Source organism: Xenopus laevis, chromosome 1S (genome assembly GCF_017654675.1).
Source record: "Xenopus laevis strain J_2021 chromosome 1S, Xenopus_laevis_v10.1, whole genome shotgun sequence".
NCBI classification, from domain to species: domain Eukaryota; kingdom Metazoa; phylum Chordata; class Amphibia; order Anura; family Pipidae; genus Xenopus; species Xenopus laevis.
In genome coordinates, this window is record NC_054372.1 from 130,366,533 (window position 1) to 130,438,621 (window position 72,089).

Below are 72,089 nucleotides of genomic sequence, written 5' to 3' on the forward strand. Positions count from 1 at the left end.
TGCTGCACACTGCGTCTGCATCCGACAGTCGTGTCGCGTCGGATCAACATTGCGACTGTATCCGAAATTTCTATCTCTTACCTTATTTCCATCGCAGGTGATTTGTCATAGGCGTTTTGTCGCAGCGTCGGATCACGCTGAAAACGTCCATGTAGTCCTACCCTTACAAGCAGCATCCTTAAAAAAAGTGCACATTGTGGACATTCACATACAGATCAGTGCTTGCTAATGAAGGAGCCCTAACGGTATGCTGGCTTGCATAAAGAGGCAGGGTTATTTCATCTCTTGCATGTGAGAAAGTAAATAGAGCAGGGCAGCAGTTCAAAGAAGGGGTTTATCAATAAAGACCTAACCATTAAGGATGGAATCCCACAGATGCCACTTCAGACACACATGACTTTGGCTGTGGCTATAAGGGGGGGGGTCACATATTCAGTCTCATTCTCACCTTACACAGGGGTAGAGAATCCTTTTTTCCCTGTAACAGGAATAAAAACACTCAGAAAGGCCTGTGTATTGTACATTACTGGGTGGGACCAGGTGCCCCTCAGACGGCAGCAGCACTGATGCCGCCTTCCACTCTTGTTCCACGCTTCTAACTTGTAGCGTTGGAGCGGGTCGAGGAGGGGCCGTATCACTAGTCCAGTGAGCGCTATTGTGCTCGCTGCACTAGAAGAGCCGAATTTCTATTTAAAAAACGGAAATTCGCCTCTTTAAGTTAGTAGAAGAGGCTTTTTACCTTCCCTGATAACTGGCCGATCCGTGCCGCCTGAGGCAAGATTCTCACCTTGCCTCATGGCTGGGACTTGTATTTGTGTCCCCTGAGGCAAAGTGAAAAGCAGGGCACACTAGATTCCCACTGTTTATTTCCTGATGGAATATTCATTACCTTTGTATAAGGTAGGATTGCACAGAAACATGTTTATTTAGAGGTCATGATGCCTTATACCGGAGCTATGCCCTTGAAATGGTTGTTTTTAACAAGACAACAACCCCAAACCAGACCAATAAGATTTACATTTTGGAATGAAAACTTGTGGGGTGACAAAAAATTCTGTTTCCGAAGCATAACCAAGAAATGCAGACGAATTGTGGAATGTAACAGGTGCCAGACGTTGGTCGACTCCATGTAACACAGATGTGCAGCAGTTCTCAGAAATACTGATTATACAACTAAATATTAGGTCAGTCATTCAAAGGAAAGCAAAATCTTGAAACATATTCAGTTTATACAGTGAATGTTGGTAAAGAAGACTGCAGACACTGCTGTTTGTTAGAAAAGCCTACTATTCACCTTTATTCGCTTTCTGTAAAGGAATAACACAAATTTGATACATTTTCCTTCATGTTTTGATGTGGAATAGAATGTGCAGTGTTCCCAATGCATTTGTGTGTATGGAAATAAAAGCTATTTTAAGGGTTTTGAGCTTTATTCACTTTTTTCAACACAGAGCTGTTATTCTGAACTCAACTGCAATTGCTATTGCCAGTAGTCAGCCGTTATATGGCCATGGAACTCCTCAGTGACTTAGAAAGTGCATTATTAATAATGTTTCTGTGTCTACAGCTATCACAGTGTATCGGGAGCTCGGCATTATCTGAATAGTTGCCAAGTGCCAAGCATCCACCTTCCTTATAAATCTAGATTGCAGTACATAATTCTTTCTACAGCTATGGGATCCATTATCCAGAAAACCATTATACAGAAAGCTCTGAATTAAAGGAAGGCCATCGCCTACAGACCATATCGTAACCAATTCAAAATTGGAAAAATAATTGCAATTGTTGCTGTAATAATAAAAAAAACAGTACCTTGTACAGGTGTAGGAACGGTTATCCAGAATGCTTGAGACCTGGGGTTTTCTGGATAACGGATCTTCCTGTAATTTGGATCTACATACCTATGGATTAATTACTATAACTTATTTTGGATCAAGTACAAGGTACGGTTTTATTACTACAGAGAAAAAGGAAATCATTTTTCAAAATTTGGATTATTTGGATAAAATGGAGTCTATGGGAGACCGCCATTCCGTAATTCAGAAATTTCTGGAGAACGGGTTTCCGGATAACGGATCCCACACCTGTACTTGATTGCAACTACAATATACAATAATTAATGAGTAATGATACACATATGTGGTGACTGAACAGTGTGAGTGTGAACCAACTTGGCCTAAACAAAAAACTGGCCAATGGAGGATCCCTCCTGTCATGTATGGCCAATATACAGTACAATAGTCAACTCATCAGACATCCCAAATCACCACATTCAAGCAGCATTATTCACTGAATGGGAGACGGTTGTATGATGCAATGTACAGAGAGGTAAAACTAACCCGTTATTATATATGCCTGTAATACTAAGCTGTAGAATAATCTGTAATACTACTAGTCAATGTTTTGTCACTGCAAATTCGATTTTAAAACTTGCATCCCCTGTACAAATGGTTTCTTAAAAGAAATATGAATGTCTAATTCTAGTCTATCTGTCCATAGATTTATATATTGCAAAATTTAAGAGACATATAGCGTAACTAAAGACCACGCTATTCTTGTAGGAAAAAATATATAGTGCTGATTTCACTATGAATTAAAAATAAATTGGCCCCTTTATTGGAGCTCCCTATAGATCTGCTATGGTCCCTGTCTGAGGGGTAGGCGTGTCTTAACTTTCCCTGCCAAAAGCACAGTAGATCACACAAAGACAAACACAAGCTTCTAGTCTATAAAATGCTGTGTTTTCTTGTTTTGGGGGGCTTCTGGCTTTTTGTGAGTTGAGAATCCACAGAGTTTGTGTCAAATAAACTTTTTACCTCAAGTGGTCTCCGGTAGCTGAATTTCCACATTATGATACTAATAAAGATGTACAACCCTAGTCTTTATTTATATAGCACCACCATATACTGTAGCTCTTTACAGAGATTATTTATCATTCCTATCAGCCCCTGTTTTAGTAGACTTTAGTCTAAAGGAGGCCATACACGGGCAGCCCTTTATCTGAACCTGGATTACTGAGCTGTTAGACTGAAATCCCAGAGATAGAAACAGTAAACTTGACTTTTGGAAAACAGGTATGTGATAAATAGGCCCAACACTTTAGTATAAGAAACATTTCCATATCATGCTGCTTGCACCATGCTTCTCTGTCTGACAAAATGTCTGCGGCCCCTAGACCCAGAAAGAACAATCTTGCTTTCATCAGTCCACAAAATGGTGCGCCATTTCTCAATGCGTTCTTTGGCAAATTGTAACCTCTTCAGCACATCTTTTATTCAACAGTGGGGCTTTGCAGGGGCTTCTTGCCTATAGCCTGGCTTCACATAGTCGTCTTCTAATTGTAACAGTAACTCACAGGTAACTTTAGACCTTCTTTGATCTACCTGGAGCTGATCATTGCCTGAGTCTTTACCATTTTGGCTATACTTCTATCCATTAAAATGGTAGTTTTTTCCCCCACATCTTTCAGGTTTTGGTTGCCATTTTAAAGCATTTGCATTTTAGCTGAGCAGCCTATCATTCTTTGCACTTCTTTATATATTTTCCCCTCCCCAATCAACTTTTTAATCAAAGTACAATGTCTGGAACGACCCATTTTATTCCGATTTTCACAAGAAATGCACATTTGTTGCCTTCTTTCCTTAAATAAGGGCTGTAATTTACACCGGTTTCTTCACAGAATGAATGTCCTCACTATTATTTGGAAGAAGCTATTATTATCTTGAACATTGCCTTTATTCTGAACAAGCCTCAATCAATGATTCAATTACACAGAATCAGCAGCATGCATGTCATGACTGTTGATTTCCTATTATTCTACTACACCTACTAGTAAAATTATTTGCCATGTAGAAATATAATTTCTACCAAAAAAAAAAAAAAAGTGATTGATCAGGTTAGTGATGTTGGACTGTTATTATTCTGAACACAGCTGTACATACAGTATTGGTGATACAGTAGACTTTTTCTCTAGAGGCCTTCAGGACAGATATGGCCCTACTGTGTATTTTAAGGTCTCAGCTTATACATGGGCACCATAAACTTCATTGCATGAAAATCTTTACATTGGTCTGTAAACCTGGAATAATCAAATAATCTGCCTACTACGGAGAGAAAACTGCACAACACTGCTTTACACATGAGATTTTGCTTGACTATTTTTTGCGTAATAAAAGAAAACACAATTATAAGCAACTTTACCAAATTAATTTATTGAGAATTGTTAGTGCTTAAAGTTATTTGTAAATGTAATTGCTATTGAAAGCAGCATTTGCTTAACTCCTGGTTGTTACTTTTTTAACAATGTTCCAAAAGCCAGTCTCCTCCAGCAAAACAGGTCTGTGTTACATTGTTTTAAAAGCCAGAACCACCAGGGCAGAGAATAGAAAGGGCCAGACAAACACTGCTTTCAATAGCAATATATTTATATACAAATTACTTAAAAACCATATAAAACGTTTAATTAATGTATATTGCAAAGTTGCTTAGAATTAGGTTCTTTTAATAGGCAAATTTTATTTTTTGGGTCTGGACTGGTATATGTTGGTGCCTCCAGGAAACTGTGACCTTTAATATATTATGTTGCTATTTAAGCCAGAATTAACTGGGGTGTTAATAAGTGAAGCAGGGTGTGCACTTATGTTTCTTCAATTGTGCCTCCTGATGAGGGCAAAACCCCAAGTTATCGCCTGTGACCCCCACATGGAAGAACAAAGAAACTGAAGACATGGCTGAGAGGCCACTTATGTTATAGGAACAATACAGAAGAATGATTTCAAATTAGTCAGGGCCCTATAAAGGTACAGTATGAGTCAATGTATTATTTCAACAAGCTGTTTGTTTCTTTCTACACTTAATTCCACGTAAGAACCAATAAAACCCCCTCACCTTATACTATTGTGAAGTGATGGATTTGCTGTGCTTTCCATAACAGGTGCAAAGATTCTCTGAAAAGTAAAGTGGCAGTATCACTACACACTGAAATGAGGTGAGGGAGGTGTTGCATGACACTGTTATCCTAAGGGGTGTTGGAGTGGAAAATAATCCGCTTTACACCAAAATCTGTGCATTTCTTAATTTCTTCATTAGAAAATAGATTTATTAATAGTTTTACACACCAGGCAGAACCCATGGTTTTTGATTCTAGAGAAATAGACTCTGTTAAAAAATTCTGAATCTCCGCTAGCCTCAAAAACATGTTAAAGCATTCAATAGGCACAATCAAATAAACATGGTTATATTTAATATTAATTGTACTTTCACCAGTATTCAAAGGTAGCAAAAGATGTTCTCTTGGATGTTATGTCTTCATAAATAAATGAATTTGCCAACTAGAACTCAGGGACCTTTTAATATTAATTATTCCTATTAACACATAATAAACAGAGCTAGCTATTTGTGAACAAACACACAGTTCAACTGCAGGAATCCTCCAACAGAGGCAAAGTTCTAAGTGCTGATAGTAACCCATGCAAGCTGCCCTTCTGCAGCACAAACCCACATGGAATGTTTCCATTCAGTGTATGCTTCAAGTCTGTCGCTTATGAATGTGATGGCTTTCAAGCTTGTCTATCACAGGCCAATTGTGTAAGAACGTCCTGTAGGATTGTGAATTGCGGAGCACACAGGGGATGTTACAGCCCATTCGTACCAAACCTTCTTGCCATTGTTACAACGCCAAAATCGGACACAAACAGTGTCACCCTCCCGCATAGGAATGGGTTGCTGTGAAATAGAGTGATTGGTTAATACAGCAATACAGAAAAAAATTCACAATATTGCAATTGTTGAATAACTTTTTTGTATAACTCATACTTCCAGTGAGTAGCTAAAAAAGATGGGACAAACACAGAAATTGTAGGGCTTCTGTAATTGTTTGATTTACTAACCTTAATAGGAAACAGGATAGGAAACCAAGAAAACATGCCTGGAGAGTGACTTTCAGGGCAAATGCCTGCAGAGGACATAGGCTATTAGACATTGTAAAAAATACTGCGGAAAAAAAAAAAGAATCCACCCAATTAAAGTGATGCAGTTTATGCTTACTCAGTGTCACATCTTTGTACAGCACAGTGTTGAAATATCCTGCAAACCCATGTAACACGGTGTTCAGATCAACTCTGTACTGCAGGCAACAGTAGCGATTATTATCAATTACATCATCTAGGAGAGAAGAACTAATGAAACAAAAGACTTTATAGCAATGCTATGATTTTCCTTGCGCCTTTCTTAACTCACATTTGTTGGGGTGGTGAAATGTGAAGCATGGCAAGGGATCTGACAGCTGGTGGAAGTTGTGTAGCCTTACTACATAGGGCATCTCAAACTGAGCCTAAATATAGGGAAAAAGCAAAAGCACACGTAAATCAACAGCATACAATAATAAAAAAAAAAAAAACCCAACATAAGCCAGCTGCCAAATCAGACTCTAGATTAGTGGTTTTCTGACGTTCAATGCCTTCTTTGAGATAGAACATATAGAACATAATTCTACACTTTTTCTCTTTATATTGGACTGCTGTAGAGTTTATGTTCCTTTTTACCAACTCTATTTGTAATACCATTTTTTTATTTTAAACTTTAAAAAACTCAGCAGGTAACCCGACAAAAAAAACGGAGAATAAACCCCTTGTCCGAAAGTATTCATTAAAAAACATGTAACAAGGGCAGTATCGAACTGTTTCTTTGAACACACTGACAAAAATGCAGCATTTAATATACTTATTACCATAAAGCTATTTTATCCATAAAAGTAACTTATTTTATAGCTTTCTCAGAGCTTTACCAGCTAAATACATTGAGAGGTGTGTGCCTTTAGTGATTTTTATCACTAATGTTGAAAAACATTCAATAATGGGGAAATGCCATATCCACAAATGGAAGCAAAGGGATTGGCAAGAATAGGAAAGGAAAGAAACTATTTGCAAATCTGCAAATGTGAACAGCACAATACTGCATGCGAGCAAACGATATTATGCATAATTAAAATAATTTAATCTATTTACATCTAACTTCATATATAAAATATACTCACCTCCGGGTCTCTGTCTTTTTCCCTGCATGCCCGTACCTCATTATAAAGTTTGGATGAAGAGATTGGTGCCAAGTAAGAAGTGTATTCACCGGGAATACTAACTCCATCGTCTGCCAAAAAATAAAGGGGAGACAAACATCTTCACACAGTCCTAGGGATTATTTGGAGACAAAAATAAAAAACATTCATGAAATCCGCAAAATAATTCATGTTAATTGTGCAAATGTTTAACCTTTCAGGAAGTGCTGGGCTCCATCCAGGCATTCGGGAGAAAGCTCATTATCTCCAAATGATCCCAGAAGCTCGCTCACTATAATATCCGCCTTCTCCGGTGCCTTCCACTCTCTCATGTCACCAGACACCACAGTCACCTGACTGCCCCATTCCTCGTAACGCCAGCCTTCTAACCTGAGATAGATACATTGATCAAAAGGATAATAGGTAAAAAGGGCACTGTACAGCTGTAAGTCTAAATAAAGCATAGTCTAGCCAAAACGTTTTTATTCCCACTCACGTTATCACAGCATTTGGGTTCTTTTCTACTGCATACACCTTGATCTTGCGTTCTGCTTGCTTTGCAGCTCTGAGGGAGGCATTCACAAGGGGTCCCCGGCCTGCTCCGAGCACCATAAGGATCCTAACAAAGAATTACTGATGAAGTTATGTTAGCCAAAGAAAAAGTTGCATACATTTTTTTTTTCCAAAGGGAATGTGCTAAAGAGCTTATCCTTTACAAAGACAGAAAAAAATATTCAAGAGCTATGTCAGTCTCCTGTAGGCTTTCTATAAATATTTCATTTCCTCTTATGAGGATTACAGGATAAACCGATAAGGGCTCTCTAAGGCAAATTAAAGTATATAATCACAGTCAGAAGAATCTTTAGCAATGCACTAGACAGACCAGAAATAGGAACATCACACATTAATTTCGCAACTCACTGAATGTTTGTCTCCTTTTCTTCCTCTGGCACTCTGTCCAGCAAACATTTATACACTGCCTAAAATATATTGACAATGGTGAAAAAGCACAGTAATAAAGTAACAATAATGAAATATCAATTGCTATAGAAATACACACTGTAATGTTACCAGTATGTTGTCATTTAGTGTGCGCTCTGTCGCTGTAACACATGGTATATTATCATTAGCATAAATAAAGCTTAGCACTTCCATTCTATCAGGTCCCCCGATATTGACACACACATTACCTGTTGATACTGAGAATATTTCACTGGATCTTTTTCAAATACTTCATACGTCTGAGATTCCAAATTGTCCATTAGAGGCTAACAACCAACGGGGAGGGGGAGAAGAAAACACAATGATCAATGACAAGGTACCCAGTAGGGAAATCAGACACAAGATATGCTGTTAAAACCTTTGAATTAACTTTTAGCATGATATAGACATTGAGACAATGTGCAGTTGGTCTACATTTGTTATGGTTTTTCAATTATTTAGCTTTCTGCTTAGCAGCTCTCCAGTTTGGAATTTATGCAATCTGGTTGCTAGGGTCTTATTTATCATAGCAACCAGGCATTAGTTTGAACAGGAGTCTGGAATATGAATATAAGGGAGCCTGAATAGAAAGATAAATAAAATTTAACATTATCAATTATATTGTAACTTCACTGAGTATTAGTTTTTGGCTCTCAGCAACCCCCATTTGAAAGCAAGAAAGAGCCAGAAGACGAAGGAAAATAATTAAAAAAAAAAAAACACCTATAAAAAAAATCTTGAAAAGCAATTGCAAGGATGCAAGAAATAGGACATTCTATAACATACTAACGTTTAACTTACAGGTGACCTTAAAGGTTGCAAAATGATCCGAATTTGTAGAATGAATGCAACGAAGAACATACATTTTGGAGAGCTTTAAGCAACAACAGAGGGGCTTAGTGGGAAATATTTGGGAAGAAATCCTATTTGCTTTCCTAAATACCCTTCAATGTTCAGCTTGTCAAGTAAGATGAGAGAGTAATGTTTTTCTATATGTAACGCTTATGAATGAAAGGAAGCCCTGACCATGTTAGCTTATTTTATTGAAGGGCATTGATAAAAAAAAAAAAACTGCATTATAAAAGAATTCAAAGAAACAAACAAAATATACACATCTGCATTCTCTGGTCATGTTAGCAAAAGGGGGACGTCAATCAAAAAACTTTTCTAGATATGTATCCATTTATTATAAGCTAAACTACAGCAAAAGAAGAATTATACGCACGTTCTAACTGATAATGTCTGTTGTCATAACTAGGCCCCATCTTGAGGCATGCTCACATTACCTGGAGGGGTGATTGCAGGTAATCCTCATAACCCTTGGCAAACATCTCATATGCATTTGGAGGAGGACTGTTTTGGCTTAAGTACTCTAGGTATTGGAGGTAAGAGCAAAGGTCCTTCTCGGAATGATGATGAGCACCAGAAATCACAAACTGCACCTCTAGCTGGTAGAGTGAAGCAAAATCAAGGTTAGTCTGTGTTGAAAACTATCAAATCTCACTGCTGGAGTGAACATAATTTTGTTACCTTAAATAGCTTAAAGATAAGACGTTGGTGCACTTTGGTCAGTACCGGAAAACCTTTCTTGTTGGTGAGGAAGATACTGGTTGGCAGAAAGGCTGCCTTGATAGGTTCGCCCAACCACCTATCAATAACATGCCCACTGGGTAGATCAGCCCCAATCTCAATTGCTGAGAGAACAAATGGGAAAAGAACACGATTACAATAGGAGGTTGAACATCTGAAGGAGCTGAAACCAATTAAACATTTGCATACCCAATGCAATTTTCTTGTTGTAATCACAAAGACTCCGGAAGTTGTGCCACCTGTGAATAAAACAAAATAAGTGTAAGCACCGTAAAGGTAAAATTCAATTTTTATATTAACTTTACTTTAAGGTGGATCTATTCTAGACAGCTTCTCAAATATTTTTCATTGTGTCTTACAGGCTTACTGCGAGGCTTTACATTTATCATTATGTTTATCTATTTATTTTTTTAACAATAGGCACAATACGGTTCATTTTCTATTTTGATAACAAATCAACATCCTGGTTGCTAGGGTAATAAATATAAACAAGAATTCTTCTGTCATACTAAAAGATCATTTTAAAGGGAAACTTATTTTAAATGGCACGAAAACCCAATGTTTTTACTTATTAGACACACTTACCATATCCAAGTCCTCTCCTCTCCGCTGTTATCCTCCTCACTGAGACTGATCGGTTCATTTTCAATAAGGTCATCACGTAGGTCATTAGGGGCCATTAAAGGAACCCGCATCCAGAACTAATAAATTAAACAATACAAAATATAAGGTCTATAATTACATATGATGTAAAGAAATGTGTAGATTCAAGTAGTATCTTACCATTGTGGAGTGGTGCCCTACGTGAATGTGGTTAATAAGGAGACGGGATAAGTTGCTGTTGTCTTCTTGTTTCAGAGGAATCAAGAATGCTGGAAGCCCCAGATATGCAGAGAAATTTAACTCCTGCTGCATAGCCTGTGGGAGTAAGGGTCACAGTAAAAAGAAAGGGATGGATAGAAGTGAATAAAATAAAGAAAAGATCTGGAATTTGCATGCAACACAAACATTATGAGACATGACAAGTATATTTATGGATCTACAGTGGTCATCCGAGAACATAATGAAATTCCACAAAAGCCCGATATGATTTAGTATGTGTAATGGTTTCCCATCTTCCACTTACCGCCTCTGAGGTTTTACGGATTCGGGACACTTCAGAATCTGTCTTTATCCAGTCTGACAGCTTCCCAACAATCAACGTATTCCAGTCTAAGGAGGAAGATCAATTATATATGTTCATAAATATTTTTTTCTCCGAAAAATATCTGCACTTAACAAACACGGGTATAGTGTTATCTAAAATGCAGCTAAAGACTGTTTACAGGAATATCGCCAGTGGGTTTACATGTTCAGTGTTTGGTTGATGTTCAAGGCAGGGGGTGCAAGAGAACTGCAATAATAAAGACGGTATCCCCAAGCTAGAAGGTACTGTAGTGACATATGGACCGAGATATAATAAAATCGGCTCTGGTATTTCAAGTACACTAAGTACAAACAGGCCCTCACAGACCAAATAAAACTACTGGCACTTGCTTTTTACTGCAGCTAGAATATACAGATTACAGCCCAGGCATATTTGTAGCTGTAACTCTGGGTAAGTAGATCACCCATGTTGCTTTATAATGTCACTTATATATTAAAGAGATACAGACACCACAAATGCAATATTTTCTTTCATCTATTATAGTATGTCTTTAAAAGCTATTTATAATTTGGCCATAAAAGTATTTGCCTGATGCTTTTTACATTAGCTATCTTACCCCATGTTCCTCTATGAGGAGGCTGCCATATTTGTGCAGCAGTAGTCCGTTAGCATTAGAATCTATAACTAACAGGTTGAGATGGGACAGTCAGGTGGGTAAAACACTCAGGTTTAGGAACTTCAAGTAACAAATACGTACAAAAGCAAGTCTATCGGACAAAAAAAATTATCAACATGACCTATAGGCAATTTTTAATGTACATTAATATTGTAAAGAGTAGTTTTTTTAGTGTCAGTATCACTTCAAATGGATTTCATTGAAATCTATGCAGATCAGAAAGCAGATCACCTCGGCCAGAAAGCAGCAAGTCAGAGCGGGTCTGTGGTCCAGGGCGTGATTTTGCTGGTTCCTTGTAAAATTCCCTTTTAAAGCGTGGATGAAAGATCGGCATACACAGAAAGTCAAACCTAGAATTAAAAATAAATAAATAAAAAAGATACACAACGTTTGTATATACCAGTTAAAGATAATATTCACTCTAAAATGTGCTTTCCTTAATAATTATAATCTATGGGTTTAATTAAAGTATCTGCTGGCAAAGCTGCCACAGAACTGCAACAATAATCCTACCAGCTACTTCATCTAAAGCTCCAAAATCATAAATCACAAAATCAAAATGGCCTGAATTTATTTTGTCTGCACATTTTAAAATTTGCCACCAATTTTAATTAAAAAATAAAAAAATAAAATATTATATATATATATATATTTTTTTATATATATGTGTATATATATATGTGTATATATATATATATATATGTGTATATATATATATATATATGTGTATATATATATATATATATATATATATATATATGTGTGTATATATATATATATATATATATATATATACACATATATACATACACACATATATATATATATATATATATATATATATATATATATATATATATATATATATATATATATAAATTCAAAAAAGAACCGCACTCTCAGGACTTGCTCCACATGTAGAAGATAATGCAAATTTATTTCAACGTTTCGGCTCAAAACTTAAATATATATTTATATATATATATATATATATATAAATAAATAAAACAAGGGAAAGTTGTGCTCACGACTAATTTTTAAAACCATTAGGCGGGGTTGCAATGAGGGTGTGACCACAAAATACATATAGACAAATACAAGAGTCCTCTGCACTCAACCCATTATCAATATATTTAAGACAGAGACAGTTTGTGCATACTGCTACTGAAAAATGCCTTACCCTTTAAACAAAACAGGGATTGTTTGTCCATATATTGCAATATATTTAAGCTGGCCAACTATGTCAAAGTCATCCCATATCTGGCCAGTCCTACGCTTAATTTTCATCTGATTTATTAAGAATTCTATTGCTTCATTATACATTTTACAAAGGGACTACGTTTTACCGGCAACTTACTTGCTGCTTTCAAAGTAAAACTCCCAAACTTGGCTGTCCTTTTATTAGACACCAGTGGGATCACCTGACTATAGCTGAGAAGGGTGGGAGCTACAACATGAGCTGGTCACTGCTCCTGTATAACTATAACAAACAAGGGAAAGTTGCGCTCACCACTAATTTTTAAAACCATTAGGCGGGGGTGCAATGAGGCTGTGGCCACAAAATACATATAGATAAATAAAATATATATATATCTGCAGTTTGCTTTGTTGGCCTTTGGATGCAATTCAGGAATACATTTTAATAATACGCTCTACTGAACAACATAGACAGGGTGCAGGAATGTTCATATTACAGATATTACACCAACGCATACAAGACAGAAATAGAAAAGAAGTTATGTAAAGTCACATTAATAAATATTTGGTGTTACTTGTCCCTAGCGCACACAATGATTTACACAATGGCAATACAATTGCAATAATAACTGTAAAAAGCAGTACTGACATAACCAATAACACAGAGCAATGTACACTCCTCTTCTTCGGGGTGACTAATCTCTCAAACTGCCTTCCACTGCAGTTCGGGTAGATTAATCGCCCCGAAGAAGAGGAGATTTGTTGCCGGGTGACTAATCTCCCCGAATCTGACTGTATGTCTATGCCCTAAAAGATTAAGAGATTTTACTTAGGTTGCTCTGCTTAATAAAACAGAAGTGAACGATGTCTGCTAGGAGCATGATATGTATAAGGCCACAGAATGTGGGGATGGCATGTTATTATATATCATTTTCAGCGAATAAAGTTCTTTTTTCATATTTTGATAGTATTTTTAGGAGCAGGATTTTTTCTTACCTTTTGTGGTTATGGCCTTTTAATACTTAATATTTATAATAAACAGACATTGCCAGATGTCAAGCCCCACCCTGACTTCTCCAGGTAGTTCCAAGAAATTGTTTGTAAATGTAATTCCCACCAACAAAACATTGTTTTATACTTCCCACCCCAAGGCAAGCCTTAAAGGGCATGTAAAGTCTAAAATAGAATAAGGCTAGAAATGCTGTATTTTGTATACTAAATATAAACATGAACTTACTGCACCACAAGCCTAATCAAACAAATAATTCATGCTTTCAAAGTTGGCTACAGGGGGTCACCATCTTGTAACTTTGTTATACATCTTTGCAAGACTAAGACACTGTGCACATGCTCAGTGTGGTCTGGGCTGCTTAGGGATCATCATAAACAAAGCTCTGAGTTCTGCATGGCTGGAAAGTAAGGCAAGGGCTCCCCCTGCTGTTCATAAGTATGATTGTTTCCCTGCTCAGCAGTTAGGGACCATCTGACAATTCCTATCCACAGCAGTAAATGAAGGGAGAATTTCAATGCATACAGTCAGTTTTTTCTATAAAAATGGTACACATTTTTTAATTAAAGTATTTTGGAGATAGGTTTCTTTTTCATTAAAGAAAGTAAAAATGGGATTTCATTTTTTTTGCCTTTACATGCCCTTTAAACTGGCGATATATGTTGAGATTTTTAAAAGATCCGATCATCGTCGTGAGACCACGATTATCTCAGAACGACCGTACGAATTGTCCATCAACTAAAAAGACCAATTTGCCAGGAAAACAAAGGGGAGCTGCCTGCTTGGCCCTGCAAACATAGACAGATTGCACTGGGACCGACAAAGATTTTTTGACCTGGCCGATCAATTTCCAGACAGATGTTGGCCGAAAAATCGTAAGATGTTCGATTATTCGAATCCCACTAACCACACGATAATTTCGAAGGATTGGTTGGACTTCCCTAAAATCGGTCGTTCGGCAAGATAAATCTTTGCGTCTATGGGGAGCTTTAATTTGGTTATCTTCTACATTGTCATGAATAGGTTCATCTTCAGTGGGATTTTACCCTATGTGATATTAGCTTTCTTGCCCACCCCCCTGGAAATTTTCCTGTGGAGACACCCATGGCTGGTCATACCTATTCTGAGAATGATATATTCTTATGGATGATGTAATCCTTTTTCGTTATTATGTCTGGTTCCACTTCAGAGTCAGGGCCCCGCCAGACCTGCAGACTTACTCAATTAGAACATAGGACTCCGGAGAACCAAAATAGTAGTTCAGTGATTCATTTTATTCATACAGTGCACGACATGTTTCGAGCCAACTAGCACCTGAGGAAGAGCTAGTTGGCTCGAAACATGTCGTGCACTGTATGAATAAAATGAATCACTGAACAACTATTTTGGTTCTCCGGAGTCCTATGTTCTAATTGACTATTCTGAGAATGACCTCTCATACTAGTTTTGGTGGATGATCCAGACCGATACCTTAAAGGAGAACTAAACCGTAAAAATGGCATGTTTTATATACTGAATTTATTGCACCAGCCTAAAGTTTTAGCTTCACAATAGCAGTAATTATCCAGGACTTTAAACTTGTCACCATATTAAAAAAAGTGACTAATCAGCCTTATACTGTGACATGTATATTCTATGTGTACTGTATATTTTCCCTAAGCTCAGTAACTTAGCATGTGCAGTGAATCTGCAGAAAAGAAGATGGGGAGCTACTTGGACATCTTTGGAGACACAGATCTTTACTGCTGTGGTTGCCTTGAGCTGGTACAGAAGCCCAACATTGAATGTACAACATTTCTAACCTAGTTCTTTAGTTAAGCTTTAGTTCTCCTTTAATGCTTTGGATAGTAGTTAGTTCACCAATCAGGCAGGTTTGAAAACTTCCTTTGCCAATGCATCATGTAAACAAGTGACTCAGGTGAATCAACAGAGAATGATGAGGAAGCCAACAAATAAAAACTTAAAGATGAACTGTGAGTTGGAGGCTGGGGGGAAATACTGACATGTTCAGGCCTTCCAGCAGTTGCAGTTCTGCCTCTGACAATAGTTATCACCCGCTGTATGGCCACCTGAAGGGCTACATAAGGCCTAGGAGCAGGGTTGCCAGGTTTTTGAAAGTACAAACTAGCCAAGGTACGTATTTGGGCTACTTTTTGGGCCTTTGGCTGGTTTGTCCTTACTAGCCAAAGTTTTTTCTTGCCCTAATGTACAAAGCCTGTGTCTCCTAATGCATGTTGGGTAATGTAGTTTTTGATTAACAATTTTTCAACTGCCAAGTTTCATTTAAGACTACAATACCCAGCATGCAATGGGACTGACTTGAGTAGAAGACAGAGGGTTACCAGATTTTGTGCTCTGTACCCCAGTCTCCCGTCTGGTATTTTCTGGTGAGTTTCCTTAATTTCAGAAAATTTTTGTAAAAAATTTGCTGCCCACCTAAATGTCTGTAGGTTTACCTGTTTTACCAATATTTATTGAAATTGTATGTGTATATATATATATATATATATATATATATATATATATATATATATATATATATATATATATATATATATATATATATATATATATATATATATATATATATATATATATATATATCCAAAAAATACAGCCGCGCCAACAGGACTTTTATGAAAACAAACAGTGCTTTTTATTTAACGTTTCAGCCCCGTACTTGGGCTGTCCTCAGGCCCAAGTACGGGGCTGAAACGTTGAATAAAAAGCACTGTTTGTTTTCATAAAAGTCCTGTTGGTGCGGCTGTATTTTTTGGATATAATTATCATGGACATTTGACCAGCACACATGCGTTTCTCTTTATCATTGTGCACCAGATTTGTTCTTTTTATATATATATATATATATATTAGAAGTGGTAAAGATCGCACTCACAGGTCTTAATATTGAAAAAGAAAATTTATTGTGGACAAGTACATACTTGTCCACAATAAATTTTCTTTTTCAATATTAAGACCTGTGAGTGCGATCTTTACCACTTCTAATTGATGTTACCGATCTTGGACTGCACCCAGGCACGCTTGACCTCCATTTCGTGAGTGCCGGTTTCTCTCTCTCTCTCTCTCTCTATATCTGTCCCATTTTGCTTCATGGAAAAATTTAAAAAAGGAGTATTGTCATATATATTCATTTATTTTTTTCACTGCACATATTGTGCTAAGTTTGGGCTACTTTTGAAGTGCCTCTTGGCTAGTTTTGGGCTGGTTTTGTAGCAGAATTTGGCAACCCTACCTAGGAGCTTTGATATTCCAACAGACAGAAAGCACTGTGTGTAAGAAGTGATGCAGAACAGAAAGTGGGCAAAACCATTTGGAGTCCTGTAATAAACATGCATTGTGTTTATGTCAATGACATGTCACTGTTGCTAACATGCAATGGATCACTATTTCAGGCCATGTGGAAACAAAGCTTATTGAGCTAGATGCAATGTAGAGTCTGTACTGTAGTGTTATTTTTGGGACCAAGAGCCCATGAACGAAAGAGGCCAAACCTGTGTGCCCTTATACGGTACTCACTACCCTTGAGCACATATTATTGCCTCGAAGCTGGCTAGTGGGCACAGGGGCTAGTGGGCACAGGGGCTAGTGGGCACAGGGGCTAGTGGGCACAGGATATAGTGAGCACAGGGTATAGTGAGCACAGGGTATAGTGAGCACAGGGTATAGTGAGCACATGATATAGTGAGCACAGGGTATAGTGAGCACAGGGTATAGTGAGCACAGGGTATAGTGAGCACAGGGTATAGTGAGCACAGGGTATAGTGAGCACAGGGGCTGGTGGGCACAGGGGCTAGTGGGCACAGGGTATATTGAGCACAGGGTATAGTGAGCACAGGGTATAGTGAGCACAGGGGCTGGTGGGCACAGGGGCTAGAGAGCACAGGAGATAGTGGGCACAGGGGATAGTGGGCACAGGGGATAGTGGGCACAGGGGATAGTGGGCACAGGGGATAGTGAGCACAGGATATAGTGAGCACAGGGGCTGATGGGCACAGGGGCTAGTGAGCACACGAGATAGTGGGCACAGGATATAGTGAGCACAGGGGCTGGTGGACACAGGGGCTGGTGGGCACAGGATATAGTGAGCACAGGGGCTGGTGGGCACAGGATATAGTGAGCACAGGGGCTGGTGGGCACAGGATATAGTGAGCACAGGGGCTGGTGAGCACAGGGGCTAGTGAGCACAGGGGCTAGTGGGCACAGGGGCTAGTGGGCACAGGGGCTAGTGGGCACAGGATATAGTGAGCACAGGATATAGTGAGCACAGGATATAGTGAGCACAGGATATAGTGAGCACAGGGGCTGGTGGGCACAGGGGCTAGAAAGCACAGGAGATAGTGGGCACAGGGGCTAGTGAGCACAGGATATAGTGAGCACAGGGGCTGATGGGCACAGGGGCTAGTGAGCACACGAGATAGTGGGCACAGGATATAGTGAGCACAGGGGCTGGTGGGCACAGGATATAGTGAGCACAGGGGCTGGTGGGCACAGGAGATAGTGGGCACAGGAGATAGTGAGCACAGGGGCTAGTGGGCACAGGGGCTAGTGGGCACAGGGTATAGTGAGCACAGGGTATAGTGAGCACAGGGTATAGTGAGCACATGATATAGTGAGCACAGGGTATAGTGAGCACAGGGTATAGTGAGCACAGGGTATAGTGAGCACAGGGTATAGTGAGCACAGGGTATAGTGAGCACAGGGGCTGGTGGGCACAGGGGCTAGTGGGCACAGGGTATATTGAGCACAGGGTATAGTGAGCACAGGGTATAGTGAGCACAGGGGCTGGTGGGCACAGGGGCTAGAGAGCACAGGAGATAGTGGGCACAGGGGATAGTGGGCACAGGGGATAGTGGGCACAGGGGATAGTGGGCACAGGGGATAGTGAGCACAGGATATAGTGAGCACAGGGGCTGATGGGCACAGGGGCTAGTGAGCACACGAGATAGTGGGCACAGGATATAGTGAGCACAGGGGCTGGTGGACACAGGGGCTGGTGGGCACAGGATATAGTGAGCACAGGGGCTGGTGGGCACAGGATATAGTGAGCACAGGGGCTGGTGGGCACAGGATATAGTGAGCACAGGGGCTGGTGAGCACAGGGGCTAGTGAGCACAGGGGCTAGTGGGCACAGGGGCTAGTGGGCACAGGGGCTAGTGGGCACAGGATATAGTGAGCACAGGATATAGTGAGCACAGGATATAGTGAGCACAGGATATAGTGAGCACAGGGGCTGGTGGGCACAGGGGCTAGAAAGCACAGGAGATAGTGGGCACAGGGGCTAGTGAGCACAGGATATAGTGAGCACAGGGGCTGATGGGCACAGGGGCTAGTGAGCACACGAGATAGTGGGCACAGGATATAGTGAGCACAGGGGCTGGTGGGCACAGGATATAGTGAGCACAGGGGCTGGTGGGCACAGGAGATAGTGGGCACAGGAGATAGTGAGCACAGGGGCTAGTGGGCACAGGGGCTAGTGGGCACAGGGGCTAGTGGGCACAGGGGCTAGTGGGCACAGGATATAGTGAGCACAGGATATAGTGAGCACAGGGGCTGATGGGCACAGGGGCTAGTGAGCACACGAGATAGTGGGCACATGGCATAGCGGGCACAGGATATAGTGAGCACAGGGGCTGGTGGGCACAGGGGCTAGTGAGCACAGGATATAGTGAGCACAGAGGCTGATAGGCACAGGGGCTAGTGAGCACACGAGATAGTGGGCACAGGATATAGTGAGCACAGGGGCTGGTGGACACAGGGGCTGGTGGGCACAGGATATAGTGAGCACAGGGGCTGGTGGGCACAGGAGATAGTGGGCACAGGGGCTAGTGGGCACAGGGGCTAGTGGGCACAGGGGCTAGTGGGCACAGGGGCTAGTGGGCACAGGGGCTAGTGGGCACAGGATATAGTGAGCACAGAGGCTGATAGGCACAGGGGCTAGTGAGCACACGAGATAGTGGGCACAGGATATAGTGAGCACAGGGGCTGGTGGACACAGGGGCTGGTGGACACAGGGGCTGGTGGACACAGGGGCTGGTGGGTACAGGAGATAGTGGGCACAGGAGATAGTGGGCACAGGAGATAGTGGGGACAGGGGCTAGTGAGCACACGAGATTGTGGGCACATGGGATAGTGGGCACAGGATATAGTGAGCACAATGGCTGATGGGCACAGGGGCTAGTGAGCACACGAGATAGTGGGCACATGGGATAGTGGGCACAGGATATAGTGAGCACAGAGGCTGATAGGCACAGGGGCTAGTGAGCACAGGAGATAGTGGGCACAGGATATAGTGAGCACAGGGGCTGGTGGACACGGGCTGGTGGGCACAGGATATAGTGAGCACAGGGGCTGGTGGGCACAGGAGATAGTGGGCACAGGGGCTAGTGGGCACAGGGGCTAGTGGGCACAGGGGCTAGTGGGCACACGAGATAGTGGGCACATGGGATAGTGGGCACAGGATATAGTGAGCACAGTGGCTGATAGGCACAGGGGCTAGTGAGCACACAAGATAGTGGGCACAGGATATAGTGAGCACAGGGGCTGGTTGACACAGGGGCTGGTGGGCACAGGATATAGTGAGCACAGGGGCTGGTGGGCACAGGATATAGTGAGCACAGGGGCTGATGGGCACAGGGGCTAGTGAGCACACGAGATAGTGGGCACATGGGATAGTGGGCACAGGATATAGTGAGCACAGAGGCTGATAGGCACAGGGGCTAGTGAGCACACGAGATAGTGGGCACAGGATATAGTGAGCACAGGGGCTGGTGGACACGGGCTGGTGGGCACAGGATATAGTGAGCACAGGGGCTGGTGGGCACAGGAGATAGTGGGCACAGGGGCTAGTGGGCACAGGGGCTAGTGGGCACAGGGGCTAGTGGGCACAGGGGCTAGTGAGCACAGGATATAGTGAGCACAGAGGCTGATAGGCACAGGGGCTAGTGAGCACACGAGATAGTGGGCACAGGATATAGTGAGCACAGGGGCTGGTGGACACAGGGGCTGGTGGGCACAGGATATAGTGAGCACAGGGGCTGGTGGGCACAGGAGATAGTGGGCACAGGGGCTAGTGGGCACAGGGGCTAGTGGGCACAGGATATAGTGAGCACAGAGGCTGATAGGCACAGGGGCTAGTGAGCACACGAGATAGTGGGCACAGGATATAGTGAGCACAGGGGCTGGTGGACACAGGGGCTGGTGGACACAGGGGCTGGTGGGTACAGGAGATAGTGGGCACAGGGGGTAGTGGGCACAGGGGCTAGTGGGGACAGGGGCTAGTGAGCACACGAGATTGTGGGCACATGGGATAGTGGGCACAGGATATAGTGAGCACAGGGGCTGATGGGCACAGGGGCTAGTGAGCACACGAGATAGTGGGCACATGGGATAGTGGGCACAGGATATAGTGAGCACAGAGGCTGATAGGCACAGGGGCTAGTGAGCACAGGAGATAGTGGGCACAGGATATAGTGAGCACAGGGGCTGGTGGACACGGGCTGGTGGGCACAGGATATAGTGAGCACAGGGGCTGGTGGGCACAGGAGATAGTGGGCACAGGGGCTAGTGGGCACAGGGGCTAGTGGGCACAGGATATAGTGAGCACACGAGATAGTGGGCACATGGGATAGTGGGCACAGGATATAGTGAGCACAGTGGCTGATAGGCACAGGGGCTAGTGAGCACACAAGATAGTGGGCACAGGATATAGTGAGCACAGGGGCTGGTGGACACAGGGGCTGGTGGGCACAGGATATAGTGAGCACAGGGGCTGGTGGGCACAGGATATAGTGAGCACAGGGGCTGATGGGCACAGGGGCTAGTGAGCACACGAGATAGTGGGCACATGGGATAGTGGGCACAGGATATAGTGAGCACAGAGGCTGATAGGCACAGGGGCTAGTGAGCACACGAGATAGTGGGCACAGAATATAGTGAGCACAGGGGCTGGTGGACACGGGCTGGTGGGCACAGGATATAGTGAGCACAGGGGCTGGTGGGCACAGGAGATAGTGGGCACAGGGGCTAGTGGGCACAGGGGCTAGTGGGCACAGGGGCTAGTGGGCACAGGATATAGTGAGCACACGAGATAGTGGGCACATGGGATAGTGGGCACAGGATATAGTGAGCACAGAGGCTGATAGGCACAGGGGCTAGTGAGCACACGAGATAGTGGGCACAGGATATAGTGAGCACAGGGGCTGGTGGACACAGGGGCTGGTGGGCACAGGATATAGTGAGCACAGGGGCTGGTGGGCACAGGGGCTAGTGGGCACAGGAGATAGTGGGCACAGGAGATAGTGGGCACAGGATATAGTGAGCACAGGAGATAGTGGGCACAGGGGCTGGTGGGCACAGGAGATAGTGGGCACAGGAGATAGTGGGCACAGGGGCTGCTGTGTGAATGAAAGGAACAACTATTTACAGACCAGCGCACAGGTGACTGCACTAACGTGTCGTATGTACATCTCAATAGCACTTATAGCGGACAGCTCACCCTTGGTTGGCCATCGCCCCCAGGGTGTCCGCAACCTCTGTTACGCAGGCTACATCTCTACCGCTGGACACACGGCCTCCGTCACCTGCCGCCATCTTGCAAAATTCAACTCCACGCGTGCTACCAGTTCTCAGTTCGGATCGGCCAATGATGATTTAACCGAGGTTGCTGAGGGTGGAGCACTTCTTCTCTGCGAGCAGAAACTAGTCAATGAAAGTAGCGGCTAAGTTTTACAAGCAGAAATGATAACCTATCAGGGCGCTTATACTAGAGTGGGCGGGGCCTAATGCGGTAGCCGGCTTTCAGAATGCGTGACAGCAACAAGCCCGCCTGCTCGCCATACCACGTGAGAACAAAGCAACCAATGAGAGCTGCAAAATGTATACTTTGTAAGAAAGAATCTAACTCTATTTACATGTCAGAGGGCCAGTGGCGCAATGGATAACGCGTCTGACTACGGATCAGAAGATTCTAGGTTCGACTCCTGGCTGGCTCGAAATGACATTTTTCAACTACTATTCCATACTTCGGTATTTTTTCATTCAGATTATTTTCATTTGTGTTTAAAAGTAAATTTAAATCTTCCTTATGTTTACGAAGCTACAAACTTAAAGTTGTGCTTATTAACAGATATATAGTTGTGCCTTATTAACAAATGCCTACTGATTTACTGCAGAATATGCTGCACAGCTTCCACCCCCATAAAAAAAAATGTAATCAGGAAGGACCAGCCTAACTTACAAAAATACCTTTATTAGAGTAGTTTTGATATTCACATACCACAACATTGCCCTGTACTTTCTGGCCACTTAATATGACAGCCAGGGTTGCCATTAGAAATCGCAGCTCCCCGTACAACAACATTTTCGGGGGCCCTGTAGACCCCAACTCTCACCCCAGATCCGGCCCACTCCACACAACAGTTAAAAGCCCACACAGACATCAGTGCTAAAAAAGGTAAACCCCCCCCCCCCACACACACACACACAAGTTATGAAAAGCTATTGATGGTCAGGGCCTACTTATAATTAAAAAAAAACGTGGTGACAGGGCCCCCCTATTTTAAAAAAAAAACATTGGTGGCAAGGGCCTATAGAGTATTAAATAATAAATTGTTGGCCAGGGGATTAAAAAAAACAAAGTAGAATTGAACTCATGGATTCAGGACTTCAGCTTCGCCTCCTTTTGTGACTTTGGCTCTTTTCGCCACTTCAGGACTTTCGGCTGTTTTCATGACTTCGGATCTTTACGCTGCTTCGGGAGTTCGACTTCGGCTGTTTTCGTGGCTTCGGGTCTTTTCGCCGCTTCGGGAATTCTGAACTTTTGGCACTTCCGCATTTCGGTGTTTCGGGACTTCAGAAATGGCCGCACGGCTTCAGGCCCGGGACACTTGTACCCCCTGTCCCCCCTATGGCGGCCCTGACAGTTGTAGCCTCTTGCCCTGTATTTTCTTTCTATTCAAAGGGTGACATTAAAATAGCACAGTAGTATTCTTCCCCTTGACTCTAGGCGTGTGTTAGTTTGCTGCCCATGGAAATCTTGGATCTGCTTTGTAAGGAGCTGTATTGTGTGATTAGAGTAGAAGAAGCATAATTAATACATAAAATTACCCATACAACTGCTCCTTTTGTCGTTTCTGTACTCATGCCATATTTCCGCACTCATACCCTACTCATGCCATAGAGGTCCAAGCTGCTAAAAAGGAAAGGGGTTAAAATGCATATAACCTGCAGACCCCCCCCCCCAGCTGTTGCTGCTCTAAAGCACTTGTCTGTCAAGGGGAGTTCAGGGTGTTATAGTTCAGCTGCAGCTTGAAGAACACAGGCTGAACATATTTCTCCTGCTGTGACCAACTCCCTCTTTAAGTGTTATATTTAGAGTCACAGGTTTGGTACCAGTTCACTTGCAGAGGGCAAAGTTATTCTGATAATATCCTTGTGATAACCACACTGATTTGTTCAGTGACAACACTCCCATCAGTACAGTATGGCATTGCTCAGAGACAGCTGTTCTTCAGTTTAATTTTTCTAGTTTATTGTAAACGTAAAATAGATAGTGTGCCTTCGTGCAATGTAAAAATTCTTGAACTGTGTGCCTGTCCCTTTACAGTAGCTCAGTGCATTGGATGATGGTTTCCAATGTAAAGACCAGTTCAGGTGATGTTTAGGGGTGAATTTTTCTTTACTGCTGAGGCTTTTTCTGTAACTATAGTGAGGTGACTGTTAAAGCCATCTATTCATATATCTCTAAACTTGTGATTGGCTAATGGGGGCCTGACAAATGTTACAACACAACCCAAAATAAACCTGAAACTGTTTAAGGCTTTACTGTAAGCTTGAAAGTCATTGTGGAGTTATAAACTGCATTTAAGTGTCACATGGAAGCCAGATACAGTGCCTGGAGAGACAGAGAGTGTGAAAGGAATCCAGACTGGAGGAACAACGAGCAGGAGATTCCCATCTGAGCATCCAAAGGGGCTGGAGTCACACTGCGTGTCCATAAGTGCTTGACTCGCCTGAAGACTGATTGTACAGTATCCTAAGAGCCTGGCATGTGAGTATTGTCATTATCCATAGCAAAGAGAAGATTGCACAGACTGTGTGTCTGGGACTGAGTAAAGAACTTTATTTCTTTAGTTAGAGAGATATTTTGTGCTGGTCCTAGTTAGTTAGTGAGGCCCCATGGCCACTTGTGAGGAGTGTTGTATGTATAAGTTTCCCCTTTACTTATTTTTATTTTCAATAAACAGTTATTCAGTTTACCAAATACCGTGTGTGCATTATTTTCTGTGTCCTAGTGGGGCCACCTGTAGGTGCATTCCCGGATCCCACTAGGTGGAGGCACTGCACTAATAAGTACCAGGTACCCAGTCTCTCCCAATACCACTGCGGAGTGGCTCAGGTTTGTCCCGTGCCATCAGGTAAGCACCACACGTAGAGTGTAACTCTGACACCAAGGGATGATGAAAGGGTTACATGATGAAAGGGAATTGATGAAATCTTCCATTAAACTTATGGACACACAGAGGAATGAATCAGATATAATGGGATGGATAACCAAAACACAGAGTTGCCTAATGAAAGAAAATGTAATTGCTGTTGAAACACAGAACCAGGAGGCAGATAATCCACTGGCAGTTTCATTTAGAAATGGCTTTGAAAACCTTAAAACACTTTAATCAACGGAAAGTTGCTTAGAATGACTTTTTGTTTAATTGTGCAATGTTTTCATTAACATTGTTTATATATAGCGCCAGCAAGTTATGCAGCGTTGTAAATGTATCTATTACAAACAGGCTCGGATTTGTGGAAAGGCCACCTAGGCCCGGGCCTAGGGCGGCAGAATTTTAGGGGGGCGGCATGCTGCCCAACCACACCCACATTGGTTCAGAAACACTGGGGATGCGCTGGAGATACAATAATTTTTTTAATTTTCCGTGCACCAATCCCCATTGATCCTGTCCCCCTGGAGGGGACAGGGGTGATGAACGGTAGTGGGCCTAGGGGCACCCACTATGTAAATCCGGCCCTGATTACAAACAGGGGACTTACAATAATGTAACAAACAAGGGTCACAGAATGAAATGATGAGAGAGCACTGTTTACAAGAGCTTACAATCTAAAGGGCGAGAGAACAGTTGAAACATAAGAATGATGACAATTGGTATTTCTTTGTGATACGTTCATTTAACTTCTCTAATTTTGTATAGTTACAATACACCTTTTCAGTAGTGCAGCCATTTACTCAAATATCCTGGATTTTGCAGTACACAGGCAAGTATTAACAAGTATGTGCCCAAAATATAGAAAATGGAGGGCTGAAATGGTGGAACTTGCTTGGAACACTGCGGGGAAAAACCCGAAAAATTTTAATTCTACTAATTTTTTTGATTTTCGGCCTGAAAAATAATTTCTGTTGTATTGTTCCTGAAAATTTTGGATTATTTTACAAAACCCAGCACAGATCAGAATATCTTTGGGACTTCTCCCATTGACTTATATACAACCTTGGCAGGTCTGAGATGCCGGATTTTCGGATTCAAACTTTTTCCATCCTCAGGGTATAATAAATCACAAAAAAATTCCATTTTTTTTTACTAAAAATTCGGATTTTATAGTCAAAAGGTTGAATTTTTGGGACTTAAATATATAACCCCCTAATTGTTGCACAAGCCTGTGTATATTCTGTTACTCCTGGCTTTGTGCTTTTCCTTTAGACTATAGCACAACATGGCTTGGGTAATGCTATTTTTCCCCCAAAACACAATAAGCTAAATTGAACTTAATGGAAAGCTCTGCAAGGCTTTACATGCTTTAATCAGTCAAAAAGATGCAAACATGGCCGCTAACATTTGTAAGCATCTTTGTGCAGGTTTTCTCTTTCTTTCTTGCTGTCTACTCCTGAGCTCCTCCTGGTCTGTTTGCAATTTTCTGATAAGCTACCCCCGGAGGAGAACGGGTTTCTTTGACTAAACCAAAGGACAGGACTACAGGGATCCTAAAAACCATTGTGAGCTCCCATTGGCCAGTAACTGATGCAAATGTATCCACCCAAATGATTAATAAATACACAGATCATATTTTTGAATAAAAATATAATTTATTTGTATTATTATGTACACAGTGAATACAACAAGCACGTTATGTATGAAATATGATCCATGATATTCCTCTCTAAATAAGATTCCCTTTGACTGTCGCTGCTCCATCTCACATCTGAAAAACAAAATCACAGAAGGAATTACATCTAAAAGGCAACTTATGAGCTGATTATAAATTAATAAGAAGGATGAAGGGTTTTTCCACTTTGCAGGTGACTTTATGATATACTTTATATTTCATACTTTTCATACATCTATTTGTAAAGCTTGTTGTCCCGTATTTAGTACCACAAACACATTACAAATCTCGCTGGGTTAATTGTGCCTTAAAGAGTTACTGACACCAGAAATTAAACCTTTTTTACATCTATCATAACAGTGTATTTGCATGCTTTTTATCATTTTGCCATAAAAGTATTTGCTTATGTCTTTACATTACATTTCTATTCCCCATGTTCCTCTACAAGAAGAAGAATATTCCAACATGAGCCTTCTCTTTTAGAACTTGTTGAGTTGGGACATCTCACATTAACTTTATATGACTTGGACTTCTGTCCATATAGACATGGACTGACCCCCCACCTACCCCGTCCATACCTACCATTATTTGATATTCAGTCAGGTGTATAATCAAATTCTCTAAATGCCTCTTGCAGCTCTGATGGGATCTTTACAGCAGATGTTGTCAATGCTGGAGCTTGGCATTCAGGGCTATTGAAGCTCTTCAGATGGCCTTGGTTATTGAACACATATGGAGGCTTTGTTTTTCTATGTAATAGTTGTTCCCAGTCAATATCCTAAAAGACAGGAGATATTTCACAATGAGTATCTGTTCCAAAAACTAAAATTGCTGGAAAATTATAAAGCACAAGGAGCCTACAGAAAAAATGATGTTGAATAAAACATTAAAGTGTTATCAGTATTGAATAATGCATTTCTGTCAGTAAATTAAAATGAGTAGAATAGAAACCTACTCTGAAGAAGGGCTGCGCTTTGATCACTTCAGCACCAGCCTCACCAGATCCGAGGCGATAATCTGGATCTTTTTCCAAGAGCTACAAAAAACAAAACAACAGAGATTAAGTTACATATTTAAGTGATACTGAATTATGATTAACATCCCCCTATATTTGTGGGTAATCGCTGCTTCTGATGTTCACAGCCTGTCTCTTTGAGATCACTGGGGTAATACGCATTTCAATATTCAGTTAAAAGCTAAAACTACCACTAAAGCACACTAAAGGACATAGTGATATTGTGAAAATGATTATATTATTATGTGTATTCCCTTAGCATAACAGCTTGATAAAGTCACATGACACTGATGTGCTGAACTTACTTCATATATTAATTTACAGACATCCTCTGATAGTTCTTCTGGCAGCTCGATTTCATCATAAAGGATGCTGTTCTCTAGCTCATTCTGATCTTCATTGTTGAATGGTAACTGAAAAAGAAAATCATGACTTCTTTAGTAAAAGAACATTTCTGAAAGATCTGTCACAATATCCATTTAGCAGCCTCTGTATCTGAGCTATACATCTGTCATGGTATCTCTTATATCTGACAAAGGGAAGCCAAATGCTATAATATTCACACTATGTATTATTACTAATAATATGGGAAGTTATGCTTGTAAACATGGAGATTACAATATATATTACACTTATATATGACAAATTATTACACTATGTTTAGTCTCGCTATGAAATGACAGGGCAAGGATTTACCAATGTAGACTGAAAATAAAGAAATTGTCTTTACCTCATACATGAGCATAGCGTATATACTGATTCCAAGGGCCCACCAGTCGGCTGCCATGCCATATCCAATATCCATAAACATTTCTGGGGCCATGTAAGTTCTTGTGCCGCAGATGGCGTTTGTGCGGTCTGTGTATCCAAATCCTAAACACAAGAAACACTGTAAGAAAACTGCAGATCTGGGGACCAGAATGTAATGTAATGAGAATGTAATGTAATGTAAGCTGCTTGCTTACAAACTACACAAATTTTAAATTATATTTAAAAAAAATAGCACTATTGTTTAATGCTAATAACAATATGAGTATATTAGAGAAGCCTACAAAAATATTTTTTCTTAAACCTGGTCAGTGTACATACCCAGAGACTGGCTCCCAGACACCTTTACCCATAGTAACGAGTTATAGTCTATATATCCCAGGCTGACACATATCCCCAGAAAATCTGCAAGTTGAGAGTAATGACACATAAAAATGCTAAACCCAGGCAGTAATGCCCAACCAGTGGCCTTCTATATGCTGCCAGTCAACATAAGAATCACAGACTTTATTTGGCACCCCAAGGAAGTAGGCCAGTTGAAAGCAAATTTTAGACCAATAAAACCTGAACTCATGCTATGTATGGTCCAGAACAACACTTACTGTCTTTGCTGAGGCCGAAATCAATGATTTTAAGATATCCGCCTTGATCCAACATCAAATTCTCAAGTTTTAGATCTCTGAATTAAAACAAAGAAAATAGTTTAGTAGAAATACAAACTACAGTATATACAAATACTTAGTCTTTGTTAGCAACAAGTGAGGTGGTGTTACCAGCTCTTTTTGTAATAAAGATGATTTATTGATATTAGTACTTACCTATGGAAAATGCCCATCTTGTGTAATGCCTCCAGGCCAAGCACTATACATGCGGTGTAAAACCTGAATAGAGAAAAAATAAAAGTCAGTATGTAATTTTTTCTTGATATAGAAACTATGTGTAAGAAACTAGGTGAACAAATTGAGAAGGAAGGTCTGTATCATAGCCATATCTTTGGTTGTGATACATTATATTTTAATGATATATGCTGTGGTAATGCTACCCTGAAACCCTTGAAACCTCCCCCCATTTCCATTCTACTTACATGATATCTGGTTCTTGCAATTCTACAGATGTGAGGAAATCAAACATGTCACCTCCAGGTAGATATTCCATTGCAAAAAATAAGTGAGAATCCGTTTGAAAGGTTCCATGTAATGACACCAGGAACGGGTGTTCAGCTTCACTTATTCTCTGAAGGATTTTCTTTTCATTGAAGACACTGTGGGGTAAATCATCACATTATCACCATGTGAGACCCATACGAGCTAACAGTACACTTATCCTTATGAATAGACACAGGGCAATGCAACAGAAAATAACCAAATTCACAAGAATGTATGCGAAAACATACAAAATAAAATATAATAAAACTGTCCTACATATTAAGTAAAAAAAAAATATGATGTCACAGAGATGGTCAAAAATAACATTTCCCCACTGACCTGTCCATATTTCCCTTTTTTAAGATTTCTTCTTTCTTCAAGGCCTTGATGGCACATAGTTCTTTGGTGTTCTTGTGCTTGGCCAGGACCACCTGGAGGAAGACAGCAAGTTGAATTACTCTGGATACATTAATAGTAACTTAAACCTAATTATCTAAAGACTCTTACCGTTCCAAATCCACCTTCTCCCAACACTTGTCCCAGGTCGAAATGTTCAAGTGCGATGGGGCATCTGGGCTCAACAGGGCTGAAAAATAATAGAATGAAAAGGTAAGTTACGTTTGTTCATGTTCATATAGTCCTGACTTTTCTGTGGCATACAATTAGCAGAGGGTATTGGCCAGTTATGAATAATATCCTCTAATGAAAAGGAAAATGAGGAGAATCGCCTTTACATAAGGTGTAAATCAGGCAATACTAATATTGTTCTATAAATAAGCAACTGAGCCAAAACAAGAGAATATAACACAAATCAATACCTGTTAGATGGTTCTTCTGTGCTCTGTATTGACAGCGCTGGTGGTTCATATGCATTTGGTTTTACACAAATGCTCATCAGTGGCTCCAAAATATCCATTATACCAGGGACCTCCACCTTGTCATCCTGAAGAAATAAAAGACATTAAGAAATCAACATTAGGCATGATGTTATATAACTCAGTCCTCCTGTGGAGCTCTATACAGAAGAGTAAGCTATATATATATATATATATATATATATATATATATATATATATATATATATATATATATATATATATATATATATATATATGTATGTATTTTATTTGTATGTATGTTTTGAGAAACCATTTAGACATGTATAAATTCATGCTACAAGCAAATACATCAGTCTCTGAGATGAGAGCAGCTCATTATACAGAAGCATATACCATTTAACTACAAACTAATGAAAAGTTTTAATTAAATAATTCTGCTCAAACCTTTTTAAAGACTTTAAGGCCTACCTGGCTGTTGTGGGCGTTTACTTGCTCCTCATGGATGTTTGATATTTCAGGCTGGCAGGTGTTAGTGCCTGATTCCTCTGCTATCTCCTATTTAGGATAAAGAAAATGTATTTTTAGATTAACTGAACCCTTGATTTTAAAGAACTGCAACACTCAAACTTCTATGTTTGTGTCAATAAGTAAGGGAAGAAAGTGGAGTAGTGCAGGAGCAGGGTGAATTATTGTTATGTTTGGCTTTGTCCTTTTTTAAAAAACATAATTTCTCTGGTTATTTTCTGCTTACCTGGCAGTGGCTGTCATTAGCTCTCTGCTCCTGCACCATATCTTTTTCCTCCTGGTAAAGACAGCAAAAAAGGTCAAAAACCCAAAATTTTTATAGCTCGAAGTGTATATTGCACTGTAACACAATGCATAAAAAATAAAGTATGTTTGGATTCATTTCTGTCCATTTCTGCTTACCTGAGAGAGGTTTTCTTCCGATTGGTCCTGGTTTTGGGAAAAAAAGAGCATTATTAGAAATACAATTCACATAAATATAAAATATAATTATAATACTAATTAAATGCTCAGTGTCAAGGAGACAAAAGGATGGAGGACTCTACCCCATAGGGCTTACAGTTTAAGTGAGATAATGTCAGTACATTGTGTATGTAATGCATTCCCTGTGTTTTTATTTTGTATGTGGGATTTTTATTCTACAAGTCTCAGTGTGAAAATATTGCTTTCACCTGATTCATAAGGCACAAGTCCACTGTAAGTATTTATATGCGTTTCAGGAAATAATAAATTAATATAAAGGTTTAATTAGATCTTTCTGTTCATACCTCATTGAAGGCTTCGAGGTTCTCACAGTTGATTTCAGCATTCACTTGCTCATTTTCAGCGTCTTCAGGCTGGCAGGTGTTAGCAACAGATTCCTGCGCCGTTTCCTTTTAGAGGAGAGAAAATGTATAATGAACCCACTTGATAAAAACATGTCTATTACTATCAATTTTATGTTTCTGTGCAACCTACCTGACAAGTGGCATTGCCAACAGGTTGAGAGGAAAACAGATTAGAGCCACATATCTCTGGTATGTATTGGGGGGGAGCAAGGGGATAACTATTATAGATCCAAATGTGGGTGCAAATCTTATTTATATCACATATTTGGGGTTCATTGGTTATAGATAGCTGTTCTTTAAACAGCATATTAAATGGTAAATTGTTCTGTATCCATTAATAGTAACCATTTTGCCCAATCAACTATGCCGAGGTCAGACCCATGGCTTTATACCAATTCTTTTCTGCTTTCTTGCAGAGTATCACCAGGTTATCCTGGTTAATAGCAATGATATAAGATACTGTTAGATCAGTGCTCATCTCTAGGAATATTGTGATGTTCCAATGGGGAGCATTGAGCTAACAGCTCTCATGTCAAAATGTGGTTACACACTTTTGGAGCTTTTTGGAACTTGGCTGGGGGGGGCAGACCCAGGAATCTAATCATTCATAATATTGCGTAAGCACAACATTTAAAGAAAGTTAACATTTAGGGGCCGATTCACTAACTTCGAGTGAAGGATTCGAAGGTAAAAAACTTCGAATTTCAAAGGTTTTTTTGGGCTACTTCGACCATCGAATGGGCTACTTCGACCTTCGACTACGACTTCGAATCAAAGGATTCGAAGTAAAAATCATTCGACTATTCGATAGTCGAAGTACTGTCTCTTTAAAAAAAACTTCGACCCCCTAGTTCGCCATCTAAAAGCTACCGAACTCAATGTTAGCCTATGGGGAAGGTCCCCATAAACTTTCCTTGCTTTTTTTGATCGAAGGAAAATCGTTCGATCGATGGATAAAAATCCTTCGAATCGTTCGATTCGAAGGATCCTTCGATCTGCACTAAATCCTTCGACTTCGATATTCGAAGTCGAAGGATTTTAATTCCTAGTCGAATATCGAAGGTTAATTAACCCTCGATATTCGACCCTTAGTGAATCAGCCCCATAAGGTCTGTTTGATAGCAACTCATTTATTGCTTACCAGGCAGATGGTAATCTCATGACGTTCCTCAATGATTTTCTCCTGGTTGAGTGAAAAAATGGTGGTGTTACTTCATGCAATTAAAGGCCTATCAATTATTCTTAGTTATCACTAAAGGAGTGTGGCTTGTTTTGGAAAAATATGCTTTTGATTAGATATAACTAATATGAGTAATTATGATATAATAATAATAATGACTAAATAAATGCACAGTCAGTATAGTGATTTATTCTGATAATGCAAAATCAAGGTATTTTTGCATCTTTTGACAGGAGAGAATGAGTTTTCATCAACAAAGAAAACAGTTTTAACAATAAAGTCAATGCCATTATGAAATGTGCCATCTATGGAAATGGTAATGAATAATTCTGTAGCTGAATGTCACTATTAAATGACATTAAGGGGCAGATTTATCAAAATGGGAGTTAAGATTTTAATAAATAAAAACTCACCCACATTCTATTTATTCCCATGGGGTTTTTAGAACCGTATTTATCAAATGGTGAGGTTTAACTTTTACCTATTGATGAATACAATGCTAAAAATCCCATAGGACTGAATAGAATGTGGGTGAGTTTGTATTTATTAAACTCTAAACTCACATTTTGAGAAATTTGACCCTTATGGAGTTATTTACTAAACTCCGAATGCAAAAATCACGAGAAATTAGGGATTTATTTTTTTTATAAAATTGGACTTTTAAAAAATGACAAATTTTCCGGAACTTATTAAACCCAGAGGATGGAAATATCTGAATATGAAAATCTGGGATGTCAGACCTGTCGAGTTTGCATATAAGTAAATGGGAGAACTTAATGATTTTTTTGATGTGTGCTGGGTTTCGTGCAATACCCCCAAGTTTTCAGGTGAAAAATCCAAAAAAATTTATGAAAATCGGATGAAAAATCCGAAATATTTGTAAAAATCAGATAATCAAGGAATTATCTGGTTTTGATATGAAACAAATAGGAAAATTGTGTCACTTCTTTTGATGTTGTTCAATTCTTCATCACTTACCGTAACAGATTCTTTAGTTGATTGATGGTTAATTTTTTTCTAATGAAGACAAAAAAAAGTTTAATCACAAAAAAGAAATGAGCAAATAGGAAAACTATAATTATATAAATGATATAAATCCAACGTCCCTTAGTTAATAGAAAACACATATATGTAGATAGCAGTATGCTTTTGATTGTAAAAAATCACATAATAGATGAAATTTTAGTTTAATTTTTGGATTTGGTGAAGCTGAATTCAAACCCTTAAAATCATAAGATATTATTTTGAGTTATCAGTAGTTTCAGTCTGGGTCTTATGTGTGAACAGTACAGGGCTTTAGGGGTGTAAACAATATAGGGGATAAGTCTGAATTTGAGGTTTAAACAACGCAGGGGCCAGTTAATCTCTGTAGTGATACCATTTAAATCTTACACATGGTAAGCAGACACAGCAGGTAGGTGGGGGCCACACAAGGGGGGACACCAGTTGGACAGCCCTGCCCTATACTAAAGCCAAATCATATAACATATATGAATGGAAACAGCACTAGTGACTGTAGCACAATACAGATATATTGAGGAGCAGTCAGTCTGTGAGCAATCTATCTCATCATCTCCCCCCTTGAAGTTATTCACTAAATCAAATATGTCATGTTATAGTAGAAAAACCAACGTCCTTACCTTGCGAAAGCAAAAGCATTTGCAAATTGCTTTCCACATTTTGATTTTGTTTGTATTTGATCTCAAAAAAAAAATTCTTTCTGTGGAGAGAAAAAAAGAAAACCATTAATAATCCAAATACTTTGTTATATGTGATATCCCTGTATGTATCCCTGTACGTAATATCCCTGTTTATATATATATATATATATATATATATATATATATATACGTCAAGTAAGATCCGCACTCTCAGGTCTTAAGTAAAATTATAAAGAGTTTTATTGTTACATACGAGACTGGCGTGTCTCGGAGGAGGCCAAAACATCAGTCTCGTATGTAACAATAAAACTCTTTATAATTTTACTTAGAACCTGAGAGTGCAGATCTTACTTGCCGAATATGAATTGTAATTATTGATACTGCTCCCAGGCAATTTATACTATTTTTCGAGAGTGCTGGCTACCTTGTGGACTATATATACATATATCTATGTGTGTGTGTGAGTGTGTGCTTATATATACATATACAGATACGGGATCCATTACCCGGAAACCTGTTATCGAGAAAGCTCCATATTACAGGAAGGCTATCTCCCCCAGAATCAATTTTAGTCAATGAATTAAATTTCTAAAATATTCATGATACCACTAGCAGTCTGAAAGCGCACACTGTACCAGTATAAAATGATTATTTTTAATAAAGTTTTCTCCCAAATAAATGGAGATCTACTCACCTCAGTCTCCTGATCAAGAATGAGAAATCTCAGGGCTGCAGCTGTACACCTTGACTTTGTCCATTATGACATCACAATGACAAATGTTTTTTCCAACAGCTGTGAGATTCAGAGCATTATGACATCACCCAAGCAGCCCAAGGCAGGACAGTTATATTAGCAAGTGAGATCATGGTTGCTGAGTTCAGTTAAATTCAAATAAGTTGAAGAATAAAGTGCAGTGGGTTTTATTACCATGATAAGAGTGTGTTTATTCAGTAGTATTCAAGGACACAAATTCAAGGTGAATTTCCACATTTTGCCCAAATAGTTGCACGTATAAAAATTGTCACAATTATTTTGACGCCCATTGACTTCAATGCGTTTCGTGAATTTTTCGTTGTTTTGTGAAATTTGCAGTAAATTTGTGAATTTTTCAGCAAAGCGAAATGGCACAGATTCGCCAATCCGTATTCAGTAGCCATTCTCAATATAGGAATGATGCCATCATAACATGTATATTTTTGTGTATTATTTGTATAAGCAATGGTACAATGAATATATTACAAAGAGTGCCCCATTATTAAATATAATGTATATGAGTATAAGGAACGCAGTGTTGTCTTGTACCGGACATTCACTTAGTTAGCAGCAATCTTTACTCTTTGCAAAACAGTCCTGTGTTTTTTTAGTATTTAAATGTATTTTAATCATGGGGCAGCATAGCGCATCTTGACACAACTGGATATCAGTGCAAAAGGCTTTTTGGCCTTAGATTTAATCATGTTATTATATTCATGTTATGTATTTAGCAAATAAAAATCTGGGAAAATTTGCAAGCAGTATATTGTAATTAGATTAAGATTTTTAAAGTGGACAGATGGTACATCATCACATACAATAGTTATTTATTAGAAACTTGTCATTTGATCTTTGTAAAGTACATTAAAGCACCAGTGGGTCAGTTTAGGAGGCCCATTTTTAAACCTTGATTTTTTTCTGGTCAAGTTTTTTAGGGGGAAAACTTGAATTTTTTATGGAAAAATAAAAAAAAGATTTATTATACCCCAAATCTGCTAAAAATCCAAATATACTTTATTTCCTACCTGTCGAGGTATGTAAAAGTCAATGGCAGATGTTACTGAAGTTGTTTCTTGACATATTTATCTATGCTGCATAATCTGATAAAGTCAGGATTTTCATCTAATAATAGTCATGTATTCACTGAAGACATTCTGCTGTTGTCTGTACTTCCTAAACTCCCCAATACCACTTCCCCCTGCCATTTGGAGTATATGGCCACCCTCCATGCAATTCAGCTTTCCTTCAGTGTCTGCTGCCAGCCTACAGACCCCAGGTAAGTCTTACAGACCTTAACACACACTTATTTACACACATACACAATTTGACATGTGTTCGCATCAATATACACTCATTTTTTTTGTAATTTATATTTTATTGATGTTTTACAAATTACACAGAAATTGGTTGGCAAAACATAAGGAGACAAAGTAATCTTAACTCATTTGGGTTTTTCAAATCAGTTGTATATTCACGAAATAGCATAAAATGTATTTATATGAAAAAAAAATAGGTAATGATTTCATTTTTTATATATATTGGGATAAAAAGAATACAAAATGTTAAAGAATCTTCTAGTAGTAAGAGCAAATTAAGCACCAATTTTGCTATTGTCTATTGTAGAACAACATTTCACTTTTTAAAGGGGGTTATGGAGACACACCTTAAAGGAAAATGAAAAACGCACACACAAAAACATTTTCCAAAAGATTTTTCTCAGCATTGTTTATTTGACGGTTATAACAATTTTAACTAAAATGTAACAAGAAAGCAGTACAGCGTCATTGAAATTCTGATTCCCAGCAATATCATGGCTGCCATTCAATAAGTTGCATCGTCCTAACGTTCACAAGCTGTTGTGCATGCTCATCGCCCAGGACAAGTCAAAATGACAAGTCAACAGAAGTGCACTAATTTCACCCAAGCAAAAGGAGATGAATGAAAGAACAAATTTATTTTTTTAGCTGTAATATTGGTGCAGCCATTTCAGTGCATTGTACTTGATCCTGAGCTTTGAGAAGGAGCCAGCACTTCAGGATGGAACCGCTTTGAGACAGCTATTGTTACTTCCCTTTCCATTGTTTTACACCACAACATGGGTTGTGTTTGCAGTGCTAACAAGATAGTAGCTATCCAACACCTCTATTGAACGATTTGTTTGCATTGCTAAAATGAGAATAGCACCCAAGCAGGAAAAAAGAGGAGCAACGAGCAGGAGATTCCCATCAGAGCATCCAAAGGGGGTGGAGTCACCCTGCGTTGTACAGTATCCTAAGGGCCTGGCATGTGAGTATTGTCATTATCCATAGCAAAAAGAAGATTGCACAGACTGTGTGTCTGGGACTTTAGTTAGAGAGATAGTTTGTGCTGGTCCTAGTTAGTTAGTGAGGCCCCATGGCCACTTGTCAGGAGTGTTGTATGTATTAGTTTTCCCTTTACTTACTTTTATTTTCAATAAACAGTTATTCAGTTTACCAAATACTGTGTGTGCATTATTACTGTGTCCTAGTGGGGCCACCTGTAGGTGGTGGCACTGCACTAATAAGTACCAGGTACCCAGTCTCTACTAATACCACTGCGGAGTGGCTCAGGTTTGTCCCGTGCTATCACATAAGCACCACACGTAGAGTGTAACTCTGACACCAAGGGATGTTAATAATTAAACGTTACACACATTTCATTTGAAAAGCAATTTGAAATTTTGATAACATGATTAAAATGGGTGTTAAGCTAATTTTTACCCAACAGGGTTACAAGTGGGAGGAAACACGTCAATAGTGACGTGAACTCCCAATGCTATTTAAATGAAATGTGTGTAAAGTTTAATTATTCCTATGAGTACGTGTGGGATCACACGAAACGCATTAGGAAGAGAATTGTTTGGTAAATAAATTGCTTTTTAACTTCACCGCTGCCTGATGATTCATAGAGTGCACGCTAAAATGGTTCTATATTGACTGTGAGAGTCTCCCAAAGCTGTGGGTTCAGGGCGTTGCACCCGGGGCAGGGGTCTGGAGCGGTGAGTGACCTGTTACCATTTAATGCATATTGAATACTGTGAATTAAGCGAAAGGTCTGGGGCATGTGCTCCCGGACCCACCCCAGACAAGGGTGAGCGTTAGAGGAAATAAATATACTTAATTTAAAAGTTTATTTTGGCTGTAGGATTTGAGCACACCAGTGTATATTCAAGTTTAATGTAAGACTACAATACCCAGCATGCAATGGGACTGCCTCGTGTAGAAGTCGGGAGTTACCAGATTTTGGGCTCTGTGCCCCAGTCTTCCGTCCCTCTTAAGCATTCTTGCATTTTCCAGTGACTTTCCTCAAAAAATAAATCTGCTGGCCACCAAAATGTCTAGAGGTTGACCTGTTTTAACAATATTTATTGAAGTTGTATATGTATTAAGGGTTTATGGGGCCCCTATACCTCCTGGGCCCCCCTGTGTAGTTACGCCCCTGCAGGCCTGGATTTGTGGAAAGGCCACCTACATGCTGTCCAACCACACCCACATTGGTTCAAAAACACTGGACATACAATCATTTTTTAAATTCCCATGCGCCAATCCCCAGTGATCCGGTCCAGATGATGAAAATATGCACAAATAAAGGGGAGGGGACAGGGGCGACAAACGGCAGTGAGCCTAGGGGCGCCCACTACGTAAATCCGGCCCTGCGCCCCTGGTGATGCACGAATCTGTCCGATTCTGCTCCATGGGATAATTTGTGAAAAAATTCAAAAAGGCTTATTTTTTTTCAATCCTCATATTGTGCTATTTTTTTAGCTATTTTTGGAAGTGCCTCTTTGCTAGTTTTGGGTTGGTTTTGAAAATGAGACCTGGCAACCCTGGTGTGTATGATATATAGTATTATTGTGTGAGCCCTGTGTGTAGTGTAACAGTTGCCTGGGGGAGCTGCCACTGTATTGACAGTCCTATACTAATTTAGGGTTCGCCTTTCAGTGTTTTTGCCGTAGAATGGAGTAATAATGCAACCAATAAGACATTTCAATTTTATATCAACCCCAGAAAAGCATCGAAAGTGCAGTCAGTGCCCTGATAGTCATTTAGCTATTTCAACTGCAGGCAGCTTAGAGGCAAACTTTAAAGGCGAATTAAATCAAGTTGCAAACCTGCTTAGAATAAGCGCTATTAAATATCGAAGATTAATTGTAGAGGAATAGTCCCTCGTTACATGTTAGGAGTCAGCAAACTCCTGTTGCTCCTACTAATGCTTAGCAGGGTTTTACCACACAGTCCCTTTCTCCCAGACACCCTACGCAGAGCACGTTCGGGGACATCCGTTTGCGCAGGCGCAGAATTCATTAGTCCTCTCCGTGTCTTCTTACGTCACTGGGAAAAAAATGGCAGCGCTCAGTGTAGAAGTGGCATGTCGGGCTTTACTCAGGCGCGGAGCCCGTTTGCTTCCACAGAGAACGGAGAGAAGGGTAAGACAAATGACGACAACAGAATTGGCATTCCGGCAGTTAACTGTACGCTTTGTGGCTTTGACATGTCAGTGAGCTGTATGAGTGACCTCTGTGGAAGCCCATGTCCCTGCCAGTCTATAGTCACAGCAACAACAAGTTCAGTCTATTGACCGTACGTTTGGTGTATAGTTCTGCTCATTGGTCAGCATTTGTATTTCATTACCATTTCTTTATATCTATCACCAGCCAACCTTCCCTACCATACCTTTGTGGACATTTGTTTTAAGATGATGTGCTGTCAGGCCACAGCTCAAATAAGATGGGATTGTTTTGGCTTTATAATGTGCAAGAAATCGAAAACCATAACCTTCTGAACAACATATAGTCTATTCATCATGCCGTGTAAAAAGTGGAATGAAGCATTACCGGTGATGTTGCTCATAGCAACAGTTAGAAAACAAAAGCAAATATCTGATTCGTTGCTATGAGCAACATCACCGTTAATGTTTCATTTCACAGCATGATAAATAGACCCCCTATATGTTGTTCAGAAGGGAATGGCTTTAGCTATATGTAGGGTTGCCACCTGGCCAGTAGTGATGTGCGGGCCGACCAGAGGCCCGCAGGTCGGACGGGTTCAGGCTGACCCCTGGACAAAATGCGGAGGTCACAGGCAGGTGCAGTTCGAGCTCTTCTCCTGCTCTCCCCACCCGCAACCTAGTACTGCTGGCTTCCGGCACCGGAATTTATAGACTTCCACCTGCCCCGCCCCTTTTGTGACATCACTTCAGGGCAGACGGGTCTATAAATAAAGGGGAGCAGCGGGCCCGGGTCGGATGCGGGTAGGGATCGGGCGGGTTAGGGTCGGGTGCGGGTTGATAAATTTTCGACCCGCACATCACTACTGCCCAGTAAAAATGATGGTTGATCCCAATGTTATTAATAGGGAAAAAAGATAAATATATAGGAAGGCCGGTATTTTTTTCCAGAAAAGGTGGCAACCCTAGCTATATGAGAGGCTGTTTACCAACAACTATAACAGTAGGCATTTGAACATCTGTATTCAAGTATGAAATTTGGGTGTATTAAAGGGACAATAGCTTTTTTTTTTTAATTGATAATGTTTATAGTAGGGATGCACCAAATCGCGGAAGATTCGGCCGAATACTGAACCGAATCTTAATTTGCATATGCAAATTAGGGGTGGGAAAGGGAAAACATTTTTACTTCCTTGTTTTGTGACAAAAAGTCACACAATTTCCCTCCCCGCCCCTAATTTGCATATGCAAATTAGGATTTGGTTTGGCCAGCCAGAAGGATTCGGTGCATTCCTAGTTTATAGGCGCTATTTGGGGTCATGACTGTGTATCAAGTGATTTCTCTTATAAAGCCATGCATTGCTAGCATTCAACTTGGCACATTTGCAGTAGCACCAGCTCAAGGCTTGCACTCTTCTGCTTGGTCTCATATAATTCATGGGTGATGTGGGACCCCAGTGTGTCATAACTGAGCCCTGTAATGGCCAGTGCGTTGCTTCTTGTGCGAGAATTTGGGTTGATGTCAACAGCAATCCAGTCATGGGGGCCAGTGGAAAGGGGCTAAACGTCACTGGCAGTAATGACTATTCCAGATTTTTTCAGGAAAATGGTTATGGTTCTTTAGATAGATTGGTATAGTAAACTTTAATTGAAATATCTTCTGCAAGTAACTCCTATTATTGTTTCCTCACAGTATCACAAATGTCCAGCTTCACAGTGTTTGCACAAAATCCGCTCGCCTGGAATAAAACAGTTGTTTGTAGTAACAAGTGTTCGTCACCAAAGCACAGTGACTGGAGCTGCCGACGAGGTAATAAACAATGTTTGTTCATATTGTAGGGATTGGTTCAAGTGTGTACCTGAAAAAATGGTTAATATGTAAACTCTTGTCAGCTCAAGTGTACAGCCAAGATCTAACCCATGTGCACATTGGCATACAGATCTATTCCTGTCAGTGCTTACTACAACATGGCAGTTCGGAGGGAATTTGTCTTCAATCCTTCTAGTGGAGAAAACTTCACATGTACCATTATCTTATGATATTCGTTACTGAAGGCACCAATCAGTGGTTTATTTTCTTAAAATGCCTTTATTAGGACATGGGCTCTGACCCCAAACAAAGTGTCAGACCATTCTCTGTCTTTTTTCAAGCCGAAAAAGGCTTGAAAAAGGCTTGAAAAAAGACCAAATGTTTGGGGTCCTAATAAAGGCATTTTAAGAAAAGAAACCACTGACTGGTGCCGTCAATAACTAATGTGGTTTGATTGAACAGATTGGAGGTGGAAACCGTTGGACGTGCATCAGGTTAAAGCAATTTGGAGGTGAAGGGTGCTGACTGTGAAACCATTATCTTATGATTACAGATGGAGAAGATTTAAAAGAAGCAACTGATATAACTGACTATTTCTGTGGGAAATTAGTGTTTAGAGTGTACTACTCCCTGTCAGTGATTTATTTGCCTAAGAAAACTAGGGTGATACTAGTGGTTTAGTCTGCCGTTTTGTTTGGTTGTAGGAAATCCCCTTCAATGGAAAGGACAACCTTTCTACGTAAGGAATTCCTTAGGGTTGATGTTTAAATTAACTTTTAGTATGATGTAGAATGGTATTCTCAGACAATTGCAAATGGTTTTCGTTTGATTATTGTAGTTTTTGCGCTGTTAAGCTTTTTATTTAGTATCTCTCCAGTTTGCAATTTTGGCAGTCTGGTTGCTAGGATCCAAATTACCCTAGTGAACATGCAATGATTTGAATAAGAGACTGGAATATAGGTAGGAGAGGGCCTGAATAGAAAGATGAGTAATATAAAGTAGCAATAACTATAAATGTCTAGCCCTAGAGACCATTTGTTTTTATATGCGGTAATTTACCCCAAATTGAGTCAGAAGTAGGTAAATAATTCAAAAAACATAAAAATAATTAAAGTCAAGGCTGATTGAAAAGTTGTGTATAATTAGCAGTTCTAACAGTTAAGGTTACTGGTGAAATTAAGAAATATTGGCCTGGAATATTGTATTTATACCTGGATAGAGAACTGGCTAAAAGATAGATTACAAAAAGTGGTGGTGAATAAAACATTTTCTAATTGGACCAGTGTTGTTAGTGTAGTACCATGGGGATCTAAGCTTGGTCCTTTTCTTTTCAACTTGTTTATTAATGACCTGGAGGTGGGCATTGAAAGTACTGTTTCTATTTTTGCAGATGATACTAAATTGTGCATAACTATAGGTTCCATGCTTGATGCTGCCACTTTGCAGAGTGATTTGTCTAAATTGGAAAACTGGGCAGCAAACTGGAAAATGAGGTTTAATGTTAATAAATTTGAGTTACAAATTAAATGACAGTGTGTTGGGAGTTTCCTTAAATGAGAAGGATCTAGGGGGTTTTGTAGGTAACAAGTTGTCTAATTCTGGGCAGTGTTATTCTGTGGCCAATTAAGCAAATAAAGTACTTTCTTGCAAAAAAAGGGGTTGGTGTGAATGTGTGTATGTATGGATGCTGGATTTCATTTGGAGGGGTTGGACTTGATGGACTTTGGTCTTTTTTCAACCAGATTTAACTATGTAACTATAAAAGTCAATTTCAAAGATAAAGCACACCATTAACTGTCATAGCAACAGGCTGAGTCTAAAGGTGGCCATACACGGGCAAATCGATATTGGTCCTTTATCTGCCCGTGTATGGGGTTTCCGACACGCCCCCCGATCGATTTCTGGCTAAACATTGGCCAGACATCGATCAGGGAGGTTTGATTTTTCTATGTGATCGAGGACCGCATCGGCTAGTTGATGCGGTCCTCGTCTCATCTGCATCCATTTCCTTTGTTATAAACCGATCATTTGGCCCTAGGCCTGGAAGATCATATAATTGCCATGCCGTTGGTGGGCATGTCGGAGAAAGAGCTGCTCGTTTGGTAACCCTGCAAAATGAGCGGATCTTATCGCATATGGCCACTTTAAATCTCAAATATTTTCCCAGTTGTTATGGAGGTTCTGATAGGAATATCTTTTTTGCAAGCCACTATAAAGTTTTCTATTTAATTCCTGTTGCCTTCTTTGCTTGATATCTCATCTTTTATCTTTTATAGGCCCAAGTTCTACCAGAGATACAGTTACAGCCCTCTGCTGCATTTGACAATGTTTTGCCACCACCTCTTGCTGAGTCAGCCCCCACAGTCTCTGAAGCCATACTCCCTGAAGCTGTACATCTGAGTCTATCTGATTTGGGCCTTGGTGGTTACACTCCTGTTGGATTAATACAGAACTTTCTGGAGTTCCTTAATGTTGATGTTGGTTTACCTTGGTGGGGAGCAATAGTAACTGGTAAGGGATGAAGATTACATAACTTCTTTATTGCCTTTGTTTATTTATACCCTTTAAGTAATGTAATGTCATCCTTTCATTTGTAATGCTAAATCCTTTCAAACCTATTCCTCCAGGAACAGTACTTGCCCGTATTTTAGTATTTCCTCTGATCGTCAAAGGACAGAGAGAAGCTGCTAAGCTCAACAATCACATGCCACAGATCAGCTCAATTACCAACCGTATAAATGAGGCCAAGCAATCTGGGAACAAATTTCAATGTAAGAACATGTTTTCATTGTATTTTCTGCAGCACAATAGAATAGAACATTCAGAGTATAGTCTATATCAGCGAAGACTTTCTGCTCACCACAATTGTATTGGCGAGCAGGTTATCTGTTTGCTTCCTGTCTGTAACATTTTGCTAATTAGATTACACCTTACAATTGTTCTCTAATATCTATCTATAAATATATGTATGTGTGTGTTTATATATAGAAAAATTATCTAAAAGGGGAACTGTCGCGAAAATGAAAATTTAATATAAGCTTCATCATACTGAAATAAGAACTTTATAAATACAGTCAATGAAACATTCTGTACCGTTTCTGAAATAATCAAGTTTATGTTCACTATCCCTCTCTCAGCATCTGTTTCTCTTCATTCTCTCCTCATACAGGAGTTGGGTGTCAGATATTCAGAGACTGTTAGATCCAATATATCTTATAAGGGGGTTCCTTTTGCCTAGAAGATGTATTAGAGCTCACTCTATTAAAACCATCAGAAATCCTGTCTTTCTACATGCAGAATTTGTGCAAATGCAGTTATTTTATTAGATTTTGTTTGTACTGGAATCAGTTATTTGAGTAAGCTCTAATACATCTGCTAGGAAATGAAGGCCCCCTATAAGATATATTGGTTCATTCATCTGACACCCAACTGCTGCATGAAGACAGAATGAAGAGAAACAGATGCTGAGAGAGGGACAGTGAACTTGATTATTTCAGAAACAGTACAGCATTTTTAATTGATTATTATTTAGAAAGTTTCTTATTTCAGTATGAAGAAGTTTATATTAAATTTCCACTTTTGAGATAGTTCCCCTTTAAGACTGGCACACCCTTTAAAAAACTAAAACTTTTATTGTCAGTATATTGTACCAGAGTCCAAGGTTTCAGTCCTCATTAGGACCTTTCTCAAGGATAAATAAAAGTTGAAATAATTTTTTAAGGGTGTGCCGGGCTTAAGATAATTTTTCTATATATTGGATGTGACTATGCACCCCGATTTATATGTTTTTGTATTGGAGTGCGGATACTTTTACAATTATTAGTGAGTGCTTCCAAAACCACCTTCTGTATGTCCAAATTGGGGAGCACCCGGCACTTATTTGGAATTAGGTGAGTGCCGGTACTATAGATATATATATATAGATATATATATATATATATAGATATATATATATATATATAGATATATATACCGTATATACTCGAGTATAAGCCGAGTTTTTCAGCCCCCAAAATATGCTGAAAAACGCTACCTCGGCTTATACTCGGGTCAAGCGCAAAAACGGTCGCCGGCGTCTAAGAATAGTCGCCGACGTCTAAGAATAGTCGCCGTGCCTAAGAATAGTCGCCGGCGTCCAAGAATAGTCTCCAAGAATATTCACCGGCGTCCAAGAATGATTGCCAGCATCCAAAAATGAGACGCCGGCACCTCCAATGGGAGCAGAAACCCTCAATTTTTTGATTGAAATTTACCAGAAGCTGCTGCATTTCTCACCCTCGGCTTATACTCGAGTCAATAAGCTTTCCCAGTTTTTGGAGGTAAAATTAGGTTCCTCGGCTTATACTCGGGACGGCTTATACTCGAGTATATACGGTATATATATAGATAGATAGATATATAGATAGATATATATATAGATATATATATATATATAGATATATATATATATATATATATAGATATATATATATAGATATATATAATAATTTTTTTTTTTTTTTCATTGCAAAAATCATGGACATGGATAAAGTATTCTATATTACTTTAAATGACACTTTACAAAAGCTCATTTATCAAAGGTCGAATTTCAAATTCATGTAAGTTTATTAAAAAAATTTAATTTGTAAAACTGTAAAAATTTGTAGAATTCAAATCGATTTCAATTCGAGTTTTAAAAACTCGATTCAGGTTTTTTCTTATAAAAAAAAGTCAGGAAGGGTGCAAACAACTACAAATAGATTCCAGGACGTCTCCCATTGACTAAAACAGCAATTTGGCAGGTTTTAGGTGGCTAATAGTCCAACTTGAATTCTTAAAAGTCCAGAGTATGATAAATCTCGAAAATTAAATTTTTAAAAAACTCAAATCAAATTTTAACAATTCCCTAGTCTAATTTTGACAGTTTTAGCCATGAAAACCTCGACAATTCGAATTCAAAATTCGAATTTTCAATCTGCCCCCGGAGAGTGCACACAGAGCAAAAATTGAGCATTGTTATTATGGGCCTGAAGATTTTAAACAGATTTAAAACAAAACATTGAGACAGTGCCTACTGTATATTTAATGTAGAGTAAAAGGTGCATGACCCTTTCATCATGTGAGATCCATTTCCTTATTGCTTTAAGAAATAACAAATAGGCTTCTTTAAGAGTACAGGTCTCAAAACTGCAAGCAACTCAAATGAGCAATAATACAATTATTGGAAGTAGTATTAAACTAAATTTTTCCTTAATAGCCCTCCTTACAAAATTCTGTGAAAATGGACAGGAAAAATGTAATTCTATCACTTTGAACTCTTTCCTTGTCGTGTGTAATAATGTTTGTGAAGGGGCACCTAACTTACCATCTCCCATGTATCTTTAGTCTCTAAGGCATACTCTGACCTAACTCTGTATCAGAAGAAACATGATGTCAATCCACTTCGTGGCTTTTTGGTGCCCCTAGTTCAGGTGAGATTTTAGCTGGATGGCAGTAGTTTTCGAGATGCAGCACACATGAAAAAACTTGTATTGTATGTTACTGTCATACATACCTCTTAATCTTATTTTACCTTGTCTCCTTTAGGCACCCATTTTCATTTCGTTTTTTATGGCTCTGCGACAGATGTCATACCTTCCAGTTCCCAGTATGCAAAGTGGGGGGCTGTGGTGGTTCACAGACCTGACTGCAGCTGATCCTTTCTATATACTGCCCCTGACAGTAACTTGTACTATGTGGGGAGTACTGGAGGTAATTCAGACACCTCCTGCAAATTTCAAGGAGATGTGGTTACATAATTTTCATATTATTTTTTCCCCCCCACTTCTTTCTTTTTATTGAATGTACAAGTAAGACATTTGTTGTGTTTCAGCTGGGAGCAGAGTCAGGTGTTGATAACCCCAATCTAAAAATAATGAAGACTGTATTCCGTGTAATGCCACTGATAATTTTGCCTCTTACAATCAACTTCCCCACTGTGAGTACGCCTTTATGCCTCCTTATGTGAAAATACATCTCTGAAATGAGAATTCAATTGTTTTTATGTTACAAAATATATATATTTTTGTTTTTATTACATAAAAATGTCCCTCTTCTTGCAATAGAAAAAAGATTATCGCAGACCAAGACTTAATCGTATGGCTTCTGCTTCTTTACATTTCCCCTAACCTCTCGAGATTTCTTGCCTGTCTTACCTATGTATTGACGTTCCCTTTTGCATAACATCTCTTCAACAGGCGGTGTTCACATACTGGGTGGCATCAAACGTTTTCTCATTAGCCCAGGTGGGCTTTCTGAAGATCCCAGCTGTTCGTAAAAAACTAAAAATACCTGAAAGGATCATACATGAGCCATCTGCACTGCCCGCACAGGAGAGTTTCATAACGAACCTCAAAAAAGGTAAAAGAGGGTGTTTCTTGATAGCAGCTAATGTATTAGACTGCAGGATGTGTTTAATATTAATCGAGAACAAAATACATTTATATAAGGGCCCTTACACACAGGTGTGTGATGCATGGGAACCCAAGTTATCAGTTCCTGACAGGGAACCAAAAAGTTTAATATCATTTCTGTAGTGAAAGTACCCATGGCACTGCACTGAACCAATGCATGCAGGTGATATGCTGCATGTTGCATTTCACCTGTGTTCAGTAGTTTAGCAACATATTCTGTCTATAAATAAAACATATAAAAAACACGCAGCAACAATGCATCAAGAATTTCCCAAACCAAACGAAACAGAGCACCCATTACTCCTCCATTTGCCACTACATGTAAATAAAATGGCTATCTTTATGGAGTTAAGATGCTTGGAAAGATGTAGCCAAACAGATTTGGGGTTGAATTGCTCATGCTTCTTGTTGGCATCAGAAAGCTGGAAAAAAATATCAAAAGGCAAGAGCCCCTAATCCTACATTCGAATGATGTATGGCCAGATGGGGTAATAGTGGGGGTTGGCAGCCCTTGACTTCCTATTTCTATCCCCAGAAGCTTGCATAGTTGAAGCCTGTCTGGTCTTGCCTTCTTTTAGCTGTGCACACACCGGGTTGCTACTTGCTGCCATAGAGCTGGGAAACTAAGGCAAGTTGTTAGAGATGGCATCCCACCAACCCCACTCTGCACTGCAAGCACATAAAGTGGTAGCAGGGATCCAGCATGGTGAGGTTTCTGGGGGGGGGGGGGAAGGCAGATGCCTAAGACGTTATATGGTTTTGTTCTCATTTAAAAGGACTTTGTCATGATTTTTATGATGTTATTATTTCTAAATTACACTGTTTACACTGCAAATAATTCACTCTGCAATATAAAATGTCATTCCTGAACCAGCAAGTGTATTTTTTTTTAGTTGTAATATTGGTGTGAGGGCAGCCATCTTAGGTCATTTTGTCTGGTCATGTGCTTTCAGAAAGAGCCAGCACTTTAGGATGGAACTGCTTTCTGACAGTCTGTTGTTTCTCCTACTCAATGTTACTGAATGTGTCTAAGTGGGACCTGGATTTTACTATTGAGTGCTGTTCTTAGATCTATCAGAGAGCTGTTATCTTGTGTTATGGAACTGCTATCTGGTTACCTTCCCATTGTTCTGCTCATGGGCTGCTGGGGGGGGGTGATATCACTCCAACTTGCAGTACAGCAGTAAAGAGTGACTGAAGTTTATCACAGCACAAGTCACATGACTAGCCCCATGTCAGATTTCAAAATCAAATATTAAAAAAATCATTTTGCTCTTTTGAGAAACGGATGTCAGTGCAGCATTCTGCTGGTGCAGCACTATTTACTCATGTGTTTTGAAAAAAACATTTTTTCCCATGACACTATCACTTTAAGTACAAACTTAGAGGTGGTTCACCTTTTAATATGTTCTAGAATGTCTATTTCTAAGCAACATTTCAATTGGTCTTAATTTTTTTTTTTTTAGTGAATTATTCGCCTTCTTACAACTCTTTCCAACTTTCAAATAGGGGTCACCATGTAAAAGACAAATGATCTCGAAAAATGTAAAAAAAAATGTTATTACTCATCTTTCTTTTCAGGCCCTCTTCTGTTCATATTCCCGTCTCTTATTCAAATCAGTGCATGGTTGCTAGGGTAATTGAGTCCCTTGCAACCAGATTGTTGAAACTGCAAACTGGGGAATCACATACAATAACCAATGAAAACCAATTACAAATTGTCTCAGAATATGGCTCTTTACTTAAGGGTGAACAAAAGTGTTGCTTTTTGATTGGTGAAGGTTAATGATGTAGGTGTGGTTATGCCATGCACATAAAAAACTGCATTGCATTCTGTGTATAAAACTTTTATCATGTATGACTTGTTTAAGGTTGGAAGAATGCACAGATAGCACAACAGCTGGAGGAGAGAGAGCGCAGCGTTAAGCACCACCTGGATATAGCAGCTAAAGGTCAGTATTCATTCCAGACACGGATAAAAGGGTGGGACCACTGTGATTATAGACACAGATAATGGATGAGTTCAAAACAAAATCTAGGGATATCATTTGCAAACTAGTCTTCACACTAGTTTATTAATGATCTATATGTAAGATTGACTTTAGCTTAGATTCTTTTTTGGTAGATGTTGGAATTGCAAGTGTACATAGATTGTTTTGTATGCATTTGTTCCTTTTAATAAATATATACAGTATATTGCTGCGTAACTTTGAAAGGAACATATGCTCAGTAACTGTATTTATTACAGGGCCACTGAGGCAGACATTCTCCCACAATCCTCTTCAGCAGAAAAAATCAAACCCTGTGTCTCCAAGCAAACCCAAGTCAAAGCCTTGACAGGACAAAATTAGATGAAGCTCTATTTCTAATGTCATTACAACCCCACGGACTCAATAATGTCCCTACGCACAGATGATGCCAGTGAATGTTTGACTTAAAAGAGGAAATATTAGAAGCCCTTCACATTGTTTTATGAATAAAGGGTACATTTTGGTGGATTTATTATTTATGATAATGCTGGCAATGTTTATTTCTTCTATGTTTTTTTAAGAGGATGTTCACATTTAAATTAACTTTAAGTATGATGTAGAGAATGGTTTTCTGAGCCAATTTACAATTGGTTTTCATTTTTTATTATTTGTCGCTTTTGAATTATTTCGATTTTTATTCAGCAGCTTTCCAATTTACTATTTCAGCAATCTGGTTGCTAGGGTCCAAATTACTCTAGCTACCCTGCACTGGTTTGAATAAGAGACTGGAATATGAATAGGAGAGGGCCTGAACAGAAAGATGAGTAATAAAAAGCAATAACAATACATTTGTAGCCTTACAGAGCATTTTTTTTTTATATATATGGGGTCAGTGACCCTCATTACAAAGCTTGAAAGAGTCAGAAGAAGCCAGCAAATAATTAAAAAGAAAAAATGGCCAATTGCCAGCTTTAGCACTTTGGTCCATCTGAAACTTGCGATTGTCACCCCAAAAAAATCTCCCAATGGGAAGCCATATTTGGTGGTTAGCAGGAATGTATATGTGTGTGTGAATCCTAATTTGCATATGCAAATTGTGGGGAGGGCGGGATTTTACCAGACTTTTTATTACAAAACAAGGAAGCAAACCGATTTTTTTCCACTTTTTCCTTTCCTGCCCCTAATTTGCATATGCAAATTAGGATTTGGATTTGGTATTCGGCCGAATCTTCCAATCTTTTGTGTTGGCTAATGATTATTTCTTTGCATGTATTGCAATGTCTGACAATATCAATGTGTGACTGTCACTACTATTTGTCAGATATAACTTTGTACAGGTATTGTCACAGCCAGAACATCGTCCAATTTGTTCTTTTGCTAATTTATTTAATATGAATCGTTAGTGGCAGGTCGGGAGATTGGTGGCGTCTGATCCTTCATCTGATACAAGGCTAAAATCTGAAAATCTATGGCCAGTTTAAAGTGGACCTGTCACCCTGACCTAAAAAGCTGTATAATAAAAGTCCTTTTAAAATTAAACATGAAATCTATTTTTTTTTTATTAAGCATTCATAGCTGTTGTAAACGCGTTTAAAAATCTCAACTGTCAATCAAATATTGCTTGCCCCTCCTCTATGCCTTAGGCAGACAATTACTTTTCACTTTCCATTCATACTTGTCACTGTTCTCCCCACATTCCCCCAGTTCTCTTCACCGTTTAATTGTGTAACCAGGGCATGGAGATGGACATCAGGTCCCCCATTCTGGTGCACAAACAACATTCTGAGACGATACAAAGCTTGTCTTAATAACAGTGTCCACAAAATGGCTCCTGCCTGCTTGCTATAATTATGAATTCCCAGACTGATGGAAACAAGATTCAAATCATTTATACAGCTTAATTAACCTTCATTTTGCTTGACTAACATGATAAAAAAAGGATTTGGAACAATTTTTTTGGGTGGCGGGTCCCCTTTAATCAGGAGTGCTTTTTTTTTTTTTAATTAGGTTTGTAAACTGTATTATACAGTTTTAATGCTGCTAAAATAGATTTTGAAAATATTTAGATTAAACTGTAACACCGTTCCTACACTCTGTGGTATAGTCTACTGGTTCTACAAATTAAATAAATAAAAATGATCTGAAAACTTTACTTATTCAAGCATCCTTAAAGTACAGCGTTTCACAAGCTGCTATCGCATGCAAAGGAAGAGATTCCTGAAATGAGGCCAGAATTGTAGAAAACAAGTTGTTTTTATGATTCCAAGTATTCATGGAATCATTTCCCTTTTGTTTTGTATTCCCAAGCTTGCTTCCGTTTTCCTCTAGCTAGTGCTGGAATTGTTTGTAGTTGTCTTTTTTTTTTTTTTACTGTGTACTGTCCCAGGTTTAGTAATCCATAGCAGTCACATGAGTGGGAAAAAACAGCAGCTACCTGCTCATTGGTTGCTTAGGACAAAATCTCAAAGGATTTATTAAAACCAATAAGTAATGTACAGGTATGGCACCTGTTCTGGATAACGTCTAGAAAATCATGTAGTCATTAAATAAACCCAATAGGCTGTTTTTGCTTCCAATAAGGATTAATTATATCTTAGTCGGGATCAAGTACAAGGTACTGTTTTATTATTACAGAGAAAAAGGAAATTATTTAAAAATTTGGAATATGGGAGGCGGCCTTTCCTTAATTCTGTGCTTTTTTTTTTTATATAATTTTGAGTTTAGGATTATTTACATAAAACAACATGAGTATACAGGTATGGGACTTTATATTTGGAATTAGGGATGCACCTAATCCGGGATTCGGCCTTTTTCCGCAGGATTTGGATTCGGCCTAATATGCAAATTAGGGGCGGGAAGGAAATCACGTGACTTTTTGTCACAAAATAAGGAGGTAAAATTTTTCCCCTTTCCCATCCCTAATTTGTACATGCAAATTAGTATTCGGTACGGTATTCGGCCGAATGTTTTGCAAAGGATTCGGGGGTTCGGCCGAATCCAAAATAGTGGATTCGGTGCATCTCCCTGCATGGTAGCATTCTCTAGGGATCGGTGTCTCCTGGCTTGAGCATTGGTTTCAATCAGCGGGTGTAGTCCCACCATTAGGGGTTAACTTTGACGTGGTATACTGGTTTACCAATTTTATGATCATAATTTTGTAACAAAAAAAAAAAAGTTTCTGAAAATAAATGCATAGATACAGGTATGACCTGTTATCCAGAATCTTAGTAGAAAGTAAAAGGAGAGCACTCAAATTGCAGATTTAACTGCTTATGCTTATTTATTTCAGTCTGTGAGACACGACATGTTTCGGGCCCATAAAGCCCTTTCTCAAGTGTGGGGCTTTATGGGCCCGAAACATGTCGTGTCTCACAGACTGAAATAAATAAGCATAAGCAGTTAAATCTGCAATTTGAGTGCTCTCCTTTTACTTTCTATCTACTAAGATTGATACTTTTGGATGCACGGTACATCCATACAAGAGGATTGAGGCATTCCCCTTATAGCCATTGCTGGGCTGAGCGCAGATTCCCCCATATTTTACTGTTATCCAGAATGCTTGGGACCTGGGGATAACCTCTTTCTGTAATTTGTACTAGAAAATCATGTAAATATTAAATAACCCCAATAGGCTGGTTTTGCTTCCAATAAGGATTAATTATATCTTAGTTTCAATTAAATACAAGCTACTGTTTTATTATTAAAGAGAAAAAACTAAATTATTTTTAAATAATTGGATGATTTGATTATAATAGAGTCTATAGGAGACAGCCTTTCTGTTATTCAGAGGTTTCTGGGTAACGGTTTTCCGGATAACTGGTTTCCGGATAACGGGTTTCAGGATAATGGATCCCATACCTGTATGGAATGTGCATTGATAAATCCCCTCTCTTTTTTGTACGTTTGTAGCTAATTTGGCCAGATTAGTTTACCTTCCATTGTTTGTATATATTTTTACTTAACCCCCACAACCCCCCCCCCACACACCCTTCTTTACATGAAAACTAGGGATTAACCAGTTATTCTGAGATCTAGAGCTAAGAAGTCACCGGTCTAATTAAAAAAGGATCTTCTTTTAGAACCTTGGGTGAGTGCTTTCCCCAGTGCCTTTTAAGCGATCTCAGACAAAAACATTTTTCATAATAAATGAAAAGGTAATTCGAAACAAATCTCCAATATGCATTAATAAAAACCTTTTTGGTGAATTTAAATGTATTTGTAAATGTAATAGACACTGAAGGCAGTATTTGTTTGTCTTCTGTTTTCTGGTTCTGTCTTTAAAAAGTGTAGTGGATGTTCTCTTCAGGTCTGTCAGTCAGAAGCCATTGGTGCAGATTGGACAGATACCACTTACATTTACAAACTACATTAGAATAACTTTTTTTTTGTGCAAAGTCCTTTTAATTTTAGCTTATCTTATCAACCTTCTTTTGTGTTGCCTGTACAATCTCCTTTCTTTCTGCGTTCTGTGCCTTTTTCAGTTTGTCTGTAATCTAGCTGCAAATTTCTTTTTCTTTATTTTGGCTGAACAGGCTCCATAATTCCTCGTATTTGATTATCTGTAGCCTATAAACTATCTGTTGTAGGGCCTCTGCTTATCAGTTACATTTCTAAACTGTTCTGTAGTTTGACTTGTTTGGCCCATGACCTCTGACCAGATGGTTTACTAGTCAGCCTCTGCTTGTATTGCTATGAGTCACAAGAGCAACTATAAGGGTAAGGGCACAACTGGAGATTCGGGAAAATTTAGTCGCCTGGCGACTAATCACCTCTTCTTTGGACGACTAATCTCCCCGAACTGTTTCCCCATGTCTTCTGCCTGCTAGAATGAAAAATCGCCTGTGGCATGGCACTCAAAGCGCTTCGTTTTCCGAAGTCGCCCAAAGTTGCCTCATGAGAAAACTTCGGGCGACTTCGGAAATCGCAGCGCCACGAGTGCATTGGTGCAGGCGTTTTTTCATTAAAGCCGGCGGAAGCAATTCGGGGAGATTAGTCGCCCCAAAGAAGAGGCGATTAGTCGCCGCGCGACTAAATATCCCCGAATCTCCAGGTGTGCCCTAACCCTAAGGCAGGGATCCCCAACCTTTAGAACTCGTGAGCAACATTCAGAAGTAAAAGGAGTTGGGGAGCAACACTAGTATGAAAAATATTCCTTGGGTGCCAAATAAGTGCTGTGATTGACCATTTAGTAGCCCATGTGGATTGTCATTCTACATTGAGGTTTGGTTTGGCAGTGCACCTAGTTTTTATGCAACCAAACTTGCCTCACTAGGAGCAACATCCAAGGGGTTGGAGAGCAATATGTTGCTCACGAGCTACTGGTTGGGGATCACTGCCCTAAGGGCAGAGACACATGCTGCTATTTCCGGAGATTAGTCGCCCAGCGACAAATCGATTCTTCTTCGGGCAACTAATCTCCCCGAACTGTCTTCCCGCCGGCTAGAATCGAAATCATCGGTGGGGTGACACTCGGAACGCTTCGTTTTCCGAAGTTGCCTCATAAGGAAACTTCGGGCGTCTTCGGAAAGCCAAAGCGATCTGAGTGCCATCCCCCTGGCGATTTACATTCTAGCCAGCGGGAAGGCAGTTCAGGGAGATGATTAGTCGCCAAAAGAAGAACCGATTTGTCACTGCGTGACTAATCTCCCAAAATAGCCGCGTGTGTCTCTGCCCTAAGGCTACTGCCACATGGGAAGTACATGCACAGGCCAAGAACCTCCCCCCCCCCAGCTTAATGGTGTGTCTTGCAACACTGCATTGGTTTTGGAGCAGACACACAGAGCAGATTTCTGTGTTGAAATGTGCAAGTATGCATCTCTGCAACAGAATCCGCTCCCTGTGTCTCCACTGAGGCTGATGCAATGTCTCTGGGTGCAGCCACACCACTTAGTGAATTGGAGGTTTCTCGGCCTGTGATTATACACAGGTTGAGAAACACCCCCCCCACACACACACACACGCGCGCCGTACAGCAGTAATCTAGAGTAAAGGAGCAAACCAAAATCACACTCCGGTGTGTACACAATGTAACTGGACACTACCCTGTAACCAGATAAACAACTCAAAATACTACAATAATGCTAAAAATGTTAAATAATAAACAGTCCAATGGTACTTGGTCACCACTGAATGGTACACAGTTCAGTGTTTGTGGGTTTTATAAAGACTGGTTAAAGTCAAACAGGCAGTACATTTGGTTTGCTTCTTGTTTTTAGAAGTAGATTTCATCTTCATACAGTTTCTACTAAATATGTTGGCGATATTTAAGTAAAGCTATTGATTAATAATATTGACACTCCAGCAATGCTTCGCTTAGTCTCTCCTTTTCTTGGATATTAGTTGGGACTGTCTCACCTAAATAGGGGCAACGTAAGGTATGTAAGAAGCTGCTGCTAGTTTTACGCAGAGCATTAACTGCCTCAACACTGCATTTCAAATGTTCAGCCTCTTGCTTTACCTTCATCTAAACAAAGAATATGTAGTTCATTTTTTTTTTCATCTTCAGAAAAATAAATGAGCACAAAATGATTTATGGAATCTCCGCATCTTGCTTTCAATTGCAGCTCATATAACAGCTCAGACAAACATTATGTATAAACAAGACAAACTTTAAATTTATTGCCGAAAGTCCTATATTTGTCACACGATGCTTTAAAACAACACCAGACTCAACACTTATTGCATGTTTCCCAGCACTGAAAATTTGGAACCTATCAAGAGATACAAGATCTCTCTTCTTCTAGCGCATTTTTTATATTAACCTCCCTAAAAGGATCATGGCAATTAAAATATCTTGTGCTTATACCCTGTATTACTGCTCTGTTAGGGAGCTAGCACACGGCAGATTCGGGGAGAATTAGTCACCTGGCGACTAATCGCTCCTTCTGTGGAGTGACGATCTCCCCAAACTGCCGTCCGCTTGCTACAATGAGAAAACGCCAGCGCCAATGCACTCGATTTCCAAAGTCGCCTCACGAGAAATCGGAAATTGAAGTGCCGCGACTGCTGTGCAGGGGAAAGGCAGTTCGGGGAGATTGTTGCCCCGCAGAAGAGGTGATTAGTCGCCAGGCGAATAAATCTCCCCGAATCTGCCCTTGTGCTTGAACCCCAGTCATATAGTAAACCATGGCATAAACATTATACTTATTATCTCACATGGAGTGGCAAGGAATGGTAACATTTGTCTTCTATCTCACGTGAGAGATATGAGATTTAATCTAGTGCCATAAATACCCAATGTCAGATATCTGATGATTTAGCAGCACAGTGCACTATGTTGCAATATGGGAATGACTGGAAGGAGAGCTTGATTTTGTAAACCCCTCCCACCTTGTTCAGCAGTTTTTGGTCAAACGTCTTTAAAACAGATTTTGTTTGTGTCTTCAGGCCGGAGAATCCATCCACATAAATGAATGGGATTGGGAGGCAGATAAGAAGATTGGTAGTATAAATGGCTTCACCTTCACAATGGGGCATATTGCTCTACGACACAAGGCTGGCCCTCAAGCCATAAACTATATCTTGTCTTGGAAATAGAAGGTTTAATGTTTAAAGGGATACTGTCATGGGAAAACATGCTTTTTCCAAAAGGGATCCTGTCATCGGAAAACATGTTTTTTTCAAAACGCATCAGTTAATAGTGCTACTCCAGCAGAATTCTGCACTGAAATCCATTTCTCAAAAGAGCAAACAGATTTTTTTATATTCAATTTTGAAATCTGACATGGAGCTAGACATTTTGTCAATTTCCCAGCTGCCCCTGGTTATGTATCTTGTGCCTGCACTTTAGGATGGAACTACTTTCTTGCAGGCTGTTATTTCTCCTACTTAATGTAACTGAATCAGTCTCAGTGGGACTTGGTTTTTACTATTGAGTGTTGTTTTTATATCTACCAGGCAGCCGTTATCTTGTGTTAGGGAGTTGCTATCTCGTTACCTTCCCATTGTTCTGTTATTAGGCTGCTGGGGGGGGTTTCACTCAAACTTGCAGTAAAGAGTGACTAAAGTTTATCAGAGCACAAATCACATGACTGGGGGCAGTTGGGAAACTGACAATATGTCTAGCCCCATGTCAGATTTCAAAATTGAATATAAAAAAATCTGTTTGCTCTTTTGAAAGATGGATTTCAGTCCAGAATTCTGCTGGAGCAGCACTATTAACTGATGCGTTTTGAAAAAAACATGTTTTCCCATGACAGTATCCCTTTAAGCTATTCAACTATTCCCTCCCAGAGAGAAATGGTTGGCCCATGTCCATCCAGAGAACTGCTCTGCAGCCACCTCGTAATAAAAAGGTTAATTTAAAAAAAACAAAAAGGCACAGTTTATGAAATAAATTAGTAAGGCTTCAAGTTTCTTTGAGTCAGTCATGGAATGATTGGCAGGTCTATCAATCACTTTTTGAGAAGTCTTGTTCCTCTTCTGGGTCCATTTCAGTTAGTACTGAGTAGCACAGAATCTGGGTGTAGCGTGTCAGAGCAGCTGGAAGAAAAGTATTTTAAGTGAGTTTCAGCACCAGTACTAGAACCACAGAAACAATTTGCTATTTAAGTGATGTAAGCCTTCAATCATGCACTCCCCAGAGAGGGTAACCCAAAATGAATTACAGATGCATTGTGATTTTTGAGAAACCTGCCCATCAGAGTCACATCCTGCTCTTATTTACCATAGATCAGGTTAGACAAATTACTAGCCATTTATATGTATTGTTCATATTGCACGTTATTTTGTCTTAAGCTTTTTATCTCCCATCTAACGCATACAGTACCTAAAACGTGTATGGCACCCATTAGAAATCATACCTGCAGCACGCTGAAGACATTGTGGCTTCCGTTTCTCAGGGACACGAACAAAAAATAAATAGACTGGGACTCCTGACAGTGCAATACCCACTCCAATCAGAGAATTTATCAGGTCACTATACAGGGGCACAGCCACCAGGAACACGGTGCAAAGACAGAATATGATCGGGAACACTAGACTGAGCTGCATGTGAAAAATAAACGCAATAAGAAAAACCGGGATTAGGATTTTGGAATGATGCAGAGGAACAAAGAGCACATAGAATAAGCATTTTTAAAATATCACATCACAGTATGAGGTTAAAAATAGGATACAAACTCTTAAAGGGATTGTTCACGTTTAACTTTTAGTATTATGTAGAGACATTCTGAGACAATTTGCAATTATTAAGTTATTAAAAAGTAGCAATAAATATAAATGTATTGCCTTGCAGAGCATTTGTTTATTCAGAGGGGTCATTGACTCCTATTAGAAAGCTGGAATGAGTCAGAAGAAGAAAGCAAATAATCTAAAAACTATAAAAAAGAAACATGGTCCATCTGAAAAGTTGCTTAGAATTAGTAATTCTATAACATACTAAAAGTTAACTTAAAGGTGAACCACCCCTTGAAGAGATAAGTAGACAACCTTTTTTAAATATTGAGTGGGTAACTTCAACACAAAGCCCTAAATACATCTTTCATTTCTATAAGGGTAGGGCCACAAGGACAACTCAGTCCTTTCTGATTTACACTGTGCTAAGATCTAGACCAGAATGCCCACAGATGTTGATTTTAGCCATGGGTCAGATGCTGACATTTAACATTGTTATCGGTCAAAAGAGGACATGATGCAAAACAATCCAAGACTGCAGTCAGATCAATATTCAGTTTTGTCCTAAGATCGATACCATAAGCAGCCAAGTTAGAGCAATGTTGGGCAGCTACTGATGGGTATAGAGGTCTCAGGAAAAAGCAACTGCAGCATTAAAGGATCAGTTCAGTGCAAAAATAAAAACTGGGTAAATAGATATTTTGTGCAAAATAAAAAATGTTTCTCATATAGTTAGTTAGCCACAAATGTCATCTGGAGTGAGCGAATGTCTAACAGAACAGAACCCAACTTTCTACTTTGCAGCTCTTTCTATGTTAGTCAGTGACTTTAAGGGGGGCCACATGGGACATAAATGTTCAGTGAGTTTGCAACTGATCCTTACCATGTAGTTCAGATTCAAAAGCAACAGTTATGACCCCCCCCCCCAAGTCACTGATCAGTGGAAACCAAGAAAGCTGCAAAGCAACACTACGTTCTGGCTATTATGTTAGACATCGAGGCACTCCAGCCTTTATACATTACATTTTTGCTAACTAAATTGAAAACATTTCTAATGATGTAGCCTCTTTTTCTTTCTTGCCATATACAGATTTGCTTAAATTGTGTCATGGGCTGCAATGTGCATTATGGGTGCCCCAAATAAACAGTATTGTCTAATGGGTGTCAGTGCACAAGCTCAATATTTCATATAAGGCAGGACATTTAGTATGGTAAATGCCTCTTGTAACTGTAACTCCTGTTTAATGAATATAAGAAAATACTACAAGGTAAATACTGGCTGGGATCAAACACATTAGTTGTGCCAAGAAACTGCAAAAAAGTGTAAGTGGTGCTGAAGGGACAGAAGACAAAATTGACCAGACAAAAGTATAATGCCTTGGTATGGTACATTAATAAATAAGTAGCAATGAAGAACTAAGTGGAGAAAATAAGAAGATACAGACAGGCAAAATGAGAATTACTGTATAAGGAGCTGTATTTACCTTGAGTGGCCTAGGTCGGTCTGGTTCTTTCCAGCGCAGATATAGTTGCCCAGCAATAGAAAGTCCCACAAACAGCCAGTAACTAAAGCTGTAGTAATTAATGAGCTGGAAGATGTCTTCAACACAGAGGTACACCAGAGCCATTGCACCCTGCAAAAGGATGACACTTATTTTGTAATACACTAATCTGTCTAGAACTCTAGAATTCTGTTTCCAGTAATGGAATTGAATATATAGAGCAAGCTGCTTTGCGTTGCTGGAAATGTACCTAGATCTTCCAAATCTACATAGATATTCCAATGATTAATATTGTACACTTACATTAAAGAGAAGGGCAGGTATTGGTGTAAATCTTTGCACGTGGATCATACTGAGTGAATCAGGAAGGTGGCCCTCCCGAGATCCCACAAAGAACAGCCTGTAATCAAATACACAAGTGAACTTGAGAGACAGTAATAAAGGCACACTGACATTAGACAGCAGAAATCTCTGAATTTGATTCCCTCTCCCACTGAACTTGATAACAACCCACTCAGGCACACTACAAATACGGGATGAATGTTTGCCACTGGTGTTACTGTTCCTTTAACAGGCGTTTAAAGGTCAAATTGGCAATCAAAATGGGCATTTATTTCTAATAAAAAGACAAACACACAAAATAGTGCATTCCTTGAGTATTAATGTAAATTACCCATAAAAAAAAAGCACGCAACCCCAGGCACTCCTATTATTGTGACCACATAACTCAATATCAGGGTTTTAATTGTAATGTACTATCTCTAACACAATGTATACTAAATTGCATTGGGATTTGGCTTGCTGTTTTTCAAAAAAAAATACTGCTCTACTGTATTTCATGTGATATTAAGGTATATAAACATTTCATGGCTGAGCAGTTTTCAGGGGATGGCAGCAAGTTGTTTACCAAAGCCTGCAACCAGGACCGCCATCAGAAATCACAGGGCCCCATACGAAAAAATTTCCTGGGCCCCCTGGGTTGTGCCCACCACAAGCCCCACCTACAGGTCCACCCTCCCCACCCCACAGGTCCACCCCCACCACACACTAAAAAAAAACAGAAAACATTGATGGCTATGGTTCCCACATGTTAATAAAAAAATATTGGTGGTCAAGGCCCCCCCATTAAAAAAACATTTGTGGTCGGGCCCCCCATTAAAAAATATTGGTGGCCAGGCCCCCCCCACTTTATAAGAAAATTGGACACCACATGGGGGCCCTGCCATGTTACACTTACTTCATTAGTGTGGCCCACCTGCTGTCAGTGAGCTGCCAACTACAGAAGGGAGGAGGGGAGCACAGGTGGCTGAATCTTCTTCCAGTGACAGCAATTTCTTCCCTTATTGGTCACAGAATTTCAAGTCCTGGTAAAGCTGCATGGTGATTGGATGAGCTGGAGGAGAAGTTCAAACCTCAGCTATCCAATCTCTGAGCAGCTCAATTGGGACTTAAACTCAGTGACCAATAAGGGTAAGTAATGGACAGAAGATACCTCCCCTTGTGCTCCCGCCCTGCCTTCCCAGTCAGCAGCTCTCAGAAAGCAGGGGGGCCCGGCTAATCAAGAAAGTGTGGCGTGGCCGGGCCCCCCCTTACCCTCGGGGCCCCCTACAACTCTCCCCCCTGATGGCTGCCCTGCCTGCAACAAATAAAGATGGCCATACACAGACCAAATCCCGTTGGACTCCCAAAAATACACAAGTCATTAGTATACTAATTAGAACTAGTTTTAAAATCCTGGTTTTCATTTTTATACTTAAAGGACATGTCAATTATGTTGGCATATATAAATATATGTTCATAACCCAAAAAAATATATATTTTTTCTTAATAAAAGAAAAAAATAATTCTAAGCCATTTTGAAATATACATGCATTGCACATTTTTATTTATGGTTTTTAAGTTATTTGTATATGTATACAACCAGGAGTTAAGCAAAAGCTGCTTTCAATGCTTGCAATTCCATTTTCAAATAACAAACAGTTTTTAATAAATTCATATTAGAAATTTGCTTATAACTGTGCTTCCTTTAATTAGGCGGAACATTATTGTATGGGTTTGAATCTCCTTTTTGGGTTGACATCCCTCACTGTTAATCAACCTTATAATCATAGGCTAATGTCAACATTTTTTAATAATAATAGGGTTGATTTTAGTTTTTAAAAGGGCCAATTGTGTAGAGGACTTTGCTACAAAGGCCGCTTTTTAGTTTGTACACTGAAGTGCAGTAGAGCATAAAGGCTGTTTTTGCAAGGGAAGGGCCATAATAATAATACCTTATGATTTATAATGCAATGCTGGACAGGCAGTCACCCCCATACATTTCCTATAGAGTGTAACACTGTGAGCCCAATATGCATATGTATCAGAGAAGTCACATGCAAGTTCTGTGTTAAAAGGATGAAGCATGCTTTTATTCAAAACACCTTGTTCTATTTTATATTTTTAAATAGAGTTAGTGAACAATACTAATGAGTCAGTAAAAAACGAAAAGATCAGAATCGCTTTAAAAAGAATCATCACAAGGGGAAATTGCTAACAGTTTTAAATCCCTGACGTAAGAGATTGTAATGAGGCAAAGGGCAAGTGCTGAACACTCATTTGGGTGGTGACAGGGAAAGGGCTGAGAAGGGCATTCTTCTCAAAAAGCTATAAGCTTGTTTTTTTTTTTTTTAATCTAGCTCTTTGCTAACGCCTTCCATGAAGCTGGCCATAGACGTGCAGATATACCTGCAATATCGGACAAACGATCCCAATCTCCCAACCTGCCATTGACCTTTCAGTTTAAATAAAGTAGAAAAAGAAAAGATCATGAAAGTTTATGTCCGACAAAAGCTGGTGACAGTCTCCCACTGATATAAGGTCAACAAAAAGTGAGCTGGGATGTCCATACTGGCCTATTACTCAACAAAACATGCACTTCTTTTGACACATACAATTCATGCAATAAATACTTCCCTGAATTTGTCTTCATTTGTACTCACACAGGCGCATGTAGACGCCGAATGCAGGTTGAGACGCAACATGCTGCATTTTTCCTGCGTTCGGCGCCTACATGCGCCTGTGTGAGTACAGCCCCATTTGAAATAATTAAATGCGTCTATTCCTGCGCTCCCCTGCGGCTGAACGCAGAAAAATGGAACGCAGGGGAGCGCAGGCAAAAACGCTCATGTGTAAGAGCCCTAATACCAACAGAATATGAACTTTCTCTACCAAGCTAGAACCCTATGTCACTTGTCATTTATAAGGGGAACTATCGCGAAAATGAAAATTTAATATAAGCTTCATCACAAATGAAATCGCAATAGTTCCCACTTCTCACTGTCAGTTCTGCCCCAGCATATGTAAATGTATATTTCTGGGCTCAAATCCACCTGTCACAAGATCTGACAGATATTTCCCATACATGTAAATAATAGGAGGTATCTAGTTCTTCCACGGACAGGAAACATTATCTGTGCATTATAGTGATTACTAGTGGGTTTTTTTCATAGCACGGGGGGTCAAAAGGTGGCAGTTGGGGAGCTACAACTTTGTCATGTCCCCAAAGAGCAGCATAAGGGGTTATATATTTAGGCCCAGCTACTATGTTGAAGTGACAACACTCAGAAGACATCAGTCTATCACTATAGGAACTGCTGTTATTGTATTTAAACTTGGAACCTGCAATTAACCACAACAAAGTAGAATAATGCTTTGCAATTACATTAGCTCTGCGTGGGCTAATATGAAATGTGTTTGTATTCTAGAGTCTCAATCTTGCCAGCATTTATCAGGTGAATGTTGGTGAATGTTCTGACGTATTTAGAGCGCTTTGGGCAATATAGCTGTTTTATCTTCGTTTAATATTTGTTACCTGGATGCAGCAAGGATAGATGCATTGAGGCCACCAAAGCAAGACAAAGCAACAGCCAGTGGTATAGTCCAGTTAAATATGCCAAAAATCTGATCAGCAAAGGTCTGAAAAAAACAGATGAGTAATATGATCATGATCTGATTAACTGCATAATATCTTTCTACCAATGGGAATTACATTTACTGACCTGCAGACCTTGCTCTACCAGCACCAATACTGTATCTCTCCACCAATACTGATCTTCTATCATAAATCTTACATAGTTACTGAAGTTTTAACACACTCTGGTTATATTCCAGGGATGTTAAACTCTCAGCATGCAGCTATTCTTAAATTTAAATCCCAGTATTCCTTATGACAGTTTACAGCTAGCTAATCTTGACATGCTTACTCTTTCTTTGCAACACTCTATCCCATACACTTTCTTTGTCCTTGATTTAAACTTAAGAGTTATCTTAATATTTAATATTCTTTATAGTTGCTCTGTTCCATGCACATTTCTCCTAGTTTTTTTCTCCCAAACCCTCTGTCTGTATTTCTGTATAGTTACCACAGCAACAGCATCACTGCCAAGAATTTCCCTGATATCCAGAACGGTGTAATAGGCCACATTGGTAAGGATGTAAATCACTGTCACTATTGGCATAGAAATTCCAATGGCCAATGGCAGGTTCCTGGAATTGACAAAACAAACCCCACAGTTGTAATATGATCTACCTTGGCTTACTGTACATTACAAATCCTCTTGTTCAACATTGGGGGCCATCTGGGCTAACCAGAAAAGTCCCTGATATTCAGCTCTCTTGTCCCAGTTCTCTCCAGTCCCATAATTGCTTGCAGATCTGACCATGATCTACCCGCCCACATGCAGAGTCAAAACTGTCTAATCCAGATGTGGGCACCCCCATTCCCTAGTGATTACGATCACTAACCTGATACCCCAGGCCAGTGCTCCTGTTCCATAAAAACTACACCAGCCCTGGGGAATTTCTGTAGGAGCACCACATTGCAATCTTCTTTTGCTTCTTTGTTCTTCTCTTTGGCCCGGGGCAAAGTGAGCATGAACATAAGAGTGAAAGGCTCAACCTTTCTAATGTGCGTGCACCCCAGGACCTGAACATAGAAGAAGATCCAGAAGAATAAGAAGATGGCGCTGTGGCACTCCTGCCATACCATAGTACCATGGGTAGTTTGCAAACAGAATCACCAACGTGGGATATCAGGTAAGCGATTATAATCACTGGGGTTAGAATAACATTATGGTACCCCTCAGTGATTATACCTTTCATTCTCCCATGCCGTTTTTTACTGTCTTGTTTTGCTGCCCCTAGTCTTTCTGCCATATCTATAACGTTATCTAAGTATCTTCTATAAAAGTGTTTCATTTCGCACACTTTACCTCTCTGGGTTTTTGATTTCCTCTGTGACAAAGTTAAGTGTGTCCCATCCTGAGTATGAGAAAAGTGCAGAGTACAATGCAAGAGCAATGTCACCAACATCATATGAGGAGCCAGCAAATGAATTTTCAAAGTTCTCCGACTGACCTGAGAGAAAGTGAGAGAGACAATGTGCTTAAGAAGCAAAGAAAAAGAAGCTCTATGATGACAGCCATATGAATGAAACAGTAAGACATGCATCATCTCCTACATTATATCTCTTTGCTAGTGAAAAGATAAAAAGTTGCTTATGGTATTTTGGTATGGAAAAGATAAAAGCAGGACAAAGTTATAAAGTGTGTCATTAAAGAAAGATAGTCAATCATATAGTGAAATTGCAAAGGGCAAAAGTCAAAACATATTTAGGAGGAATGAAGAATCAAGATGTTCAGGAGGTAAAGTTTTAACAGGGCTGTGTCAATATGGCTATACAGTATGACTGTTCCCAGTGCCCAGTGATCACTCCTTGCAAAGGTGCCCCAGTCTTTCCCTGCAATTTTCCTTACACTGGTAACTAACCTGTGTAGCTCACCCTGCTCACCTTCAAGCAAAGTGACCATATGAGTGACATCAATGGGGGAGCAAGGCAAAGCTCCCATAGGCTAAGCCACTGTCTACATCTGCCTCCAGCCTGTGAGGACTTTGCCCAGCCCATTACTTCTGATGTCACTCACAAATCCACTCTTTTTGAAGCTATGGCAGTGACCAACACAGGTTAATTATGGGGGTGCTGGAAGAAGGCAAAAAAAAGGTAGCTGGTATGTTTGCAAAGAGCAATCAGATCTGGGCAGGTTTATATTTGCATAGTCACAATCTTCTGTTAACCCTGTCCTATCCCTTTAATAAGTCTCAAAAAAGGAAGAGGGAAAGGTCAGATATACGTAAGATGATGATATCCCTCATTGTCCCACTCCATTCATGTTGCCATGTGCCAGGCCTGAGGACCTATCTTGCAGCCAGAGAATGTAATAGAAATGAGGGTTACCTTTCCCTCAGTTATAGAAGAATCTATGGAAAGTTTTTATGGGCTATGCAGACCCAGGACCGCAGGTACGCGCAAACTGCATAAGGGGCCTGGAGGGGGGTGGTGACATAAGGCCAAACAGACCCAAGGTACCAGGGGGGCAGAATACAGAAGAACTTGAATTTGAGCAGCCACCTAAATATTCAATTCATTTCCAGGGCAATTGAACAACAGCCTCCAAGGTACATGTATTTGATGTTGGAAGTACAGAATAACTTATTTTTTAAAAGGTGGGAGTTGATTAGGATGATAGTGGCCAATATGCCAGAGAGATAGCAGCTGCAGTGAGAAGGCTAAAACATTACCTTCATAGCAGCTTGGGGTTAAGGAAAAGTACAAAAAATAAGGTCCTTCAAGCTAAAATCCTGACTAAAATGTATCAGCTTCAGAACCTTCCCAGCAGCTCAGAAACGTGTTACATACAAATACACCACCTCAGCTCCTACTTACCTTGACATATCTTTACAATTCCAGCTATAATGACAGCAATCAGAGCTACCACTTTGGCATACGTGAAGATATCCTGGACCCGGGTCCCCCACTTTACATAGGCACAATTCACAAAGGTGAGGAGTGCTGCAAAACAGAATGTATAAATACACTGTAAAGAGTGGGCTCGGAGGAGAAAAGTCAAAAAGAAGTAATGTGTTTTTAGAAAAAAAGAGCAATAAAGATTCTCCTTTCCTTTTTCGGTCTACTCCCATCCAAGTTTATGTGTCTACAATAACAAGGACTCTGTAGTTACGAATGCTGCCTTGCCGGGGTCTTGGGTTCACTTCCTACCAATATACCTTTGAGGTGTCTGTTACTTTTGTATGTGTAAATTTCCTCCTATACTTCACTGACATACAAACAGTTTGATCAGATTTTTATAAATATGGTCCCAGTGTATGCATGGCCATGGTAGGGAGCTTAGATTGTAACGTCCTCAGTTGCAGATAAACGGATGTTGGTTGACTAAATAATCTCTGTAAAACAATATTGGTGCTACACAAAATATTATCATGATCACCTGGATTGCATTTGAATAGGTTTAATAAAAAACAACATATTTTGCCATTTATGGAGAGCAAAGAGTATTTGGGCCTCACAAAATTTACAAGCACATCTCACAAGCTAAAAGCTTTAATGAGCTGTCCTGAAAATAGGAACCCTACATGACCATGCAAAATATTCCTATATAGTCATTTGAAAATATATGTTAGTCTACAGTATGTCTATCTCCTGTGTATGTACTTATCTTGTCTTTCTTTATCAGAGCATCTATCTTTGTTATTTTCTGTGTCTGGTTAGCTAACTATGGTTTACGTAAAAGGGTAATTAGTAGCTGCTGTAAACTTTGTTAAATGTCCCATAAAATGTATTGTTACATCTCATGAGAATCTGCAGCCAAGCTACAGTATTTTAGCCAGGGCCCTCTTCTCTCCACTTAATGTATAAACCCACTTATTGCACATCACTGTGTAATATGTTGGATCTTTATAAATACATATTAATAATAATAATAACAACTTTAATTGCCACAGTCTGGCATTGCCTGTCATGGCAAAGTCCAGTTATCTACCGTATATCCAAATCCTTCTCCAGCAAGGATTAACCAAGCTGATTTTCATATGGATAGTAATACTCCTTCTCTATAGACAATTTAAAGGATGAAATTCAACATTGAAAATCCAATTGGCTAGATGGTCCAATTTAGCACTCTTGACACTTCTTGTACACTGCATATCAGCTATTATGATCTATAACCATTCTTCTGCATCTCCCTTAAAGCCATCCGTTGCACCTTTGGTTTTCATGCAAAGTCTGCCTTTTTCTATCTCAAAGACTATGCCCTAACTTTGAGATTTTTTTTTCTTATTCCTGCACCAGGCCTATCCCACTGTGCCTTTATTCCATTCTAAACCTCATCCAGTTCTGTGGTTTTGGCCCTTTCTCTCATTCCTCAGGACATTTTCTTTTCTCAAAGAATTCAATGTATATCAACACCTACATCCAGTGAACTGCATTATGGCTTCAAGAACATTGTTGTTCCAAAACACACAGCTACTCTGTTCTCACCCCGTTGTTTCCCCTTCTATTTATTATATTTAATACATGTTATTTAGCAAAGGTTGGTTCTTCCTCACTTGTCTCCATCATATGTGTGGTGTCATATGCAATATAAATAAATAATTAATATGTTTTTGGGATGCACCGAATCCAGGATTCGGTTCGGGATTCAGCCAGGATTCTGCTTTTTCAGGCCGAACCGAATCTGAATCCTAATTTGCATATGCAAATTAGGGGCGGGGAGGGAAATTGTGTGACTTTTTGCCAGAAAACAAGGAAATAATCTTTCCTTTGTGAAAGATTCGCCAAATACCAAACCGAATCTGAACCCTAATTTGCATATGCAAATAATACAAGAATTATTGCTAGCAAATTGCAACAAATTCAATCTGTGTATAAAACAAACACATTTTTTCCTACCGTTGCTATACTACTGAGTAAGTATAATTATGTTACATTATGCTGTTAATTATATACATCTTCCCCTTCTATATATATATATATATATATATATATATATATATATATATATATATATATATACACACACAGTATATTTATATATTTATAGATGTCATTGCTGGGATATGTCTTTGTATAGGACAGCTTGCAAATGTGGTAACATCACATGGATCATGCGACTGACCAGCAGGAGTCAGCAAAAGGTTCTCACCACTCCCTTTAATTCAAATCACAGTTTATCCCAAAACTAGTTAGATTAAAGAAGAAGAACACAAGGTACATTGGGAAAAAGTATGACTGGGTAAGGAAGAGAGGAAAACAAAATTAGAAACTAAATAAAGATTCGATAGAAAGCCTAATCATAACAGAATTAATACAGAAGAGAAATAAAAACGGTGACACCCCCCTAGTGTTTCACTTCTATATGTGATGCACATGCTAGAGACTGCACGTGATTTATACAGGAAGTTACAGTTCCTCTCTAAAATTTCGTTTTCATGGAATTCTATCAACAACACAAACGTAAGCAAACTCATGTAATCAATGAATATATGACATATCTATTCTAAAAGATTATGTACCCAATTTTTTAAACAAAAATATAAAGAATATTAGAGGGCAGATTTATCAAAATGTGAATATAGAACTCACCACATAAAAACTCCCCCATGTTCTATTCATTTCTATGGTATTTTTAAAAGCATATTTATTTATTATTATGAACTCCACTGATAAATGTGGTTCTAAAAATCCCAACGGAATTAAAAGAAAGTGAATGAGTTTTTCTGTGGTGGGTTCTAATCCAAAGCACTTGTATAAAACTTTATATGGTCACTGAACATTTGTGCATACAAAGGGTCATTTATATAACAGAACACAGTGTGCAATGTGCAAAAAAAGAGACAGGTTTTCAGCACCTTGCACACTGCGTTAGCTGTCAACAAATTAGCACTGATCTCTGCACTCTGTTTCAGAGCACAGAGCCCCTTGAATACAGAACTACCTGCACTAGTAAATCAAAAGTTTACAGATAAAGGATCCCATACCTGTATATCACTAAGTACCAATTTAAACTATATTTTTGCTATGGTGCGTTGTGCAACAGATTCGGGACTTTATATATATATATATATACAAAACCGAATGCAGCACACTGCTTCCAATGCCCAATGCAAGGTAAAATGTCATACATTATCCAAGCAGACCAGCAACATCGGGACTTTTGTGCAAAAATAGAAATATTGTATTTATGTGAGCATATATAGAGCCATTTTTGCTCACATTAATACAATATTTCTATTTTTGCACAAAAGTCCCGGTGTTGCTGGTCTTCTCGGATAATATATATATATATATATATATATATATATATATATATATATATATATATATATATATATATATATATATATATATATAGATATATATATATATATATATATATATATATACACTTGTAGAAAGGTCCCAGTAGGAACTGAAATGTTATAATGTAAGATTTTGGGAGCATCATACCTACAAACAAATCTACGCTTTATGCGTTTTGTGGCATCTCGCCACTTCCTCAGAAGCGATCTGAAATGTTACATTGGCTATACATGCTTTATTAAATATATCTTTTCACTTTTAAGAATAACCCGGTGTTGTTGGTTCTTTCTGAAACTATATACAGTATATATATATAAAGACTCTCAATTTATTTCGACGTTTTGCCTCACAACTTAAGCCGTCCTCAGGAAGCTTAAGTTGTGAGCCGAAACATCAAAATAAATTGAGTCTTTTTTGCACTATGAAAGGCCTGTGTGTGCGATTTTTGATGGTTTGATGTTGATTTATTTTGGAAATCAGCACCCAGGCATTGAGATACAATTTTGAGTGCACCAGCTTAAGATATCTATATATCTATATATAGGGCCGCCATTACGAATCACAGGGCCCCGTACAACATCATTTTCGGGGCCCCTAATAAAAAAAGGTTACACACACACAAGTTATAAAAAGCTATTGATTGTCAGGGCACCCTTATAAGTTAAAACAAACAGTGGCATCAGGGCCCCCATAAAAAAAAAAAAATTGGTGCCAGGGCCCCCCATAAAATGTTTAAAAAAAAAAAAAACAGTGGGCCCCCCTTACAAGTTAAAAAAAATTGGGGCCCCAGAGAATATTTTATTTTAAAAAAAAAAAAACATTGGCGCCAGGGCCCCCCTTACAAGTTAAAAAAAATTGGGGCCCCAGAGAATATTCTTTTTAAAAAAAAAATGGTGGCAAAAATGACTTTGGGTCTTTTTGCCACTTTTGGGACCTCAGCTGCTTGGCACCTCGGCTGCGGAAGACGGAAGAGGAGGCGGCTTCGGTGCAGTCAAGGGGGGCCTGGATATTCAAAAACTGCAGCACAGCCGGGCCCCCCTTCAGGCCCGGTACAGGAGTGCCCCCCTGATGGTGGCCCTGTATATAATGAGAGAATCTGCA

At 39.5% G+C, this 72,089-nt stretch overlaps 3 protein-coding genes and 1 non-coding gene across 7 annotated transcripts in view; 2 read left to right on the forward strand and 2 right to left on the reverse strand.

Moving 5' to 3' along the window:
* Positions 1-5,215: 5,215 nt before the first annotated feature.
* prmt5.S (protein arginine methyltransferase 5 S homeolog) lies at positions 5,216-22,373 on the reverse strand. Its single transcript, NM_001091011.1, is given in 17 exon segments — positions 5,216-5,724; positions 5,889-5,953; positions 6,046-6,162; positions 6,238-6,331; positions 7,034-7,143; positions 7,266-7,441; positions 7,548-7,670; positions 7,973-8,031; positions 8,242-8,319; positions 9,319-9,480; positions 9,563-9,726; positions 9,812-9,861; positions 10,208-10,323; positions 10,406-10,540; positions 10,749-10,834; positions 11,677-11,795; positions 22,167-22,373. Coding segments are annotated over 17 exon segments (1,902 nt in total). The 5' UTR covers positions 22,262-22,373; the 3' UTR covers positions 5,216-5,571.
* A 216-nt stretch (positions 22,374-22,589) lies between these two features.
* On the forward strand, positions 22,590-22,662 carry trnar-acg. The gene has a single exon. It is a non-coding gene; the product is annotated as a tRNA-Arg (tRNA).
* A 17,090-nt stretch (positions 22,663-39,752) lies between these two features.
* On the forward strand, positions 39,753-50,705 carry LOC108704939 (mitochondrial inner membrane protein OXA1L-like). 2 transcript variants are annotated; one of them, XM_041580192.1, is made up of 10 exons: positions 39,753-39,946; positions 41,660-41,776; positions 44,053-44,287; positions 44,404-44,547; positions 47,141-47,226; positions 47,342-47,506; positions 47,628-47,732; positions 47,992-48,154; positions 50,079-50,159; positions 50,456-50,705. In XM_041580192.1, the coding sequence occupies exons 1-10, from the start codon at positions 39,863-39,865 to the stop codon at positions 50,542-50,544; spliced, it is 1,269 nt and encodes a 422-aa protein (XP_041436126.1). In that variant the 5' UTR covers positions 39,753-39,862; the 3' UTR covers positions 50,545-50,705. The 2 variants fall into 2 exon arrangements, with proteins under 2 accessions (XP_041436126.1, XP_041436125.1); XM_041580191.1 differs by lacking the exon at positions 39,753-39,946 and adding an exon at positions 40,843-40,969.
* A 7,597-nt stretch (positions 50,706-58,302) lies between these two features.
* The window catches only part of slc7a7.S (solute carrier family 7 (amino acid transporter light chain, y+L system), member 7 S homeolog), a 22,262-nt gene continuing 8,475 nt past the window's right edge, over positions 58,303-72,089 (reverse strand). For 2 of the 3 annotated variants that reach the window (XM_018243937.2, XM_018243936.2), the window contains exons 3-10: positions 67,557-67,682; positions 66,046-66,190; positions 65,197-65,320; positions 64,647-64,750; positions 61,097-61,193; positions 60,776-60,925; positions 58,979-59,162; positions 58,304-58,658 (exon numbers count right to left, since the gene is read on the reverse strand). In XM_018243937.2, coding sequence (XP_018099426.1) covers positions 58,567-58,658; positions 58,979-59,162; positions 60,776-60,925; positions 61,097-61,193; positions 64,647-64,750; positions 65,197-65,320; positions 66,046-66,190; positions 67,557-67,682 — 1,022 coding nt within the window. In that variant the 3' untranslated portion in view covers positions 58,304-58,566. Of the gene's footprint in view, positions 58,659-58,978; positions 59,163-60,775; positions 60,926-61,096; positions 61,194-64,646; positions 64,751-65,196; positions 65,321-66,045; positions 66,191-67,556; positions 67,683-72,089 lie in introns of all 3 variants that reach the window. The other variant, XM_041580193.1, reaches the window with a different exon arrangement.

What these genes read in the sequence shown, in the direction of transcription:
- LOC108704939 (XM_041580191.1), top strand. Translation starts at nt 40,862, where the DNA reads ATGTTATTAATAGGGAAAAAAGATAAATATATAGGAAGGCCGGTATTT. An exon ending in TTTTGGTGCCCCTAGTTCAG is followed by an intron (nt 47,227 to 47,341) that starts GTGAGATTTTAG and finishes TGTCTCCTTTAG; the next exon opens with GCACCCATTTTCATTTCGTT. An exon ending in TTACAATCAACTTCCCCACT is followed by an intron (nt 47,733 to 47,991) that starts GTGAGTACGCCT and finishes TCTCTTCAACAG; the next exon opens with GCGGTGTTCACATACTGGGT.